The sequence below is a fragment of the Cyprinodon tularosa genome, unplaced genomic scaffold (genome assembly GCF_016077235.1).
Source record: "Cyprinodon tularosa strain WSP-4 unplaced genomic scaffold, ASM1607723v1 ctg1, whole genome shotgun sequence".
Classification (NCBI taxonomy): Eukaryota; Metazoa; Chordata; class Actinopteri; order Cyprinodontiformes; family Cyprinodontidae; genus Cyprinodon; species Cyprinodon tularosa.
In genome coordinates, this window is record NW_024037781.1 from 1,981,250 (window position 1) to 2,052,410 (window position 71,161).

Below are 71,161 nucleotides of genomic sequence, written 5' to 3' on the forward strand. Positions count from 1 at the left end.
AATCATTTGACTCAGGGCGGGGGGGAACAAAAAAAGAAAATCACACAAAGACTTCCCGGCATGTCCTCAGATGCAGTTTCTGCAGGCGCGTCTGTGAGGGACGGACGGACTGACAGCCTCACATCCTGAATAACGCTCTGCACATATTGATGTAGTGTAGACGGGGGGGGGGGGGGGTGCTTGATTTAATTTAACATATTTTGCACTAATCTACTGCTCCTCTCTGATGGACTAAATCACTGGATGACGAGCAGCCGTACAACGACTGAAAGTAATCTGGGACAACCACAGATCATCTGCTGGCGCACTGAAAGCTTTGTCATTCGTTTTCAATTTCTTGAACCCCCAAAGTGTGGATGATAGTCCTCGCCTAGAGCCGGCGAACTGCAAACGTCTCCAACTTCAATGAACTCTTCTTTATGTTAGGAGGAGGGGGGTCTCCAGAAAGTTTTGAAAAGGGTCAGATAGGGGGTGTTGATCTAATGCTTGGATGGATGGATGGATGGATGGATGGATGGATGGATGGATGGATGGATGGATGGATGGATGGATGGATGGATGGATGGATGGATAGGTAGATAGATAGATAGATAGATAGATAGATAGATAGATAGATAGATAGATAGATAGATAGATAGATAGATAGATAGATAGATAGATAGATAGATAGACAGAAAAAATCTACTTATTCATATTTAGTTACTTTAACACAAAAGCAATTGTGTTAAAGTGAAAAAATGAGATAAAGTAGCTAAATAAGATTAAGTAAATACCAAAAACGGTCGCATTATTTTTTTCAGTGTAGATAGATAGATAGATAGATAGATAGATAGATAGATAGATAGATAGATAGATAGATAGATAGATAGATAGATAGATAGATAGATAGATAGATAGATAGATAGATAGATATTAAAAACATCTGCATAAAAAAACAAAATCAATGAAAATAATCATATTAAATCATGTAAAAATCACATATTCTTACAATTATACATATAAAAAGAATCAAATTCATAATTCTATGTTTTTTTTAAGTGCATCATGACGTGTTGCACTGAGCAGAAGGAAAAACATGGCAACAATATTAGTTATAAGTGGGGTTTTTCCCCTTATAGGTCGGAGGGGTCCTCTAGAGGTCTCCGGACCTCAGTTTGTGCACCCTTAAACCCGGCAGCAGCTTTAAGACACCCCCCCCAACAGCCCCCCAAAGCCCCATTATATGAAGGGAACACGCGTTGACGTGTTGAGCTGCGCTTCCGACCGCTGGTGTCGGCATGCGTCCTGTGCGCACACACAGAGACATGCACACATTCACAGCGCTCTCGTGGGGACATGCGGCCAAGCAGACACGGTAAGTGAGGCCACTTCTTTTCTTTTTTCTTCCCAGGATATATTGGAAGCAATTTCTCCATCATTTGCTTTCGGCGCTGGGAATAAAGCAAAGTTTAACTAACATTTTTTTTCCTCTTTATTGTTGTTCCCTTCTCGTCGCTTCTTTTTTTGCTCCTGCTCTCCAAGGCAGGTTGCGCAACGCTGGCGTGTGATCGGCTTGAAAAGCGTGAGAACCGTCCGTGGATCGTGGTTCAAATGTGACTACCGGGCTCAGAAAGGCGAGGAGGGGGGTCACAGAGGCTGAAGCTTCCTCCTCAGCTCGCTTTATGCTTTGCTTTGACCATGCGGGGACCTCCAGGGAGCACACCGCTGGTGCCAAAAGAGCCACTTTTCACGCTTTAAAAGTAGTTTTCTGCTCTACAAAACGTTTACTTTCAGGTTTTATTCATTCTGTTTGCACTTTTTTATGACTTGGAGTCTTTAAACTGTGAGATTTTTTTGTATCTGTGCGCGTTGAGTGTGCGGTGGGGCAATGCGCAAAGTGTGTGGTCTTCCAAAGCCCTCCACCCCCGCAAAGACGCACGGTTTGTGCGTTCGCGCGGGTGTGCTGGTGCGCGCACGGGCACGCACACATCCATCAGAGCTTTATTCTGTCTCGGTTTGGCATGAGTCTCTCAGGAATGCGGCCCGGCGTTTTCTCTGTATTTTTCACATTAGGAGCACTTTGGGAATCGCTCTGAAAAGCCGCTCTAAGAAGCGCTGCCACCGCTGTTAAGTTGCTCACGGTCAAAGAGAGGCATCCAGTTGAGGCTTTTCAAAATAAAAGCACAATTTGGAACAAAATTCCGTTTTGGGTTTTTTTTTTTGTTTGTTTGTTTCCATTGGGAGATATGGGCTTTTAGATTTAAATTAAATTCCAATTTAAAAAGGGAAACATTTTAAATTGGATAGCTAATTCTTTCACTGATCTGAAAGTTTTAATTTTTTTCTGCTCACTCACTGAAATATATCTTAGATAATCTAAGCTACTTTTTTTGCCATATTTTTTCCTTCCACCAAACTTTCCAGGTGGCTGCCCCACATACAGCACATTCCTCATCAGAGGATCAAACGGATGGCGTGTTCTAATCCGATTCCACTTTTTAAGGGATTTTTGTACCCATAAAGAATCAGGTGATAAAACGGCCGAAACCGTAAAAGTAGAAAAGATTAAAAAAAATGAATAAATAAATTCCCTACTGAAACATCTAAGACTTAACTTCTTTGATTTATGTCAAACAACTGGATCATTTCCTCATTAATATGATATGATGGACGACTAATTCAGAACCATTCAGTAATTTATCAGATAAAGCACACTGACTGAGCCAAGTGCTTTTACTCTCAAAACCAGCAAAGGTATTGAGTTTCCGGTTTGCCTCCATTAAGCTTAAGATGATTTAACAACATGCAGACAGAGTGAGAGAGAGGGGGGGGTAGCCCCAGCCTGGAGAGAGGAAGAAATTCTTGTGTTTTTGGTATGCGATTACCCAGTGGAGAACCCATGACTGAAGGGGAGGAGGTGGAGCAGGAGGAGGAGGAGGAGGAGATGCATTCCTCGCCTTCCTCTTTAAGGTGACCACATTTTGTTTGGAGCTGTTGACAATCCCCCCTCCACGCGAGAAGCTCACATGACACCCTGAAGCTCTCAGCTGATTCTTCCTAAGTGCATGGAGCGGTCAGTTGACCTCAGCCCTGATGAGGCATGGATATAGCATGAGAGAAGCTGGGTTGATCCCGTTCAGGATGACGTCTGACCGCTGAAATGTTCGGTTTGACGTAGCAGGCGCAGCTTTTCTTTTGAAATCCACACGATTGCAAGAACAATCTTTGTAAAGTTAGAAAATCCCTTTTCTGGCTTTGAGCAAAATCAGTCACAACTAACTTTAACCAAGGTTATCGGAAAGAAAATGAGAAGTTATTTTGGCTACTCTATAAAAACTGTAACCCTAACTTACTACAGCTTCTCTTATATCTGAGAGCACCGATTGTTCACTAATGTTTTCGGACAAACTTTATAGAGAAGGTTCTTATTCTGTAACTACAAAAACAGAACATCCCTGCAGCATAATGCTGCCACCGCTGTGTTTTAACATCTGTTTTCTGTTTCATTTTCAACAATATATTTGGACTTTGGTATTATATTAATAATATTGGTATTACCTGATCAGGGCACCTTATTCCACCTGTGTTCCATACATGGTTTCAAACTATAAACAGAACCTCTTATGGTTTTCCTTTTGCATTTGTCCTGCTAAAAGATTCTCCCACCTGAGCCGCAGAACCGTGCAGCTCCTCCAGAGTTACCATTTGCCTCTTGCCTGCTCGTCCGATTCATGTTTTCAGTCTGTCACTTTATGCTGATGTACATTTGCCTACAGCCTGTCAGATACTCTCTTTTTCTTTGTGGCCCCAGAACTTCTGAAACGCAGCGACTTTCCATCTGACACATTAAATGGGCCTCGACAGATTTGCATAAAAATAAAATAACGACGTACAGCGCTCCGCCTGTTCTTCAGCATCTCAGTCAAAGCCTATAATCGCCCACTCGCCTGAAACGACAATTACAATAATGGACTGATTGTTGGATTATGGCACCAAAGTGGTTTTAGCGCACATCTGCATAATTGTTCTTAGCAATATAGGCGATCGTGGGCCGCGGTGACGGAGACAGACGTTCGACGCTACATGAGCAGGGGGGCAAATTCAGCTCCAAAAGTGTGTGGGTGTTTTCGGCGTGTGGATTGGGAGCGATTGCACAAAGGCATTGTTTTATAAGGGTGTTTTGTTTTATTTTATTGGAGCTGATGGAGCGAGCTGATGAAGGAGGTGAATCCGGGGCCTCTCGCAGAATGCACTTTGCAGTCAGCCTGATGCAGTTTCACGTTTGAGAACCATCTCGGCTTTGCTTTTGTCAAGAAGAACGAGCACCACATGACCAACAGATGGACAGACACATCCGTTTGTACAGGAGAAGGGGGAGAGGGAATGTAGCAGCATGATCTAGATCAACAGCTGAACCCAGACACCCCCCCTTCCTCCCAATGTCTCTGTGTAAACATGAGATGAGGGCTTAAAAGAGGGGGGGGGGGGCATGCCAATTTCGCAATCCAGCTCGTCTGTGAACGTTGTCATCTGCAACACCTGAAACCTGTGGCGTTAATTCATCCAACTCCTCCTCCTCCTATTTCCCTGAAAGCAGGCCAACATCCCACTCTTGCAAAAAAAAAAAAAAAATCATGCTCCCTCTCTCCCATCGTCCTTCTCCCTGTGCTAATTACTTGCTGCTGCCATGGCAACGGGTAGCACCTCTTTTTTTGTGTGTCTGTGTGTTAACTTGGCTATCTAGCCCATCACAAAAACATGCATCCGACATCTCGATGGATGGAAGAAGCAATCCTGGAGCGCAGGATCTTGCTTCCTACTAATTCAGAAAAAAAAATACAGTTTGGTGTGTTTTGTAGAGCATTAAATTTGGGTTTTGAATTTCCAAAAAGTTCCCATATAACCACTGATTATGGTGCCTCTTAAGTTTTGCATAATTTATAATCCAATTTCTGCAGCAGACACTCCCTGCAAACATACTGTCTGGAGCTGCTCAAATGGATTTAACAGTAGATATTTGTTTTACTTTTTGCACAAGTTACACTCGTGCTTCTGTACCCATAATGTTTTCTGGAGAGGATGTTGCCAAATCTGATCGGACACAGGCTTTATGGTGCGGAGGAGAGCTGGGACTCATTATTTCTCCTCAAGCTCCTGAAGAAACCAGAAACTGTAATTGATTAACTGATCAGTAGAAGCATGAATGGGGACATTTTGTCAAGGGTTTGCTGACTATCAATGGATTCCTATAGAAGCCATTGTTAAGGTTGCATTTATGCAAGCTTCTGTGACAAAGAGGACAAATTTTATATATAAGCTGTAAAATTAGGAAAATAATTCAATGGTTCAGCAGTTTCCTAACAAAACCATGCAGGAAGGTCATTTTACAGTGGTTGGATTTCACTATCAATTTTTTTTATATTTTTATTTCCTCTTATTCCAAATTTAACTATTTGGAATAAGTGGAAAAAAAAGTCGACCAAATGAATCCAAGTTAAGCTCATATTCCTTACAGAGATATCTTAGTAAGTTTGATGGTATTTTCAAACCAACTTGGTTCCAAAAAGTGAAACATAGATTGATTGCACTGAGTTCTTACTTTTTAATATTTATCTCTGGATTAAAGCTGCTTAAAATACAAAATTTAAAAAGACTTAAAAACTAGTACCTCAAAAAAACAAAAAAAACAAGGTAATATAAACCACATCCTTCAGCTCATCTGCCTTGTTGATAGTTTCTCTTTTCCTTTTAAATCCGGCCATTTTGCAGACAAATCAAGGAAAAGTAAAAGTAAAGAATAGTTAAAAAAGCAGCACCATAACGGACTAAAACTTGCTTTTCGTGCACCTTATCTTACACTTTTTTCCTTCCACCAAACTTTCTGTGAATATACTTGACTTTTTTTTTTTTTTAGCAATGATCTTTGCTGGATACATTTCAAGTTAACAGCCTTCTCCAGGATTAGCAAACATTTATTGAAATATCACTTTTTATGTCTTTATGTAGGACTGCATTCTGTTTTTTATTGAGGATGTGACATGCGGTGAGACTGCAGTGTGTGAAAACGAAAAAAAAAAAAGGTGCACTTCCCCTCTTTCTCCTGCCTCTCACACGTGCCGTAACACCACATTATCTTCAATGACCCTGGGTTTTATGAATGGGCAATATCCGAACCTCCCATTGGCTAACAGCAGCAGCCAATGAGGAGGGAGATAACTAGCAGCAGAGATGGAGGGCGGATGAATGGATAAGTCAGACAGTTTTCTGGAGGTCATAACCTCCCCCCTACCCCCACGGTGGTGTGCTTTTGTTTGCATTCGTACTGTAGGGGTGCACGAGCCGTGCACTGGCCTACTTGGTTCGCCGCGGCCTTCTATACATAGCTGTGGGAAACGCAGGCAGACAATTGGCCCTGGTTAAAATTAGCAGTCAGGGCCACCTGTGTGCCTCTCACAAAAAGGCGGAAACATCAGAGCAGGGATAGAGGGAGCAGCGAGGAAGGAAAAAGGGGGTCGGGACGGAGACATTGATCACTCGGCTGCTCTTCTCTCCTTTTTTTATCCCTTCTGCGACACAGGGAGACATTGTTAGGGGGTTTGGATTTGAGAACGAAGGGGGGTTGGTTTGGAGGTCCGGGCCAAGTGGAGTTCACATACCACTCAGCTGGATCACTGCCAGATTTCATGGAGCACATAGGTGGAATATATAAGGAGGGGAGACATATTGAGGCCCAGGAGCCATTAAACACCTTAAACAAACCTAACATGGTGAAAGGAGGCGAAAAAAGGAAGGAAAACACTCTACTTTCTAAATAATTACACATCCAGTCTGCCAGATGTCCCTTTCCTGCCCTCCCATATAACATGTTGTCACTGTATAGCAAAAAAACAACAGAAAAACGTCAAGTTTCCTGCCTTTGTTGTTACAGACAGCCGACAGGAAGCCCTCGTCTTCTTTAACTGACGTTCACATTAAAAAACTGCCACCTCGTTTCCTAGAATCACCAGTTCTCAGCCCACACTCGCTTTTTGTTGCCGTGAGTTTCCACCAGAATGAGAGTGGCAGTGGGCGGAAAGGGCAAAAAAAAAAAAAAAACACTTGAGAAAAAGCTGCAAAAGTACAAGCAAAGTTCAGCCGATTTTTAAATCATTTATACTTTTTTTTCCCCCCTCCTCAGTTGTTTGAGTTTTACAGTAAAAATAAATCCAACTCCAATTGTTTTATTGTTTTTTTCTCCCTCTCTTCCAGGAAAGAAGATTGACACCCCAGGAGAGGTGATGCAGGACTCCATGAGCATCCATCCCACCCATCTACGGCTGTATCAACCAGTCGGCCATTTTGTTTCTGAGAAAATCTTTTAAAATGCAATGAAAGCAACGTGTTAAATCATTTTCAGGTTTTAATTCAGGATTTTGTTACAAGTTCAAAATGTTTTTTCTTTTCTTTTCATGAGTCATGTTAGTATCCACTGGCTTTCCTTTCCTAAATTGAGCCTTTTCTCCTGTAAACCCCCATGAATATTATAAATAATAATAATTGAAAATTATTGATCTCACATTGGAGAAGTTTACCTCTGCATTTAATCCATCCCCTTGGGGAGCAGTGGGCTGCCATTGTGTGGCGCCCGGGGAGCAGCTTGGGTTTAAGGGCCTTGCTCAGAGACCCAGAGTGGCAGTCTCTATGCCACTCCCCCTGAAAAGATACAAATTTTCATCATCAAACTTAACAGATACATTAAGAGCTGAAAGAATATCAATGCATTCATATTAACCACAAAAGTCCTATCCAGATTTTTAACAAGGGAGGATCAAATTTAACTAAGGTCCTTAAATGAACAAAAAAAGGAAAATGGTCCTTTAATTCAAGACTAAAAGTTGCAGATCAGATGCCAACTTAAGTATCATATATTTGGCTTAATTATTCCTTATAATCATCAGTTTAGGGTACAGGGTGTTTCTTTTTTTAGAGTGTAAAACACAAGGGGGCGCTGTTTCCCAGTGATTTGGCATGCAAGAATGATTTAAAACACAGCCTGCATGGGATGCAATTGAAGTCACTGTTTTGTGCAAACTGGATCCCGTAGTTCACGCCGCTCTGGGTGGAGAGCCTCATAGTCGATATTAAAACCCACCACTGCAGCTCTGAGGCGAAAAGGCTCCTATTTTATTCTCTGAGTCATGTTCTCTCTTATAGTTCTAAATTTTAAGATAAAATGGAAATGGAAGATGAATCTTTTTTTGCTTTTAATTAAGCCTAATGATTCTATTTATAAATTCTATATACATTTTTTTGTTTATTAGTTTGTCTTTAATTCTGCTTTAGTTTAAACCAATTTCAACTTCACTGCCTGACTGCACTATTAAGGTAGTGTTATCAGGGGCCCTTTTTGCAAAAGTAAACACATTTTACTGGGAAACAATGCAGACATGTTAAACTTTTCTTAAAGTTTGACTGGCAAATGTTTCTCTTATAGCCATTTGTAGTATTTTTCCAACAGTACTTTATTTTTCTCTGTGATAACCTTCATTGTCCAATTTAGGGGAACTTATTGGTCTTTAATTTCTCTTGTAAATTGTAACACAATCCATCAGATGACCCCTGATGACATTAAATACAGTTGGTCGGAAAATATAAAAACATGAAAAATGAGATTTCAAAACAGTGCAAACTTTCTTAAATTGTACCTCTAAAATTAATGGAAAATATGTTTATTGTAAAAAGGGAAAAACATGGTTAGAAAGTCTGTTAGAAAAATACATTGGCAAGTAACCTAATGTGGGTTTGAACTCATTTAAACCTAAAATCATTTATAGAAATACCAAAAAGCACATAAGTGTAATTTATTGCAGAAGTCTGAAGAAAAATAAATAATTAACCAAAAAAACAAGATGATTCAAAGAATCATCCCCATCCTCAACAGCCTGGTATCTCCTGGGCATGCTGCTAACCAGCTTGGTCACACGCTGATGTGGGACAACCTCCAATTGCTTGAACTAGCAGGTGTGGCTGTCTGGTTAAACAGACACTGAAGCTGCAGGAAAAACATCCTGGAGAAAAGATTTTGGTTCCTGAACATGGAGACATCAGTTTTCATCTCTATATCTCAAATTTAGATTGTTAGAATGAAGGAAATCACCTTAAATATGATAAATTTTAAGATTTTCCTTTTTTCTCAAACCTAAAACTTTTTACAAGTGTTACAAATAAATTAAAGTTGAGCGCGATTTGGTTGCCTTAAACGAGAACAATATCCTCAACCGGGGGTTGTCGCAGAAAGTGTGAAATAAGATCTGTATCACTCTTACTTGGAAAACTACTACCAGTAAATAACTTTTTTCACACGTGCTGCTGGCAAAGGAAATTGGGAGAACATTTATAGGTGAATGTGTAAAAAAAAAAAAAAAGGGCTCTGGGTGCTGAATTGTTTGAATCCCCTTGTTAGTTTTAAGCAAAATATCTGTATTGACAATGTTGTGGTGTTTCTGTTAGGGGAAAAAGAAGAAAAACTGGCAAAATGAGTGTTTTTGCATCATTAAAAGCTGCGCACACCCTCTCACCAGAGCTACATCAACTGTGGACGCAGCTTGAAGTTGTTTCCCCTGCTCATTAAATCTCTCCTGTCTGGATTGGGGCTCCAATCAAGGACCACACGGAGCCGCAGGGTACCCAGCGTTTGCTCAGTAGTCAGTGTAGATCCTGTGGGGCTGGCAGCAGCTACATCTGGCTACTGGGTCTCTGCTGATAACCAAGCCAGTCCGATAACCAAATGTTTTTCTTCACTTCTTCCACGCTTCCTGACGAGTTCTGGACCTGGCATACAGTGTAGGATCCTGTGTGTTTCCGTCTACAGCTACATTGTCTGCTGGGTTTCAGGCCTACGCTCCATGGCTGCAGTAACTTTACCCAAAACTCTCATTTCAAATGAATGTAAAAAAAAAAGCATGGATTAATTGACAACTTTGTGTTTATTGACTCATAAAACATTCTTCAAACAATAAAACAATTTTAAATGTCTGTTTCTGTACAATACTTGCTAAGCAACTTTATATATATATATATATTTATTTATATTTATATATAGAAAATGTAAGAGGAGTTGTGTTAAAATGACAAAACTCCTTCAAATGTAATGGCAGGTAATCTGGGGAAAAAAAATAACCGCATTCCATCGACAAATATATTCAAGCAATAAATATGCATTTTATAAATAGTGTAAATTTACATCAAGATTAGAAACAAAAACAAAAAAAGAAATCACAAATTAAACTTCCATAATTCTATGTGCAACCCATTTTCTTTGTGACTTGGCTAGTAAGATTTTTTTTTTATATTTTTCTGTATTTTTTTTTGTTTTTTTTTATTTTTAACTAAGAAAAACAAAGTTTTGAAAAGAACAAGACAAAAGAAAACATAAAAATCTGTTAAACGGAAGAAAAAAAACTCTTCACATCACAAACTGTTTTGGGGGGAGATTTTGCTGTCCGACGAGTCTTAAAATGACTATCTACCATAAAAAGGAACAGTTAGGCTAGTGCTCCTTAAAGAGGGAGGGGGAAGTGAGGAAAACATGGGAGCGTTCCACAAACCAAAGCCAACATTTCATCCTGTTACTAGAGTAAAAACAAGGAAATAAAGGGAGAAAGAAAGGTTGTCAAGTCAGTAGTCTTTTTACGGTGGGTGTTGCCAGTTGTGACAGTTAACAAGTATCTACAAAAAACATTTTAACCACGCTTTAAAAATCTCTCGCCTCCATGTTCCCAACCGTATTTGATTAAGTCCTCCAGTAAAATGTGAAACCATTGTCTTTAGAAGAGGTGGGAGAAAAGAGTAAAGTAAAAAGGTCCTGTTATCAGGCCAGGTGGCGCCCTCTTCTGGCTTTAAACAGGTTGCATAGACAGACAGACTCGGCCGCCTGGACGTCGAGCCGTTGCAGATGGATGGAGAGCGACCGTAATGGAGGGGGGTTGGGGAGGAGACGGCCTTTTTTTCCTGAATATCAGAAATGGGTCCGTCTGAGTTTTTCTGTATGGGGGGGGGGGGGGGGGGGGGGGGGGTTTGGCTGTTCTTTTTTTCCGTATCTGAGAGCAGCTCTCTGCAGGTAGACTTTGCAGCTCCAGAGCAGAAGAGAAAGAAGCCTAATGTCAAGATGAAGATGAATGAAGAGGAGGAGCCTGGGAAGAGAAAACGGGATTTAATCGCAAAAAAAAAAAAAAAATCACCAACCCTAAAAAGTAGATACCCCTTACAGTAAACATTAAAGGTAGAGTGGAAGATGTTCTTTTTCTGGGTGGCTCATCAAAATGAGTGGTCCTCCTAATTGTCAATCATTCTGGCGATATGTTTACGTCTGACGTGCTCGTCCCCATTTTAACTTGTCTGACATAGTGGAAAAACTGCAAATCTTCCTATGTAAAGTATGTTTGTATGAGCGATGCAAACAGCAACTTTAAGAGTGTGCACGAGGAGAAATGGGCTTGTGCACGCTCTCACACAAGCTTAATAGGCATTCCCTCTCAAAAGGGGGTACAGGTTTTTGCATGTGCATTTTTATTTTTTAAGTGGAGAGCGGTATCCTCCACAATACCTTAAGCAGTCTTTAAATAACACATCTCAGTATATTTTCAAACTTTTATGTACATTTATGCAGCTTAAAATGACAAACGTATTTTACTTCAGGTACCGTAGTTTTCGAACTATAAGCCGCGACTTTTCCCCCATTTTTCAAGCTTGCGGCTTATATAACATAACGGCCACTATGGTAATACCTAAATCTATGGATTTTACCATCCACCATGTTGACGTCACATTTGCTTCAACACACAAGTACGGTAGCCGCGCGAGAAAGACGGACATTGCGAGCGCAAGACAGTTTGTGTGTAAACATAAAAAACCCGCGGCTTATAGTCCGGTGCGCCTATATATGTACAAATCATGCAATTTAGCTTCTGCGGCTTATATTCAGGTGCAGCTTATAGTCCGAAAATTATGGTATATTTTCATACTAATGTTCAAAACAAATGTTAGTTTTGAGATAATTCATCACGAAATAATGAAAAGTGGTAACAATAATGTAATAAACCTTGATGCAAAGATGGCAAGATGTTGACACAAATGCTAAAAAGACATGTGGAGAAAGAGCCTTTTCCTAAAGCGATCACAATCCTTCCTATTCCCAAACTTATGAGCACTTACTAATGTGAACTGGTCGTAGACCTGCATCAGGTCCTCCATCCTGTACTGTTCCAGCACCATGAAGTCGTCCAGCCTGGCGCTGCCTTTCCTGGCGCAGTCTTGGCAGTGGACCAAACACTGCTTCCTGGACAGGTGCTCGCGGCGCACGAACAACAGGTTAAACACTTCCACCTGTGACGTTAGAGCACATAAAAAAATAAATAAATAAATCAGAAAATAGCAGTACAGTTGTCCTCTCTTGATAGACAGAGTGGCTCATCATAAACAAGAACAGCGATGATTTAATGTCTAGAAAAACAGCTGAAGCACTTTGCTTTAATTAAATCCATTAGTGGAGCTTTTAATTGGTGCAAAAAGGCTAAAAAAAAATTTTTTATTCAGCTGAAACTAATTAGTTTGGATACCGTCCACTGATAAAGAGCAGAATGATTTAACTTTAAAGTATGAGTATTAGCTTTGAATCCACCTTCAAAATTAATCTAAGCTCAGTGAATTCTTGTACTCGCCTCACAGATGGTGCAATAGTGCGCCGGCTCATCCCTGCTCCTCGGCTTCAGGACCGTCTCCTTCCCGGCTGACGTCAGCGCCTCCTTCACCCACTGACACTGCTTCAACGTCCGGAGCAGGCAGTACCTGCAGCGAGAAGGCTCCGGTTACTAGCAGCTGATTCCTGGAAATACTACCAGCTCAGAGATCCTTAAAGCGGACGGGTCCAGCAGGCTTACTTGATCATCTCAAACAGCTTGTGGTCGGACACTTTGATGTTCCGCGCCATGTTCCAGGAGAGGTGCACCATGGGAACCATGGACTTGACGCTCTGGAGCTTGTTCCACTCGTAGCGCTCCACAGCTAGCTTGTACTGGTGGGCTGTGAAGGCAGTTTTAAAAGATAATCAGGGTTAAGTATTCAACATTCACCTTGTAACTTTTCATTAGCTATCCCATTAATTTCTTGTTTTGTTTTGATTTTTTAACATAAAAAAAAAAGATCACCAATCAGAAATGAGGCCTCATTCCTGTGCTGCTAAACAAGCTAAAAACAAACCAAATACTTTCTACACCTTAAGCTACTTAAATGGTTTATACTCTGTAGGTTTCTCAAAATTAAAGCTTTAAAAAAGCAGCGAGGAAAACGGTTAATTCCAAACAATTTGGCTCTTTATTTCTAAATTATGTGTAAAACTTATGTTAACTGATAAAGATACAGATCAACGATGAAGTATTAAAGCCAAATTCATTTTTTGAGGGAATAAAGGGATAAAATTTCTACTATTGCGAGAGAAAAGGGAGGAAGAATGGGTAGAAATTAGGGACGGGATTGTAATGCCTTCATTTCAATTAACTTAGCTTTACAAAAATCAATTACATTCTCTTATATAAATATTAAGATTGTAAACGGGAACCTTCGTACTTTATAAACCCGTGAATCTGAAACACCTAAAAAAGGGAAATTTAAGCTATGAAGGGCGTCCGCAGTGGCCATATTAAATGCTACCAGTTAGAAGGGAACTAGGAAGGAGAAAGATAGAATATTTGTGTAACTGGCTTAACAAAAAAAGTAGCCTAAGTGGGTCGGCTTAAATGCTTTATTTGCATTAAATGCTGCATACTGAATAGCAATTGTTAAGCTCCTAAAAACAATGCTTTATGCAGACTGGAACTATCAAATTCTGTCAGTATTAGAAATAGAACTTTATCTTCTGACTACAGGCAATATTGTTTGCCTTGTTTTATATTTTTGTACCATCTTTGGTGGAAGGAATCATGCTATAACTAATGTAAAATGTACCATTCACACTTCTATAGAGATAGTTCTTCACTAATATTGTATAAAATATTAGGAGTTCCTTAAAAGAAAAAGAAAAAATATTACATCTGTGTGTTGTGTCTATATAATGAATCAATATTTAGGAGAAAAAAGGGGTTTTGGATTGAAAAGGTTTTTTTTTTGTCGCTTGTATGGTTTTCGATTAAATGTGATTTATTTTGATAACTTAAGAAAATATAATGGAACATAAAATAATGTTCCATTATAATAAAGTGAGACCAAAGTAAATATTGTAAAAAGGATAAAAATAAAAAAAAATCTTATCTTAGAGATATTTCGAGAAGCAGTTCAAAGTCCTAGCAATATTAAAAATTAGGTTATCAAGGCCGGGCCAAATATTATTTTATTTTGAATTACGAGATAAGATTATTACATCAGAAGAACAAAGCCGAGAGAATAAAAGTTAAAATACGAATATAAAGTATATTATGAGATTGAAGTCCCTCCAATACTGAATAAGTGACTATCGCCACATCAGACATGATGGACGCCCTCATTTCTCACAGCATAAGGCCGACGAGGCGTCTAGGTATTGATGTCTATGCCTCTTCGTACCGGTTAGAGGCCCAACGTTCCAGCCGATGTTGTTGCACCAGCCGATGGCCTGCACCCAGTGGATGGTCCCCGTGTTGAGCCACACCAAATCTCCCGGACGCTGGATGAAACGATAAACCGGCACGTCGGCCTCGTACAGGTCTTCCAGGTTGGGCCACCAGGAGCCCTTCAGGAAGTTAATGTTGTTCCTGCAGGTGAAGAACAAAGATTGATGCATCTGCTGTTGGATTAACGAACATAGCCGCCTAAAGATGACGAGCTGCTCTTACTTCTCACAGAAGTTGCTCATGACTCCCCAATAGGCCTCCGGCACAGCGAACCACTCGCAGTCTCCAGGCCCGATGTTGATGTTTACGGCGCAGAAGTTGTTGTGCTCTTGGTGCCCCGCGATCCTGCTCCCTGGCACCTTCATGTAGAGCTGGACCGTGTTCATCCCCAGGATGGTGTGACCCACGTGGCTCAGCAGGTTGCCGGCTGACACCACCCGGGCGAAGGCTGGTAGCTTGCTGAGCTCCTGCAGTTGCTGTTTCCACCTGGCAGGAGGCGCACAGGAGCAGAGATCGCCGCATTAAACCAGCTGCTCCTTTTTTATACAGAAGAGCAGGCCAAATAAATCAAATCCAAACTCACTTCCTCTCATCTGAGACATCGATGTTGGTTCCAAATTTGATGTGTTTTAAGGGTCCTCTCCTTTTTCGTGTTGCGCTTTAGAATAACAAAAACAGTCATATTAAGATCCAGAACAACAAACATTTGGCTGCAGGTCGTTTCGTTAAGTACCTCTCTGCAGATGACGGCTCTGTATCCAAAGGTTCCTTTAGTGCTTTCTTTTCATTCTCCTCCTGTAATCAGAACAGCGTCAGAAAGCCTAAAACTCTTGGACTAATATGTTGAAGATCAGAGATCCAGGCAGAACAGAACCAACCCTCAGAGACTCCTGGAAAGAAGCAGCCTGATACTGAGCATATTTAGCGATGGTGGTGTGTGCGCAGGTGCTCTCGCAGCGCCACATCTTCTTGGTGCCGCTCGGGTCCCAGTTCTCGTCTGCGGGCTGCAGCAGCTGAGTCCAGACCTCCACTGGGTGCTCCGGGTTGGCCTCCACTAATGTTTTGGTGGAGAACAAACCAAGATCTGAAAGCAAACAGATGACAGCAAACTTAACTATGACGTAAGAGAAATAAATTAAATTAAAAAGAGCAGAAAAGCACTTACCCAGTTTGAGCGCTCCAGCTAGGCCTCTGATAACAGTGACCGGGTTGGAGGGGTTTGTGCAGAACTGGTGCAGTGGAGGGAAAAAAGCGTCCCTCTTGTTCTCCAGCTAAAAAAACAGCAATTCTATAGTTTGATTCAAGTTTTATTGTGATAATTAAAACCGATCTCAGGAAAGGCTTACATAGATGCTGGGAGTGGGAGGGTTGAGCTTGTCTTTGGGCAGGGCTGGCGAGGGTGGGGGCGGCAGCCTGGGTGGGGGGCACTTATCGAGAAGGATGCTGCTGTTGGAAAGCCCGTTCTTCCCCAGGTTTCTGCAAACAAAGCAAACAGAATCCCTTTAAAAATCACTGAATCATGGCTTCGAAAAACTAATTGGGAAGTAAAAACAAAGTAAAAGGTTAGAGGAATAAAGGAGGGAAGTTTGCATGGCAACAACACGGCCATGTGGCCTTCACTGCTGCAAACCGTTACGTAACAGATTGGTTCTAAAGCTGCACTTCCACTGTCACTCCACTAGGAGGAGACGTGTTCAAAACAAAACACCAGCTCCACAGCTGCTGCTTTCAGACAAAAACACAAATGCAAAGATCAGCCATCGCCAACACCGGTAATTCACTTCAAAATGTCCTTCCTTTATTATTGATCAGCGACTAAACAAACTAGCTTGATAGATCTAAGCTCATTTTGTCATAACATTCCTGAAACTGCTGCAGCTAAAGGTTGATGCCTTCACAGTTTTGTTTACTCACCTTAAGATGATACAGAGAACCTTGTTTACCGTTTTAGTTCCCGTGATCTTAGCATGTTAAACAAATGCTGGCACTTATTTTAAAGCTGGTTATTTACACGACAATCCCTTTGTTTTCTAGTCTGGAGCGAAACATGAATCAATAAAAGTAAATATTAGATCTTTTGGATTAAACTATGTTATTTTATATTCGATTTCCAGGGATTTAAGGTGCTTTAGGTCAGAAATTTGTTGCAGAAGAGGAGCAAAGGACCTCACCTGCAGGCCTTCAGTACATCCGTGGAGCTAGGATAGATGGATATCGAAGACGACGAAGACGATGAGGACGACGAGTTGTGTGCGTGCGGAGGTGTTGCCATGAGACCTGCGATGGCGGGAGGCTCAGCCTTAAGTGGGCTTTGAGAGTCCTCAGAGATGCCTCCCTTGCTGTTGCCATTGACGGCTGGCGCTGTGGACGTGGCGTTGGTGGTGGAGGGGGGGCTCTGCCCCCCTGTTTGGGTGTGTTCGGACGATTTGGGCGACGGCGTGGCTGTGGATATGGCAGAGATGGGTGAGGAAGCAGCTGAGCTGCCCTGAGGTTGGGGAGCGGAGGGCAGGGCGGCCGGGTGGATGTTGTTAACTTTCTTCTGGCTCTCCAGCGCCGTCGATACAGAGGATGCCGTCCCCTGCGATGGTGCCTCGCTCTCCGCGGGGCCCTTTTCTGCCGCTGCAGGGGTAGACAGCCTTGGATTGTCTGTGTTAAGGCTTTGCTTATCACCTTCTACCGCCTTGTCTCCCTCCCCAGAGTGGACGTGATTGGCTAGTCTATCTGCCTGCACCTTTCCGCTCTCAGCAGTGGGGATCAGCGGTGGCTGCGCCTTGGCTTCTGAGCCGTGGGACGTGGCATCGGCATCCCCATCTTTGGTCGTGGACGCAGTGGGTCCAGCACCCCCTGAGGTAGAGCAGTGGGGGAGGGATGGAGGGGAGGGGAGGTGGTTATGAGGCCGTGGCGATGGGGCGGTACTGGAATGTCCAACCTGATTGTTGGTGGTGGAGTTGGGGGTCTGAGTGTGAGTGGGGGTTGCCTCACTGCTTGAGCCGGTGGCATGTGAAACACACTCCTTTTGAAGCCCCTGATGAAAAACAAAAAACAAAACAGCTTCTAAATATGTTTAAAACCCAGCAGAGATCAATCTAGTAAACATGAGCGTCAGAATAACCTGAGAGGAGTTTAGGTGCAGGGCCGGGTGCGGCGTGGCGTCCTGTGTCGTCGTGCTTTTGCAGGTGTGAGGTAGCAGTGCTGCGTTGCTGCTGCCGGCAGCTTGCGGGTAAGGCACGTCTCCGTTGGGTCCTGTGGCCGCGGGCCCCGACTGATTATTAGTACTACTGTCATCCGCAGAGTCCGAGTGTCCGTGTGGCCCGGAGCCCACGGGCCCGTTGGCCAGGGGCTGAGGCGGGCAAAGGTGCCGTGGGGGTCCCAAGTGGGGCCGTGTGGGGTGAAGGCTGGGGTTGGGAGAGGGGAGGGAATTGGTGGTGGGACCATTAGGAAGAGATGGGCGAATCGGACCTCCTGGTGCATTTTGCCTCATCTGGAAAAAGAAAACATGAGAAGAACTTCACTAGCAGTGCAAAACTTTCCCTGGGACACATTATAGTAATCCTGAACTAAAACAGGAAACATTCTGATTTAACGGCAAACAGGAAATAAAAGTTAGGAGTTTTCAGACAGGATTTCAACTGTTAGGTCTTTGTTTAGACTGATAGTTACCTGGTGCTGCTGCATGACAGCAAGCTGAGCCTCCAGCTGCTCCAACATCTGCAGCTGCGGGGGCTTCAGGTTGGCTCGGTTACTGCGCAGCTGTTCCAGCATCTTGGAAAATAAATAAATAAATAAGAAACCAGTGAGAAATGGCTCCTTCCATTAAAGCATTAATAATCTAGGTCGAAGAAAATCATCAAACCTGTAATTTCTGTGGGGAGAGGTACCAGCTCGGTGCTGGTTGTTGTGGGCTGGGCCATGAGTCAATCTGAGGAGGAAGGGGTTAATAAATAAATGAAATGGAACTAATGCATTTTATGCTGTCAGTGCATAGAGAACACAAAACTCGTCGGTTTACCTTGGCAGGACTGCCGGCTCTTCTCCTCTTAGCCGGGCACGACTGGTCATCGGCTTGGCCCAGCGAGCCCACATGAGGGGGTAGAGACTGACCTGAGCCCCCTCCCTCTGCACTGTGATTGGGCTTACAGGCCTGGAGGAAAAGAGGAATGGAAGGCGGTACAGGCAAAAGTGAAGCAAAACAAATGTGGGGGGGAGGAAAGTTGAAGTAGAAATAAAAAAATACGATGGAGGGAGCATGAAAACCCAGTTATGGGCAGTTGTTATCAAGATGGGAAGCAGCAATTAGAGAACAGGATGGGTTGGAGGGGGGCACATGGAAAAAGAAGAGAGAAAGGGAGAAACAATGCCGTGATTTTGTGTTTGAGCTAAAAAGCGTAACAGATAATCAAAAAAAAAAACTGCTTGGAAGTGCAGCACTACTCCTTTCATCCCCCCCCACTGGAGCTACACTTAAACATTTAATTTCTGCGCCGTCAGAAAACGCAGGGAACAAGCTGCTGTGGCAGAGAGATGCATCTCACTCTACAGAAGAGTCAGATGTGGCTGCTGACACATCACCAACCTCAGTGATCGATTTTAATCTTTTAAAATTAGCTTTAAAAATCTGAAAATCTTTTGACATTTCTTTAGAATCTGGTTCAAATTAAATGAAGTCGGTATCAGGCTGAAGCCACATCAGACCCACTGAGAACTCTATAGCAATAAAAAACATTTTAACAATCATTCCAACAGTCAGATCTACAGTGCCTCGCACAAACATCCATACCCCTTGACCGTTTTTTTTTTTTTTTTACGACTAGATCACATTACTAAAGGACAAACATCAATGTGGTTTACTTGACTTATGTGTAACAAAGTTGCAGATCATTAAAAGTAGAAGGAAAAGGAACCAAAGAGAAACCGAAAAAGTATGACCAGCATTTAGTCTTGTAGCAGTGGTACGTCTAATTTAGCTCTGCAATTACAGACAGTGAAATTAAAGACTGCTTAATCTGTCTGAAGTTTTACTCTAAGACAGGTCTGCAGAGTATATGCTAACATTTACTCTATCAGATTCCTTCACCTGAGCAGCTGAACTCTGCAGCTCCTCCAGAGTTACCATGTGGCTAGGCATCGGCCTTTTAATGTTAAACCACATTGTTTATAAAAGCATTTGACACTTCGTGGTGGACAGCTCATATCATTTAACATAAGATTTTTCTATAAATGTGGAAACGTACCGACGCTTTTATGTCAGCAACATTGTTGCTGTTTTCACATTTAAAAAATGGTTAATAAGACAAGCTTTAAATATTGTCAGAATGTTATATTTTTATAATATCGATTTAGCAGAAAAGTCGCATCATTGTATAAGCGTGGGGGAAAGTAGTGGTTTATACTCCGGAAAATACTGAACTTAACCAGATTCTGGGATTCTTTTTACAAATTTTTTTTTCATGTTAAAAAAAAATAATTTAGGTCCTTATTTGTTATTTTTCAATCACCTTTGATATCAACAATTATGCATTGAATATCTAACCACGAACCAATAAACGTAGGCAAAAAGTTGGGAATGGGTGGAATTGAAAGCAAAGACCTACGCCACCTATGCCCGTTTGCATCCTACCACTCAATCTGCTATTTTTTTTTTATTGTTTCCAAAAAAAAAAAAAGTAAAAGTTGACATGCCAGCCTTCTGTAGTTGTAGGACTGTTACAGCATGCTAGCTAAGCAGCATGCTAGCAAATTTACCTGCTATAGTTAGCTACCTGTGCCATGTTGGGACTACAGAATTGCAACTAAGGCTAGGTTCACACTGCAGGCCTTATTGCTCAATTCAGATTTTTTTGTGAAATCCAATTTTTTTTTGCATTACCATTCACATTTCCAAATATATGCGACTTCCATGTGATCTCTTGTGTGAACCGCAGTCATACAAAGCAAGTGTTCCTTATGCGCAGTAGAGGATGCAATGATGTCACAGGCCAGCGTGCTCCATGTTTACGTAGGTAAACATGGATGGCAGTGCCAGAGCACATCTAAAGATCTTTCCCAACCATAAAAACACAATCTTTTCAAGATGGTTAAACATAAATACTGCTCTCCGCATCATCATCTGCCATGGTTGTTGTTTTTCTTGCCGCTTCTTTATAGCAAGCCCCAGAATAGTGACCTTTGTCTGGTAATAATGGCGTTCAGGTCGGATAAATGCGACCTGGCCGTTCAGATACAGGTCGCATTTGAAAAGATCAGATCTGTATCGGATTCAGGACCACATAACTATTATTAATGAACTATTATTAATCTAAACAATGCCCTTTTTGTCCACCGTGTCCATTTAGCTAAATATTAGCATGGCTACTGCTTTGTTAGCTTGTTATCCTGCAAAGGCAGGTTAACACAAATGCACATTAAAGTTCAGATTTTTATTTTAAAGAGACAGGACATGAAAACCTTGAACCATTTTCCTTCTACTTCATGTGAGTGTTCCACATAAAATCTAAATAAATCACATCAAAGTTTGTGGTTCTATTAAAATCTGAAAAGGTTCAAAGAGTGTGATTACTTCATGCAGGCCTGGTATAGCTAATTAAACAACATTAATCACACAGAGAACTACTGTTTTCTACTAATATGCCAAGACTAAAGTGACAATGAGACACTAGGGGGCATTACTAGGACTCAGAGTGTCTGCAGTTGTTTCTAAGGTCAGCTACTGAAAGAGAAAGAGGAGGATGATGGACAAGAGTCGACGGGGGAAAATAAAGGCCTCCACAGCAGCACAACCTCACCGATCACGTCGGAGCATGCTCAAAAGCAAAATGTGTTTTTGCCTCAGAGAAGGCAATTCCTGCCAGTCGACACAACAGCAGAGCAAGAGCAAACAGCGGCTTTGAGGTGAACAGAATGGAAACATGAGCTTTAGTGCCACATTAGTTTGAAGCGGGATTAAAAAGGAGGAGAAAGTGTATAGGAAAGAATTAAAAAGGCTTTTGTTAGGTTTGCATTCTGCTGGAGTTGAACGTGATGGGTGAAGGCGAGTGACTGCTGCAGAAGAGAGAGGGGATGCAGGGTTGGGTAACACTTGGCCGGAAACCTCGTCATTTAAAAAAAATATCAGTTAAATAATTATGTGGAGTTTTTGGCTTCTCTTTATGCATCCTCCAATAAAAATAATAATAGACACATAGGCGTCGTGGAGCTCAAGCGTTACCCAGCTGAATGCACAGCAGGGGCTGTGCTGACCTGCAGGGGTGTCTGTGCAGATGGAGGAAGGGTGGGGGAGTTGAGGGAGAGAAGGGAGGGAGGGGGGGAGTGCGAGTTGCTCTATCTGGTCTCTCACCTGCTGCGGTGCACTGCTCAGGCCTCCCTGCCTGGAGGTTAGCTCAGCTGGGATTGGTAGGCTCCATGCCTCCTCAATAAGAGGGAGCATTTTACTTTTACCCTGTAGGCTACTGAGCTGGGGGTTACTCAACTGAGCCTAGGGGAATGGAAAACGACGTGAAAAAACAAAAAAAATAAATAAAATAAAAAAAGGAAAAAGTCGTGATGACCTCAAAACAAGGAATGATCAGAGAAATGGTAAATATAGGTAGAGGTCGTCTAAGATTTCTGGCTGCATGGAGCAGGTATTAAACCAACATGAATTAACCACACAAGAAAGTGCTTATATGACATAGCAACAGTCACAAATCAATTAAAACAAGCTTAACTGCTTGTCTTAATGTGACATGGTAATATGCTAGCACACGTGGTGGAAATGGGACGTTCCTTCATGCACATGTAAAGGAAAAAATGACACTTTCTGGACGAAAATAAAAATGAATATATGGGATATAGGGACTAGTAGAAGCCCAGCTGATTCTTTTTGGTGTTGAAGGTAACTCTCAGCCTGGTTCTCTATGTTGATAGACAGTCCAGTGGGGCTTTTATTTAAGAGGGCTATATCTATCAGTACTAGGCTACAATCCATTCTTTTCCTTTTTATTCTACCTTCAAGTCCTAAACAAAACCCCTGGAAATTCTCTTCCCATTGAATAAATACATGTATCATGATTTATGGTCAGAAAAGGTTAAATATATAATAATCTTCCTTTCTATTGGTTTCTATGCAAAATCTTTGTCTAACAGCACCTTCAGGAAATCTAAAGAATGGGTTCAATAGGTAAGAAAATAATCTCTACTGCATATCTCAGCAGCTACAATTAGCCCTGGCACTTTCCTCAACGTCTGAGCCGAATTAGAGAGAGTGTTAGCTGTTTACATGTAGCTTCATCCACCACATGTGCCGCATCGCCTTGAAGTTACTTTTCTGAAGGTTTTAAAATGTTTCAAAATACTGTTTGTCACAAGCGCCACAATTAAGATCATGGAGCTCTTAAAACCTTGCATAGGTCGCTGGTTTGTTGGATCTCAAACTACTCAATCCTGATAACACTCTGTGTATCCATCATGCCTGGATACATTAAAGTCCACACTGGAAAAAAATTATCTAGAAGTAAGTTAAAATGTCCTAAATTAAGTGTATTTACCCTTAATTTGAGCAGGTAAATTAGATAGTTTTCCAGTAGAATGGGTATTTTTACTCTTAAAATAAGACAATTAGATGACATGCTCTTAAAATAAGACAAGTCAATTGCGTTTTCTTATTTTAAATGTAAATTGTCTTGTTCCATTGGCAAAAGGTATATTTTTCCTCCTCAATCCAACAACAAATGCACTTATTTTAAGAAAGACTAACTTATCTAAATTTTTTAATTTTTTTTCCAGTGCAAACTAAAGACTTTTCTATTTAATTTCCACCTAGATGGAAATACTGCAATGCCAGTTTGTTTTCTTGAAACATAATGGCATTCTTCAGAAACATTCTGGGCTGACCATAAACAAAGCTTTTGACAGTATCTGACTCCTACAGTAAAATGAATTAGATGTGTGAGCTGCAGCTTAACTTTTACTAACTGTTTGGTGTTACTAGGACGGCTAAAGGCAATCAAAAAACCTGAAATAAGAAAAGCTTAAAAAAAAAAATTTACCAAATCTGTAAGCAATTGATACTACAGAAATTATGCCCTGAATTAGACAGCAATATCTACAATTAGTGTTAGATTTCTTTGCAATATTTAGTCCTGATCCACAAGACAAAAAAAAAAGAAAAAAGCATTTGTAGGAAAATTTCCAGGGGTTTTCTTAGGACGCATTTCGAGGCGTACTTTAGGGGCTCCTTTCAAATGCTTTTTCTACACATCCTTCTCTACACGGATTGTTCTAATCCATCAGGTAAGTAACGGAGGACAGCGGGTTCTTCCTTTAATTTAGCTTGTAGGAATGTCATGCACAAAGACAAACTCTGAACCTCAGAGTAGTCTAGCCCCATTCCCTAGGAATATTACATTGATTAATTAAGCTTCACCCTACAAGAAAAGTACAAAACAAGAGAAGAAATGGTAGTACAGAAGACACTGAAAGAACCCAAAGCTTTTCACTCCCGGGCAACATTAGCTTTATGTTTCCTTCAGTAGCATGCATTGGCCTGTATTCTAATGAGCTTTGTTGCGTCGTTCTCTGCATACAAGAGGCAAACAAAGCAGCCTTTCAACTGAACAAACCCCAGAGTATGTCAAAGAAGTAATCAGCAGCCAGCAGATTGTGTCGTTTCATTTGATTTCAGTTTTACATTGCCTTCAGTTGTGCTTTTCACCCACCTGGAGACATTTGATGCGGTGGGTTAACACAGCGACGTTGGTGCAGCCTTTGCTGCGCGTGGCATTGATGTAGCACTTTATGGCATCGTGCGGCTGGTTACAGGACTCGTACAGCGTGCCCAGATCCATCCAGGCTGCAGCGTGGCTATGATCTAGCTGCACGGCACAAATGTAGGCCTGCAAAGCGTCCATCGGCTGGTTCTGCTGCTGGTACAGAACCCTGTGAGGGGAAAGGTGAGGATGCCACATATTGCAAAGAGACTCGTCGTAAAGCCAGTGCTAATGAGCCTTTTACAGGAATGCACATTTACCCTATCGAGCACCAAGTATCCGCGCTGGCCTCCGATTTATCTATGGATTGCCGATAAGAGACAAAGGCATCCTGGACCTTGCCAATACTAGCGTAGCACCTGCAGGATCAAACAAAGTCATCAGCTTGGACAAAAAGGAACCTGACACCACCTGAATTATCTTTTAATAAGAGTTTGGTATCAAACACACCTGCCAAGGAAGTACCAAGACTGTCCAGAGTTGGGGTCAGCTTCCACAGATTTCTGCAGACACTGGATGGCATAACTGTCCCTGCTTGCTTTGTCCCCCAGCTGTTCCACTGTGTGATGCATCCAGCCTGAGCCGAAGAGGGGAAAAAACACAAAAAGCAAACACTCCATCAGATGCGGTTTTAAAGTCAGAGACAGAACCAATCCAATTTAGCAAAATAATGTGACACAAGCTTACCTAACTGCTGCAAGGTGGTGGCCTTCACCTGCGCAGGAAGGTCCTCCGTCTGCAGGAGAGTTTCGTACGCCTCCTTGGAAGCTCTGTATCTCTTCTGCAAAAGAAAGTTTGGAGTTTGAAAATCCCTTTGTCTGATTCTGCTTCCCTCTGTAAAATTCTTAACTGCAAAATATTAATAGAAACGTCTTAGAAAGGGATCAATTTAGTGGATGAGGCCATAATGATGTCCCTATTTCAAGCAGTTAGGTTTATTATTAACATTTAAAAGTTTTATTGTAAAAGGTTGCATCTAGCTACATCTACTGCTACTACATAAGCATCTAATTTCATAAAAAATGTTTTAAGATGATCTAAATGTTACACAAGATAAATAAAAAGCATTTTAAAATATATATGGGGGAGGTTCCTGACGAATGCTCATATCCTCAACAAGAAGAGCAGAGAGGAAATTCTTAAAGAAACTGGTTACTCATAGAAAGTTCAGTGGAAGGTAAACATGGTAAAACCAGATGAGAGGACTGAAGCAAAATCCATTCAAGTGGGAGCTTCACAAGGGGTGGACTGAGGCAGGAGTCACATTAATCCTTTACATTAGCTACCAATGTCATATTGCTTTAAAAAGCCACCCCTTCCCCTGAGAAAACATTTGACATTTCCTGGATAATATCCCAATAAAATACTGTAAATCTTATGTTCCTAACATGACAAAATGAGAAAAGATTTTACTTTGCACATCACCCCTTCCTGCAACGGCAAAATATAACACCAAACAATCAATCTGCATTATTCATATCTAGTTCCAGTTGTGCAGGTAAAGCTTTGTAAAACGCATCAGAACCCTGAGGCTGGTGTTGTGCTAAAACAGCAAAATCTGACCACATCAGCTGCAGGCTGCAGCTCAGAGCTCGCTACTGTACCTCTCCACTCAAACCCACATAAAGAGAGAGAGATGCCACCAGCATACCAAAGAAGGAGACAGACTTTGCTGTTTCCGTGGCAACCCAGATGATCGGCTAATCTTATACTCCCTCCCCTCCTGAACGCCACCCACTCAGGCACCCCGATCTCTACTCAATTCAGTGCCTACTTTAACATTCATGCATAAATAAATAAATAAACAAATAAATAGGGCTTTCCCCACCACTCAGATCTGGACTTAAATTGCTACAATTAACAGAGAAAGGAAGCTTTAAGCATTGATTAAAAAGTGATCTACATAATGAATAAAATGAAAGGAAAAAAAAAAAAACTGTCCTGTACCCTTGGGAGTAAGGACAACGGACACACAAGTTCAGAAACCAAAGAAAATTCATAATAAAAAAAAAACTTACCTGGATCTCATACAGATGAGCAATGTGGAACTGAACTGGAAATATAAGAACAAATAAGGTTAGGCAGAAGTTAATGTCATGTTCCTCACCCTTTAATTAGGAATCCTGATTGTCTTGTAAAGTCATTGGAAACTAGAGGAGCGGCATCAGGAATAACGCGAGCGCGCCTGCCTGCATGAGGTGCAACAAAGCAGGTAGGTAGCCGTGATCCTGGCGGCACTTTCCTTTGTCTGGAGCGCTGCAGTGTCTGATCTAAGCTGCCTGAGTGACTCTCAGCAGATGGAGGGGAGAGAGGGAGTTGTGGAGAGAAAGTGGAGGGGGGGGGGGGGAGATCAGGGGCTGCCCTTGATATTTTCTGTCTGCGTGTGTGTGAGAGCAGGGATGAGGAGAGGAGGACACGCTGAGGCAAACTGCAAACAGTAAAGCTGGGGAAAGAGGGATGTTGCCGTCGTCAAGGTAACAGGTGCTGAGGCGAATGTGGGGAGACAGCAGCATTTTTAATCATAGCGTCGCCGTGACTAGCATTAAAGAAACGCATATCATCTTATAACGCCGGTAACAAATAGATAAAAACATTTAGAAATAGAAGGTTTCGGATTCATGGAGGCTTACTTTCAGCTTTGGACAAAGTGCAGGGGTTTGAGTCAATCAAAGCCAGCTGAAAATGCTGTAAAAAAAATAAAAAGTTAGAAATCAACAAACACATGAACATGATCCTCATCAAAAGTTCAAATGGATGCGACGCTTTTTGCCTACTGCGTACCTTTAGGCTCGACTCATAATCCGTGTTGACTTTAAACATGAGACCCAGGCGAAGGTGGATCTCCTTGGCCCGGGAGAATCCCGGATCAATGTACAGCACCTCCTGGAATGCCTTGATCGCCCTGTTGGAGATTTCAAGATGAACATTAGCATTATCAGTAAACAGCGGGGTTAAAGATTACTATGCTGATTTTACTTTTTACCAAGTAGCAGTAGCGCTGAAACATTTATTCAGATTATTTTAATAATAATCAACAAATTTAGTAAACGAATAATCGTTAACTGGAGTTTAGAGACTGTAAAATTTGCCTTTATGTGACAGATCAACAAACCCTTGAGCAGCAATTATTCCAAAATTGTAGAAAAGTATATCATCTTTTTAATCCTTTCTAACCCTTTTAGTTTCACCTGGTTTAATTTCGGAAAAAGGTCTACTTTAAGGAACCGTTTACTATCCGACTGTTAATCGAAAATAATCAGTTTGCAAAATAATCGTTAGTTGCAGCCCGACACCCAAGTCAAACCCTTTCTTAAAATTTCAGGCTGTAAACAGTCACAATAAATCAGGGAGTAATAAAACTAAAAGTCTTCTTAATCCAAATCTGACTGAGCTTGAGATATCTGCTAAGATGTTAGGTTCAAACTGCAGCAGACATTCTACCAGTAAAGTAAAATACATCTTTTGATCTTTGATGAAGCGTTCTGAAAACCACGCACCATTTTCACCTGGCAGGATAATGCACGATGGCTTATTTTCTAAGACATTAAGCTCTTAAGCTAGCAGTTTGAAGACAGGATATGCTTCACAATGCTGATCATCATGTCGGCAATGATGTTCCGATTTTAGGTGCCTCTCTTCTCCAGCACCCTGGATTCAAAGTCCATCAGCCCTCTTAGCATGCATCAAGCAGTGCAGACACCTGTTAATCCCATATTCAGTTCAACTCAGTAAACTCCTACCTGGTGCATACAAAGCATGCATTGTTTCCCTTATCTCATCATTAGTAACCAATCACCTAATTTGGAACTAACTCAGCTAAAGTAACAATGCAGCCAAGAACATCTCTACATTTCATATTTACTGGAATTATCTCTATTGCTGCTCAAACTTTGGAAATTATTTTCTAAATCCATTTAAAAAAATGCTTGGTATGCATCTGATCAGGAGTGGTAAAAGCAACAAACAAAGATGGGACTCACCACTGAAAGGCGTTATAGTGGAAGTAGACCATTCCAAGGCCGTACAGAAATGCAGCATTCTAGACAAGATAGAGATTGGGAAACATTCTTAAAAATAAATCAAATTTTTTTATTATTATTATTTTTTAAATAAAAAATAAATTAATAAAAAATAAATCAATTTAAAAATCAAAACAGTCAAACATTTCACTTCCCTTGCATTTAAGTGAAAAAAAAACAAGAAAATATCACAACTGTAAAATGTGATAAACACCAGAAATGATGGGGCTTTGTTTTCTGTGGCTAACACCGACATTGCTCATTGCATAACCCTGTGGCTATTGGTAAACTTTATCACTTATGAGAAAAAAAAAAGTAGATTAACTCATTTAGTTAAAACCACAAGAGTTCAAATGTAGGTTCTCAGAATGACTAACATCAAACCTATAACCGCACCTTGCTCTGACATCTAACCCAACTGAGACCAAACTTACTTCCTGTGAAGGAGTGAGAGCAACTATGGGCTGTTTGGCAGCGTGGATGTGGGTGTGTGAAAAAAGGTGTCATAAACACACGAGCCTTACCTTCCAGTAGTCTGATTGTAAACTGTAGTACCTCTGGTATGCTGATAATGCTGGAATAAAAAAAAAAAAACATTTTATGGCATAGTTCATAGATTTATGCAGTCTATGAATGACATTTTACACGAAGCTTAATTAGAATAAGAAGTGAAAGTAACTTTCAGTAATTAACAGGAAATGTGGCTTTCTATATTCTATATTTCATTTGATAAAAGGATAATGCATAGTTCTTACTGTTGTGCATAAAAAAAAAAACAAATCTACATTTTTTTTTTTTTTTTAAGATTCCTCTTTCTTTGTTTTTACTTTAACGTTTTCAATGATATTTGAATTCTATGAGGTGTATCTGAGATTTTACAACACGTAGATGTTTTGCTGAGCATGCTTTGTTCACCTTTTGGATAATCCTCCAAAAGGAGGTTGAAGTGGCCGAGCTGGCAGAAGATTTCTGGCTCCACTTTGCCCTCAGCTTTCAGGATGAGCGAATCGTAGCAGCGGACAGCCTGGGGAGACAAAGAAAAACATAGCTTAACTTAAGCTTCGCTCATTTGTAGCGGTTCATAACCGTTGGAAGTGACAAAATTGGTAACATAAGCTGCTAAACCCTGATTCATTCATATGTGACTGGGAGGAGAGTGTCCTTATCAGTTTGTACTCAATTTAAACTGTAACTGCTTGTATTTTGTCTTTTTGATTCTCTCTAAAAACAATCATTCGTCGTGACAAGTCTACACTTGAGCCTTCTAAAGTTTCCAGTAAAATAAAAATCTGCCAAAAATATAGAAATTAATTTGATATGAGAAATGTTTGAATCAATCAGTCATAAATCGACTGGCTAGAGAAAATATCGATGTGTACGACAAAAATTAAGATTCCTCAAAAGGTCACCAACATCACCTTCAAATATAAAACTCAACTGATGGATAAATGGATGTCTATGGATGTTGGCCCTAATAACTACATAGGGAACTATATAGTGGTTAAGCCATTTTAAATGAGTGTCCAAACGACTAGTGGATGAAAAAGTAGTGGACTTGAAAAGTAGTGATGATCCATGGTCACTAGACGAGCACATGTATCCTGGATTGCATTGTGCAGAGAGATCTCCTCGCAAAGCATTATGGGATTTGTCGTCACAGCAGCCTGCTGTCGCTACCCGACAGCGATGACAAATAGCAAAGATGGCACAGGCTTGGAGCCGGAGTTACGTGACCAACAGTGAGAAAAAAGCAGTGATCATCTGTCCGAACGGTAAGTTAACTGAGCTCACTATAAAGTTCAATATATAGTCCCTGCTATATATAGTGATTGCGGGATCTAGGACTTGGGGTGGACGTTTGGACACAGTCTATATATAGTTAGGAAATTATCATTAGAATTGGTCAGATTCTAATATGGCGGTTACAAATCTAAGTCAACATTTAATGTGGAAATAACGCACTTCAGAACTCTTTGTTCATAGCAATAATGCTAATGATGCTGGTAACTTTTTAATATTGGAGGCATTTCAATTTTAAAGGCTTTTAGCCTACGGAATTGGTTTTCTCAGAAAGCATACGGAACCTGATCGACTCCCTTCCATTATGATCAACAGCTGAGCTTTTTTTTTTTTTTTTAGCTGAGATTAGTAAAGAAAATTAACACAAAGTTTGAATTAAGTAATGTACCATTTGGGGGAAAAAAATAGATAAGGTCAAGCTTAAAAAAAAAAAAACTTTTTCAGTTTCTAAAGAAGTGCATAAAGTTTTCCAGGGACACTTGTTAAGTTAAGCAATAAGGCTCTGAATGTCGTACAACCTTGAAAGTAGTCATGCAGATGGACATGGGTAATTTTTTCAATGAAGCTCCCTCTAACAAAAGGTTATATAACCAATATAATGAAATTCCTTTCAACAGGTAAACGCGATCAAAACACAGAAGTGCCACATCTCGAAATATCAAAAGGAACAAAGATGTGAGGCGTGCTGAAACACTAATAGAGGACATCTTACCTTTAGAATTTACAATGGTTAATATACAAAAAAGAAAAAGGTTACATGAGAAGGTTTACTTTACAAATCTATGATAAATATATTATAAATATAAACTTCTTCAACACTTAATGGCCGATATAGATTTCTGGTTTCATCCGAGTTCTGATCTTTTTCTCTGAGACCAAACAAAAATGATAAGAGAAAAAAAGAAGGTGATGTCCGCCAGTAGAAAAGGCAGCTTTCAATGCATTCAAAATGACGAGTTTCACTAAACCTCTTTTTCCCGAATACGTCCAACTTTTCATACATAAAAAAAAAAAAAAAGTTCAGGGGGAATTTAAATTTCTGGGATTTTGGTCGACTACAGTGCAGCACTTAGTGGAAACACACCGGGCACTCGAACCGAGCCGTCAGCTCCAGAATCCCCGGCGGACGGGGGCAGGGAACGGAGCAACAGAACTCAAACCGGTGATGGTAGCCTGGACACCAGCATTAATCAAAAATATTAAATATATATAAAATAAAGATGAATCGATTTGCCCTGTGATGGACCGGCAACCTGTCCAAGGTGTACCTTGCCCTCGCCTGTAGACAGCTGGAGACCCCACTTGGGATAAGCGTGACGGAAAAAATGAATTATTCGATTTGCAAAACAGTTGTTAGTTGCAGCCCTAATTCTGTGACATTACAATTATCAGTAGGGATGGGGATCGAAACCCGGTTCCATCAAGGACCCGGTTCCACTTTTTTCAAAACCCGAAAATCAATAACGTTTGGGCTTATCGATACCACTATCGAGTCTGGTCGTTTTTTTTTTCTCTCCCGGAGGTCCTGTAACATAATTGTGTGTCCCTTGAGTCGCGTCACAGCATTTAAATCTAATCAATCCAATCACTGCAGCATGTCCACCAATGTTTTGGAATGAAATTGTAAGCAAACAGATATTAAAAGTAAAAAAAGTGAAGTCTGGCACTTAACTTTGCTTGCGACTCGAGAATGGCTGAACGGAAAAGACTCCTCCTCCTCCTCCTACTCCTGCCTCCGCACCACAGTCGGGCCCGTCTTCATCATCCACTCAGAGTACCACTGGTAAGCGCGCACACAGACTTTGTAGCTTGTCCGGTCAGTTAAAAATAGTAATTGTGAAATCCGTCTTGTAATCGGAAGCATACAAGCTAGTTAGCTTGAAAAGGAAATAAAGTTTCAGACGTGCTGCGTGATGATGTGTTCAGATTGGCTCAGTAAAACGACAATTAGGTTATCATGATGCGTTAAAGTGTAACGTAAAGAAAACGGGAAATTTATTTTTTTGGCGAGAAACATGAGTAATACAGTTGTATATTGCTCTAACTATTTTAGAATATATAATTAAACTACTGATGCCAACATTTATTAAGAATTACATTTAATTTAAAATACAATTATTTATTTGTTAAATATTTTCCTAATCACTAAAAACATGATGAAAAGTGACAGTAGACAATACATTAACCAACAATTGTAAAAATATATTCTAGTTAGTTTTATGTCATTTCGAAGTGGCCTACTACATTAGCTATGTTTATTGAAGGCTAGAAACCTTTTTGTTATGCTCACTTGTTAAGCAATAAAAGCAATACCAGTTCTGTTAAAAAAAATTTGTTGCATTGTCTTTCCACCAAATAACAGAAAAGTATCGATAGTGGTATCGATAAAGACTCGGATCGATAAGGAGTATCGATAAAGGTATCGATATCAATAAATATTAACGATCCCCATCCCTAATTATCAGTCTCCCACTGTCTATTAACATGAAAATATTAAGTATTATTCATACAAGTTAAATACAACATTGTATAATATTTAATTTATACATTATGATAATCATTTGAAACACTGAGCCAGAGGAAGAAAAAAAAAAAAAAAGAAGACTCCACAAGTTCAGAATGATGCTGCAGCTGATAAAAGGCAAAAAATAAAAATAGAGATTGCACAGGACACTGAGCTGCGCAGATAATGGGTGCATCTTGAGCCAACTTGAACAGCCGGACTGCAACATAACTGGCTTCTGATCTACTATGGAAGCCTATTCTGCCAAGACTAATAAATAATACGGGATTAAACAGTCTTCTGGATATTTTTTTAATGCACCTGGAGTGGCTTTGATGGACTGTATAAGGACATTTATCCATAAGGGACACAGAAAGATAATGAAGATTTTGTAGTTAGGATTGAAGAGTAGATTATGTGGCAGAAGTACTTTTTTTTTGTAGTTTATCTTATACAACCAGCTAGCATGTGTCCAGCATCAAGCGGGCTGTGGCATTTGTGTTAGCACTCAAAGATAAGATGCTATTTGTTTGAGTGTGCGAAAGATGCCTCTGGGTACTCTGGTTTCCTGCCACAGTCAAAAAAAAACAAAACTTTTACGCTAGCTGATCTAATTATTATGATACAAGGGCAGCTCTTACTACTGCTACTTTATTCACTGGAGTCCCTGCAATTCAGTACCACTTCCGTACAGATTTGGAGGAATTTTAACCTGTCTTACAATTAGGATTCAAACCTAGCTCCCTGCATCAAAAACTCAGCCCAAAACACCAGATAAGAAACTCGCTATATTATTTACAACCTAAACATTTGCTCCTTTAACAACCAAATGCACTTCTGTCTGAGCAGAAAAAACAAAGGGACTTACAACTTCAAGTCTGTCTTCCACTCAGTTATTTTGAGTTAGTGTCAATGCCATCAAGCACTGATACAGTGACCTCAATCTATCAGCAACATTGAACCTTGCCTTATCTGCAGACAGTACAACAATGGGGATGCTCGAGTATGGCAGAGCTCCAGACAGGGCTTTCAAAAGCTTAAAAAACACAGAAATGGGGAGGGGCCATAAAAATAAGATAAACTATCAAAGAAGTCCAGTATTAGAAGCGAAGAATATGATAAGCAGGAACTATACTTGAGTATTAATGCTAATCTACAGACCAGGCTTGGGCTGAATAAAGAAAAAAAAAAAAAAAACATCATGGTCTAATCTTGATGTCCAAGCTTAAAAACAAAATAAGTAAAGTAACAATTATTCCTACAACCCCCCAAAATTAACAGATTTTTACAGCTAAAACAGGCATTTATGCAGAATATTGCACCTGAAATCTGCATTTCTGGCTTATGCACATTAACACCCAGAGATGTGGCAGACTAAGATCTAAACATCGAGGGAAAACCAAGATCACTGCAGCTCTTTCATTTAAAGACACATTAACGCCATAAAAAGAATACGACTAAAATGTTTTTGTATCAGTTAGGGCTGCAACTAACGATTATTTTAAAAATCGATGAATCGGCTGATTATTTTTTCGATTAATCAATGAATCGGACAAAATAAAAATTTTATATTAACCTCTTTATTCCAAAATAAACATTTTAGACAGAACAAACAAGCACACAAGTACAGGTTGCTCATTAACTGTACTGGTGCAATATGAAAAATAAATGTTTGTGTAAAAACTACGCAAACTTACATGAGAAATGTAGCTGTACATCCACAAAATATAGGCTACTTTGTTTCATAAAGCGCAAAAAGAGACAGGCATTTTTGTTTTTTAAAGCCCCTAAGGGGTTCAAACAATAGGTCCCCCCATTTCAACAAATGAGTTTTTTTTAGACTAGAAGAGTTCTGCCTTTTAAGACAGGAAAGTATAGCAGTTAAAGTTGCTGCTTGAGAAAATACTGAACCATAGAGATAAAAATAGCCCTGTGATTCAAATTATAAATTGTATTTGGAATAAAAATGAGAGAACTAGGGGTGGTAAAAAAACACATCCTCCAAAGACAGATATTTACATGGGAATGTGGCAGATAATTAATTGACATATTACTGATCTTGCTGGATTTTATTCTGCTTTACTTCCATAAATTGCAGGATCTTCTTTTCTTTATCTTTGCCAGAAGATTTAAACTTTAAAAGCCTTGCCCTCATAATTTGCAAGTTAATTTATTTATAAAGAAAATATAAACGCTGCTTAAACAAATTTAAATGAAATTAAAAGTAAAATAAGTAGCCAACCTTATCACTGTCTGTAACCTACTAACAAGGTAAGGAAAGCATCAGATGAGCTACCTGAGAAACTAACGTTACGTTTCCCCACTTTAAAATGAAACAAACATGGTTACTCATCCTGCTGATCAGCTCTCTTCACTGCAATTGAAGGCTCCAACGTGTTTTCTTTTCAGGTGCTGCGTCATAACAGTGGTGCTTCCGCGCCATGTTCATTTGTTTTTACAAAAGTTGCATGTTACGACTTTTTTCATTTTACAAAGCGCAGGCTATTTTAATTATTGTGATCAATTTGCGCCGTCAATCCCGGCGCATGCGCGCTTCATTTGCAGTCTGGACGCTGAGGGTAAACTCCTCACTAAAATCCTGCGGCTCTGACTGCCGCGCTGAGAGGGATTCCTGTGGGAGAGGGAGAAAGGCGTTGGGATGGGGGAGGCGCCCCACGGCAGACAAAAGCCGCCAGTGACACCGTAAAAAGTCGCCAGATTTGTCGCTAGTCGCTTCTTTGAAAAATAGTCGCTGGAGGGGTCTGAAAAGTCGCTGGGTTGGCAACACTGCAACTGCGGCGCTGACTCGCTCCGCCATATTTTTTTTTCTTCCCCCGGATGACGGCGGCGGCGGATGACGCATTAATCGTGCGACACAACTAATCGATGATTAAATTCGTTGCCAACGCTTTTAAAAGTCGATTTTTATCGATTCGTTGTTGCAGCCCTAGTATCAGTAAAGCATGATCAAATTAAGTGTTAGTGCAGCCCTCACTTATGGGGGGCGTGCTCCACCACTACACCCCTGATTTGGCATTCTGCGACCTGTTCATTATCTATGAGGGCTGATCTAGATGAAATCGGCTATTACAATTCTTCAACCATTTATTTGGTGCATTTCTAATTCACAAACCTGCTTTTATAATTTTAACACAAAACACCAACAATCAAATTAATTTTACTTTGGCTAAAAAAAAAATAAATAAAGCGTTTTTTAGCATGAGAACTGATGCCGTGCATGTTGTGGTGATTCAAGTTTCAACAACGAATAAATTGGGAGATGATTAACCGATGTCAAAATAATCACTTAACGGTCTTTTAAAAAAGAAAAACAAAGCTGTATTTGCCAACCTTTATCTTGATGAAAGACCAAACACATAAAAGTAGACTGGAAAAAAAAGACATTAAAATACTTTCATTTGAATTCATATTGGACAACTATATAGGAACAAAAGACACACTTTAAACAGTAAATATCTGATTTTTTTTAATACCCACTTAGCTAGATTTAAGGCTGCTCAATAGGGTTGGACAACACAAATGTTTTTGTGAAACGCTAAGAGGTTCCCACAAAAAAGGACAAATATAAATGTCATAATTAAAAGTTGAGTTATTTATATTCTATTCAATAGAACATGTCCTCAACATAAACAAAGGGCTTTTTTTTAAAACATTGACCAAATCACAACATATGTTACACAAACAGAAATGGACCATTTCTGCTTCTTTCTCTTGGTTGGTGATAACGCACTTACTGCAACCTTCCCTGAAAGCTGGTTTATCCGCCGTTCTTAACATTTCAATTGATTAGGTTAAAACAGAACTATTACCTGTTAACCATTTCCGCTTACGACACGATCTTGGCTTACAGTTGTAGTTGAATTCCAGCAGAAGTAACCTTATTAGCCGAATAATCGTTTTTCATATATCTGCACAACAGAGATCCACTGACCTGATGCCATCCTAGCCCGTCACATGCTAAAAATACCTGTGTAGGAAAAACTACACACCTAAACTTTATTTCTTTTTATCATTATCGATAGCGACAATATTAAATATACATAATGAATACATTTTACAGACTCAAGTTGGATTATGGCAAGATAAAAACAAAAATTTGCTCTAACAATCAAAAGGACATTAAACCCACAGATTTCTTGTTAAATGTTCTTTGGAAATAAAAACATTTTAAAGAGAATTTGGGTGTTTGTGGTGGCGACTTTCACCGCAGTCTCTTTCATCTTTTCCAAATTCAAATCAGCATACTTGAAAACAACACTAACAACCTTTATCTGTTTGAATCTTAGCCTACACTAAATATTGAGACAAACTTTTAGGCATTACTTTAAGAGCGCTGAATTGAATGCTGTAGAACAGAGGTCTTCTTTCTAAGTTTTCCATGCCAAGGACCCCCAAACTGATAGCGAGATGGAGCGGGGACCCCCTAAATATATATACTGTATGAAATGGAGTTACATCAAACTGGTCCTATAGTAACTCTATTACAGATGGAGTAATGTAATGAAAGTAATTTCTCCCTAGGATTATCAAAGTATTTCTGATTCTGCGTTGATGGGACAGGCGTTGTGAATGTGCTTAGTTTGAAAGAGCTCCTGTGTGTCGCGGTGTGCATTGATGATTGAAAGACATCTTCTGCCTCTGTTTATCTGTTTACTAATGTGTGTTTAATTCATGTTTATGTGTATTTAAAGACATTTCAATTAGTGGTCTAATGAAGAAAAAAAGAATAATTCTAATCAACCAAACCTTCCGCAACCCCCATGCAGTACCCCAATGAACCCCCTAGGGGTTGCAGACCCCTTGTTAAAGACCTCCTGTAGAAGAGTACACACACATACACGACTCAAACAAGGATGCACTGCTTTCAACAGTTTGTTTTGCTACTCAGTTGATTGGGATTTTTTTTTTCTTTCTATGGAATCTGCAGGACATGCATCCAATGTTTCGAGCAGATTCCATAACAGTTTCATCCCCACTGTGATTAGACTTCTGAATGTTTTGTAAAATGGGTTATTTTATTGTATTTTATTATATTTTATCATTTTTTATATATATATATATATATATATATATATATATATATATATATATATATATATATATATATATATATATATATATAAACAACTCCATGTAACAAAAGTGATTTCTCCTTGGGATTATTAAAGTATTTCTGATTTTGATTCCGCGTTGATGGGACAGGTGTTGTGAATAAAATGGTGCCCAGCTTGAAAGAGCTCCTGTGTGTGGCTGAATGTGTGCATTGATGACTGAAAGACATCTTCTGCCTCCATTTATCAGGTTACTACAGTGTTTATTTCACGTTAATGTGTATTTAAAGACATTTCAAATAGTGGTCTGATTTTATTCTATTGTGAAATGCTCCAAACATTGTTACTTTTTAGAAAAATATCTATCTTAACTGTTTTTCTGTATGAGGACAGGAAAGAAAGAAAAAACTGAGGGAACCAGATCTAAAAGAAAATGAACATGAAGATAGAAGGACAGAACCAAGAAAGGAAAGACAAAGAAGGAAAGCATTTAGGAAGGGATGACAAAGAAAGGGTGGAAACAGCAAGGCAATATTAATATCAAATATTTCTCCAAACGAAGAAAATATGTGATTGGCATTTTCTAGGCTTAAACCAACACCTTTATAAGTTGATCTCTCTCGCGAGATTTGCCGCGCTGGTACGCTGTAGCTGCTTCTGTGCAGTTATTTGCAAAAGAGCAGTTCCACTTCCTAGTAGGTATCCCACACCACCTAGCGAGCAGATTCATTGTAGTCCACCCCAAACTATCACCTGTCAACAGTTCCAACACTTAGACATAAAAAAAAACAAAGATATACGATCAAAATGCGCGGAGACATTTGCAACCTGGTTGTTTTAATGTATTATAGTAGAGGCAGACTGGTGAAAGCACATGCACAAACTGTAAACAAAGGACCCTGACACCATCTTGGTGGAGGAGAGGGACATGGTTTCAGAATGCGCAAAGACAGAGGGTGGTGGGGAGAGAGAAACCTAGCGCAACGTTAGGAAAACACACAAACGATTAAGAGTAAAGCGTTAATATGAAAATTGTTGCAAAGCTCTCGGTGTCGTTCCGCCATCTTGGATAGGCAACCAGCCATTAACGTCCCTTAAAAGGGTATCCATTCGATTCACTAAAGCAGGCGTCCACACTCGAGTAAAAATAAAAGTAATGCATTCAAGTAATAAATAGTCCAAAAAAAAATAAAACGCAAACCGAAGAGCTCCGAAAAAGGTTCACTTTATCCAAACAACGTCAACTCCTGTTGTTAAAGTATTCCCACCATGTTTAACAGCCAGAAAAAAATATATATTATATCATTGGATATACATAAACGGTTAATTTGTTCACAATAAAGTAAAAAAAAATGGTAGTAGTGGTGAAAAGCAGGACGACGCACAACTGCACACAGATAAGCTGCTTGGAAGGGCGGTTGCCTCAAACTAACATATGCTAACGCTAACTAGCTAAGTAAAACCGTTGGGTACAGCTTGTTATTTAAGCTAGTTAGGGAGGATCAGATGTACCCGCAGGTGCAGGGTCGCTCATCGGATGAGCAGTGGAGCTAACTGGCTAAATGAGGGGCTGCGGCTAACTGGGATTGGTCTCTGTAAAGACTGGCCCACTTGCATTCGGCCTAGCCTGCTAGAACCAGGGTAAATTTCCAAGCCCTGCAGTGTGCTTTGTATTTTTAAATGAACTGTGTGGATATGAACGCAGCTTGGTAATGCAATGCACTCAGTTAGATCAGCTACCTTCATCAACAGGGCCTTCGTTCTGGCGCCATCTTCATGAAGCTTCTGAAATCCAAACAGTGAGCTGCAAAAAGCAAGAAGACAACACAGTATCATTCGCGGGGCGGTTCGGGGATATTTTCAACACGCAATGGGGGAAAACGGGATTAATTTTGCGAATTTGAGCTTAAATATAAGTGCGTGGAGTTGAAATTCCCGACCTGTCGATCCCGACTAGAGTCTCCCTCTCCTGGGCTGTCAGTGTCGGAAAGTCCTCCTCTGTTTCAGTCGCTTTTCCCGCCGCCATTTTCTTTCCCTCATCACCAGCAGAAGAAGCCGAGCCGAGACTCCGGGCAGCGGCGCAGGCGGCGGCGGCGAGGGAGACGCCGCAAGACTGCATGAGACGAAACGCTCTGCACCGCCGAATCAAAGGAAGGAAGCCGAAGATAACAAAACGATGAAAAACTTTTCCCCGGGATGATGAGATGCGATTCGGTGTAGTAAATCCTGTCGGGGGGGCACAAAAGCGCTCTCCGGGTATCTCCTCACATTTTTCATCACAAAGTCATGTTATCCTGTCGTTGGGATGTACGTAAGTCGGTGCAGCATCCGAGGTGGAAGGATTTCACCATAAAATACGTTTCGGCCGCGAAGATAAAGTTGTTATAATTGTGAAACCCAAGCGAACCCACGCGCTGCTCTGGCCACGCCCTCTCTTTCCATCTTAGCCAATAGCAGCGTCCGTTTCCTACCATATGACTCCTTTGGTATATCATTTTTTTTATCTTTAAATGTAAATTTGTCCCTGAAAATGACAAATTATTGTACTAATAATAAGATATATTTAAGAAATTGTTAGAACTGTAAATATACAGTCATATGTTTATATTACAATTTTCTTTATGTATTTATTACTGTTTTCAAGGCTGCACTTAAAAATAAATGAACTTGTCTAGAGCTGTTTTAAACGAAATGTATTTTTGTTTACACTCGTGTATACAAAATGACAAAATAAATGCCTAAGTCTCTAATATATAGATATTAATTTAAATGAGCTTTGTACTGGTTTAACCATCTGCCCTTTACATACATTCTATTGTCATAATAAACATTTATTTATTATTATTTTCTGGTGTATACATTTAATTGTTTTTTTTTTTATTTTAATAATTCATCATTATTGTTACACTAAAATTCTTCTGTAATCCAGAGTTTTTCTTTAATATAATAATTATATTTTCATCTCAAGAAACATTGATGATCTTATGTTGCAGTTAATTGCATATATTTAGAATATGTGTTTAAATAATTTATACCTTATTTGAATGCAGCTCATAATAATACTCAAGCGTTTTAACTATCATAATCCATTATTATCATACGGACTTTTATAACAAGACAAAATTTTAGAAAAATTAAGAGCTATAGAAAAGCAAAAATTTTTAAACTTCATATTTTCTTCCCTTTATCATCATTATCGTCGAGGCTTTTTTTTTTATTACACACATAGGTCCATATTAACAGCTATATAAACACAAAATGTATTTAAAAATTAACCAATAAGCTTAAAATCTTTTTTTCTCCTTTTTATTTATATGTAAGCTATTTAAATAGATACTTTAATCTATATTTTTCTACGTATTTTGGATATTTTGCTTCTGAAATGAGTAGGAACAAGATAATGTGCTCTTAACACCAATCACTATGAAAAGCGGCACTTTTATCTATACATCCTTTTATATTTCCCTAAAAAAAATAACAGCAAAAAAAATATGAGTCGAGAAACAATCTCTGTTCTTCATCAAGTGTTGTTTAGATGAAGAAAAAAAAACGATTTCCTAAACCGCTGAACCTAAATAAATTAAATGTTTTTTTGTTTTTACCATGTGACGTGGCAAAACGTAGTGATGTGGGCGTGGCTTAAAATTGTCAACATCCTGGTGACATAACTGGTGTCTCCAAAATGGCGACGGTGGACCAGAGGGAAGGTTAGCAGTTGTTTTTTGTAATTTTTTGGAGAAATTTTTTATTTTTTTTGCTGTTTTTATATAGTCATCTAAAATTATGTATTGTGAACATTTAAAAATACACTGTCCGAAAAGCCGAAAGCCATTTAACACTAGCCAGCTAACATTATTTAGCTATTTAACTCCCTGTTTAAACAGGTAGAAGCTAGCACCAGGGTTTGGAGGCTCGACTGATACATTTTCTTTCGCTCCCAGCAGGACAGGATGACCCAGACAGCGAAGACGAGGTGTATGAGGTGGTGGACCTCACAGAATATGCCCGGAGGCACCAGTGGTGGAGCCGGGTGTTCGGGAACAACTCCGGGCCGATTGCTGAGAAGTATTCCGTGGCTACCCAGATCATGATGGGAGGGGTGACAGGCTGGTAATGATGGGGGAGGGGGTCACACTAATATCGTTCACCCGTTTTTAAGTGTTAATTAACTGAAACAAACCAGTCTAAGTATTTTAATACATACCTATATTCAGAGGCTTAGCCAGAACATTTTTATAAGGGTGGCCAGGAAATAACCAATGTACACTGAGGGGTGGCTGAAAGCAAATAGGCGCCAGAACCTCATGGTCAATCTACACTGTTCCAACAGGAAAATGAACATGCAAAACATCCATATTTTCTAAATAAAGACAAACTATCCTTTCCTACAGCCTTTCTAAACAGATGCATATATTTCAACATCCGTCTAAATAAAAGGTACAGTGGATAAAATTCTTTCAGGTTCACATTCTGCATAAAATTGATACTTACATGTACTAATATCTACATAAATTTATTATATATTAAGTTTGTGCTAAAATAGTTATCTATGATATTACCGAAGACTCCTAGATGACTTGCAGAAACACATAATTTTGTCTTTACCCCATAAGACAAAAAATCTAGCTCTGAAAAGAGCATTAATTTTGTATTTATCATCTTTAATGGTAGTGTATTGATCTGCATAATTAACCACAATGTTTTTGTTGTCAAGTAATTGTTTATATATGAAGATTTTTAATATTCCACTTGGGGGATGGTAGGGGCCATCTAGCTCCGTGCCTGCCTATATAGTAATTTTCAATAGTACCCCTTCCCCCAGGGGTATTTGAGTTTAGTGTAATAGGTGCATAAAATAGGTTGCAATTTCCCTTTATTCAGTTTCCATTCATTTCATACCCCTGAATAAAAAACAGTTTAACACAAGTTCTTAAACTATGCAGATGCCCTAAAAGTCAGAAGTGAATTTTTTTTTTAGTTTAATTGCATGAAAAGCACCCCAGGATCACGCCATGCATCAAGTATTCTCTGAGCATACCCTTGAGTAAAAGCTCTTGAATAAAAGTTTTTAGTCTAATTTGTAGACGAGGCATTTTTAAAATGAAAAAAAGTATAATTTTTCTCTGTCATCGTAGAAGGAATCAAATATAAATTGTAACAATTACAAAAAAGTGTCTCCAAATGTGATGGTTATCAAACACTTGCAATATTTATTTCTTAATTTACACTTGCAAGGGGATGGGTTAAATATAGAAGTAAATTTTTCCAGTGTGAGATCTATAAAGTTCAATTATTATTATTATTATCATTATTTTGTAGTATTTTTTATTTTTTTTTTTTGCTTGTCAGAGTAACATAGCTTTCTACTGTAGTTAGCAATGAATAACTTCACCTGGCTATACCTCGGTACTGGTAATTGGCTCAGGCCAAGTGGTGGCAGCGTTATGCTGTGGGAATGCTTCTCTACATTTAAGATTAGGAGTTTATGGTTAAACAATATATGCTGAACCTGAAGGGGCATGGTGAAGATCAAAACATACACATGTCCTAATGGCCTATTTTAAGTCCAGATAATAAAAATAAAATATAAAAAACATTTTGTTCACCTAGGGTTTTAAATCATGATATTAATATGCTGTTTATGGTTATTTTTTATGTCTATACTGTTCAGAGCTTTATGACTTTGAGGCTGTGAAATACCGCTTTAAAAAGGAAAACAAAAACAGAAAACTTTGCTTAATCACACAGTAGGTAAATGCGCTCTAAATCCTTTTTTTATGGTAGCTTTAACAGTTGGAAAAAAATAGATTTCATGACCCTCACCAAAACATACCTACTTTATTTTGGTCTGCTCAAATAATTTCCAATTAAATTTGAAGCAACCTTTATCTAGTTTTAAGTTCTTCTGCAAAGCCCAGTTCTTTAGCCTTAGCCTTCTAGAAACCAATCCACCCCGTCTGTCAACCCGTACAGGTGTGCCGGCTATGTTTTCCAGAGAGTCGGGAAAATTGCAGCTACTGCCATCGGTGGAGGATTTCTTCTTTTGCAGGTAAGTGCTTAGTAAAAAATAAAATAAGTTTACATTACCTTGAAAGAAACAGCTGCTGTATACTTATATACGGCCAGCTTTAATGAGGAGTGAAGAGGCAGACTGTACAGTAAGCTGGTCCTCTCTTGACAGCAGAAAGGAAAGCTTTGTGTGAGCTGGCAATGGCTGGATACAAGCCATCTGGGTGCATATTTCTTTCATATCGGTCGATCATTTTGTTCGATGAAGCTTTTATGTAGATTAAAAGGGCTTCTACATCATCTTTATTCTCTTTTACCAACATGCCATGTGCTTCTTTTACTGTTTATGATCAGACACCCACATAAAAATGTTGCATTGATCCATGATGTATTGCCAATCTGGCCATCAATCAATTAACCCATGCGTCAATATGCCAGTCCAACCAACATTTCATTTTTTAACCCATCAATCTGCCATTTGATCACATCAGTCCACTTTATTTAAACCCAGGGCTGTTCGGAATGATGAATATCAAAGTGAACAGAAGCATTGATAGTAGATTATTCTTACAGATTGCCAATCACAGTGGTTACGTGCAGGTGGACTGGAAAAAGGTGGAGAAGGACGTAAACAAAGCAAAGAAGCACCTGAAGAAGAAAGCAAACAAAGCAGCCCCTGAAATACACACATTCATTGAGGAGGTAAAGGTACCTGGAATAAACCTTCTGCTATTCTTTATTTTTTAAACTCTATCTTGGTCAGATTTTGTGTTTCTGTTTTTCATGTCACATATTAGAATTGGAATATAATGTGTTTTATGGTTTCCAGTTCAATATTCCAGCTGAAACAGATCAGTGCCATCTAGTGTTATGTTACAACAGTTGCATTAAAGCCAAGAAAATTAGTCCTGAGATAAGAAATTTCCTCTCCCCCACTCCTTTTATGCAGGCCACAGATTTCATTAAGAGGAACATCGTGCTGACCAGCGGGTTCGTTGGCGGCTTCTTTTTGGGACTCGCCTCCTAAAGCTGCTGCTCCTGCTGTACCTCCCATCTACTGTGAATCTCATCACTACATCCCTCACCATCGTTTACCTCTTTACCCCACGTGTCTCCTGATTTATCTCATCATGAAGAGAGAGAAAGAGAGGAGTTTATGTTAAATGTGTTGTAAGCATGGCCTGTTGTAACAGTGGCTTTCATGCTTTTTTTTGCAAGGTAGGTTCTGAAATCCCCCGATTAAGGTACCGTTGTAAATATTTAGGTCAATTTACCTGAGAAATTTAAATATTTCATATAGGATTGAAGGATCAGGAATATGTTGCCAAACTCCGAAATAATCCTGAGATTTACCTTTTTTTAATGTGTGATGAGTCTGGAACCCCAAACACTGTTTAGGAAGGTAAGTTTTCTTATGGAGACGCGGTTGGCAACGGAGAGCATGATCAAAAAAAGGCTTTTTAATGACCGGATGATCGTGTTTAACTACAACAAAACTGTATTATGGAAAAGTCTGGTTATTTCAAAGCTTAATCAAGCAGCAGCTTTGACTCTGTGACGCCTATTGTAGTTGTGAGTCTCTGTGGCAACAACATAACTGCATTTATTTATAGGATTTAAACTCAGCAAAGTCTACGTTGCTTACATTTTTTTGCCTTTTTTTTTACAAGTGCAATAAGCTGTTGTGTTATATCATTGTTCTTGAGGTCACTAAATCTGATGCTTTTGTTGTTGCTCTTTGTTTATATTTAACTTTATTTTGATAATACTGCTTGCGTTTAATTTGTGATCTTTTTTTTCCTTGAATAAATATGGCTGGATTTGTCTGGATTTGTTGACTGAAAATTCCTCGTCTGCTTTTTTTTTAATGGGGGCTTTGCTTATAGATAAGAAAATAACTATAATAACTTTAAAGAAAATGCAATTTAAAGGCAAATAATTCTAGTCAGGAGTTTGACGTCAGCCTAACTCATGCAGGCTCATTTATAATGATTTTATTCAGTTATGTCAAACATCACCAACCTGATCAGTTATTGCATCTGCATAGCAAACACTGAAGTAACAGGTCTTACATGGATGTTGTTTTTTTCTAAATTAAATCACTTATTAAAACAGGCTGTTCTTAAATATAACTTTAAAAAGTAGTAGTTCTGCATGATTGGATTGCAGATAGAAACAAAGGCTTCCATCTCCAAGATGAAAGTCTGTTCAGCTAAAATACGGTAATCTAAAATGCTTTAAAACAAGCTAAAGGGATGGAAGTCAGAAAGTCACATTTAAAAATAAAAAAAACTCAGCTATTTGTCGGCTCTAGATCGACTGAGTTACATTATCGGAAGAAGTGAACAAGCTAAGAGGATTCTTACAGACTGTTCTGTAGAGAAATTCAGAAACGTTTTCCAGATTGATCAAGGCAAGACTTTCCGTTCGGTCTGGATGCCTGATTGTACCAAAAAATCTACAAAAACAATCCAGTGTTTGGTGCATGGAGGCTCCATCACCAAGATATGGGACATTTCTCAGCGCTTTCTATCAACCTGTTACACTAAAAAAAACCTAAAAAAAAGTTTTTTTATCTTAATAGAAATCAATTCTCGTCTTGTTTTATATACTCTTCTTTAATAAGTAACAGACTATAGGACAAAAAAAAATCCTTAAGTGAATATATTTGAGAGCAAAACAATTAAGTATCTGAAAGTGGTGGGATGTTTCTGAGATCAATATGAGAATCGGACGTTATTGTTCGACTATTATGAAATCGGTGAAGCCATTGCTGCATCAACATAAGTACAGTTGCTGTTGCAATCAATTATGTCTGTTCAGTGTTGGATAATGCACTGGAAAAATAAAAAATCTTGAGTCATTTTTTTTCTTAAAATAAGTCCATTTGTTCTTGATTTGAGGAGGTAAATGAGACACTTCCAATAGAACAAGACAATCTATTTAAAATAAGACTCCATTGTCTTATTTTAAAGCGCATGTTATCTAATTATCTTAAAGAGTAAAAACACTCATTCCATTTGCAAATTATCGTATATACATATGGTCTTAGAAATAATTTTAATGCCACCAACAGGTACCCGTCGACAGGCTGCAGCCATGTCCCGAATTCCTCGTTTTCCAGCCACTTTTGTCTAAATTTGCTTTTTTTCCCCCATTCTCTAGCTTTTTCTTCAACTCAAGCTTCTTTTCTGAACATAAAGCTTTGCGATCAACCGGAAGCAGTTCCACGCAAATATATTGCGATATATGTCTGACGATATATGTCTTACGGAATGTCTGACGAAATTGTTTTTATAAACATTTTTTAATAAAGCATTTTAAATGCCACAATAAGCATATTTAATTAATTTTAATGCCAATTAAGGCCTTAATTTAAAACATAATTTCATGACTTTTAATGACCCGCGGAAACCCTGCAATACATCGGGTAAAAGTGGAAAAAAATTTAAAAAATGTCACCTTCCCGATTCATTCGTCGTTGGATTGCCAAATTAAAGAGGCAGGGTTTGCCATCGAACTTCTAGCCAAAGAAAAACACGTCATATGTAGCCAACATTTCGAAGAAGCAGAATGTTTTCAAGAAGACTTGGATAATAGTAACACAGGATACAGCACTGGGACTTGATCAACAGCCGATACCGCACCGTGACGTCACAAACCGGTAGGTGGCAGTAGTGTTCTTTGACAAACATGGATCCCTCTGGTTCATTTATTGAAAAGTATGTAATAATTTATATTTTAAGTACTTTCAGAAGATTGGATTCCGAATATGACCGGACAAGTTAACTTATTTCTAGATTGTTGTGGGATCTGTTGCTCACATGGTGCATTAAACGTCATATTAATACGCAGTTTGAGAACACTGGCTCACTAACTTTAAATAACAAAGAAATGTGTTAAATTGATGTCTTAATATTTCATGCATGAAAATACAGCTCCTGCAGTCAGAACATATATCATTTTTTATTGTACTTGAAAGGACTTGATCTTCTCCTCATGACAAACTGTCTGAAAAAATCATGCAGAAAAGCCTTAATATAAACCAATTCTGCAAACAGGAATCTTCGGTTAATATTCGAATCAGGTTCTGAGTTCGAGCCCCACTCCCTCAGAGTGCCACTCTGAGCAAGACCCTTAACCCAGCCCTAATAAAGGATGGGTTAAATGCAGAGGTGAACTTCTCCGATGTGAGATCAATTATTATTAAATTGTTGTTTTATTTGAGCAACTTATGATCCAATAAAACTTAAAAACACAATTAGTAAATTATATTACATGTGTTCTTAAACACCTCTGACATTAATCCTGTATTTACCACTCATGCCATAAAAACACTTTAAAAAAAAAAAATGGATTTCTGAATTAATCTTGAAAGTACAAGTGCCAAAGTGTAAGGTTTACCTACTGATATATTTCTGGAGAGATCAGAGTTAGTACTGAAGCTTCAAAACCTGCAGACTTTAACACGATACAAAGGATACGCAGATGGATGAAAGTATAAATGGTTAATATGATGGATGGATACACAAATAAAAGGCGGATTGGGCAAAGAAGATGCCCAAATTTAACAATGTACAAACAATGGCACAGGGGGTAAAATGCAAAGAAAAAAAAAATCTGTCTTTGATTTCATTTATATCTACAAAATACACAATCTAGAGTAAAAATCAGGATATTTACAGCAAGGTGCGTATCTGCGGGAGCCGTGACAGCTTACAACACCGGAATGGTTCTTTCATCACGCTACATAATAAGGAACAACATATATCTCTAAAGGAGCAGGTTAGAAATAAAATGACACTTAAAAATATCTTTGCCGTTTGTAATTTTCTAAATAAAAACTGCAAAAAAAATGTAATTTAAAAATAAGAATGTAGTGTCAGATGGGCAGTCTGAGGAGGGCCAACTCTGTGAGAAGCCTCAGGGTGCTGATTAAATATATGCTGGTGGAAACCTGCAATAAAAGAAGACAAACATTAGTCTTAAGTGTTTCACAGGTTAAAAAACAAAATATAGAAACGTAGATCCTACAGAAAGGTTGCATGTAACAGGCTGTAACAGTCGGGTGAAGCTTCTCAACTTCATTAGGGCTGCAACTAACAACTAGATTACAAATTGATGAATCTGTCATATTTCTTTGATTGATCAATAATTAATTGGATAGCAAAAGGTTCCTTAGGAGATATTTTACTAAATTAAACCAGATGTAATTAAAACGTTTCCACTTGAGGAGTTCTGGTTAGAGCACATTGACAGACGAAAACTTTTTTTTTAATGCAAAATGTTAATTTTTTTTACAATTCTGATATAATTACTACTCTAAATGGGTTGCTCTGACAGCTAAAGGTAAATTTTACAGTCTCTATACTCCAGTTACAATTATTGGATTACTAAATTAGTTGATGATTATTTCAATAATGGATTAATCACGATTAATCTGATTATTTCAACCCTAAATGTTATTATTTATTATTATTATCATATATTTTTTAATTTAATTAATAAATAAATAATAAAAAATATATATATTATCATTAATGACATTTTTATCAGGTGTCCCACATGCAAAGGAATAATCCGTTACATTTTGGTGATGATCCTCAATTTAATCAGGATACAGGATTCTTTAAAAGATTTTCCAACATTGAGAAATAGGGAAATTTGGCAGAACAAGCAATTCCACACTACACCACAAGGTGGCAGTAGTGACTAACTATTGACAGCATCAGACTCAAAAAGTCCGGAACTATTTTACTCAAGAAAAGGTTGTTCGTTTGTTAGAAGGATTAATTAAAAACATACCAACAGATTTTATGAAAACTTTTCACCGAAGGTTAGCCTCATGCCTGGAAACAAGTCATTTAAATTTGGTAATTTTTTAGCTACAGGTGGAAGCTACAATTTGGGGCAAAATATTCTGCTTGGCAGAGGGCTGCGCTCTTTAAGTTCTTTTCTAGTTGGAAATAATTTATTTTCCAAGTAATGTTCCAGTTAAAGTTATAGAGGACGATCTTTTATTTCCGGGTGGATCATCTAAATAAGTGGTCCTCCTAATTGTTGATCATTCTGGTGATATGTTTACGTAAATCTGCCCTACGCGCTCCTCCCCTGTTAGCTATCTTTTTCTACCTATGCGCATTTTCAGGAATATATCTGTGGTGAGCTACACTTTCAGACAGTCATTGAAGCTCACCTTTCTCACTGCGGTTCTTTGAAAATGGCCGAGGGTCGTAAGAGAAAAAGTTTCTACAGAGTGTACAAGAAGAAATGAAAGCCCTCCGAAGAGGCAGATATATCCTCGCAAAACATTATGGGATTTGCTGTCACAGCGATTAATAACAAAGATGGCGCAGGTACCGTGCGGTGGAGGAGAAGTTAAGTGACCAACGGAGAGCAAAAAGTAGTGATCATCTGTCTGAACGGTCAGTTACCTGAGTTCAATATAAACTCTACTATATATTTCCCGCTCTATATAGTGATTGAGGGATTTAGGGGTTAGAGGGGACGTTTGGAAACAGTAAGCTTGTATGAGCAATGCAAACAGCAGCTTTTAAAAAGAGTGTGGACAAGGAGAAATGGGCTTGTGCATGCGTTAATTGGTGTTCCCTCTCGAGAGCGGGTACAGAGTTGCACATGTGCATCTTTTTTTAATTAGAGAGGGCGGGTTTTATAAAAATAATTTACCAAAATCCTGCACAACACCTTTAATGTTTATAAACGATGCTGGCAAACAGACTTTGTGTGCAAGTGCTGGCATTTCAAAAACTCAAATGCCTTAAGAATAAAAGAAGTTGTCATGAATATTAAAGAACAAGATTGTGCAGAAGAAATACTTTTACCAATTGGATTTGAATTTGGATGTGGGAGCATCATGGTATGGGCCTGTTTGTCCACATATAGTGTTAGTAGATTCCATATAATTGAGGGGATGATGAAAAAGGAACAGACCAATTGTCAACCTGGGTCCATTTAAAGATGTAGAACCAAACTCAGTTGGATTTAAAACTATTTAATGTGAAAGAATGAATAGAAAAGTATTTCAAATGAGTATTTTAGGATATTTGGTTTATTATTTACCTAATTTTAACATCTAATGCAGTGGTTTTATTTCTATATTGGGAAAAAAAAAACCTTGATTAGTATTGATGCATTTGTTTCAATACCTTTATCCTGTCATTTAGTGTGGCTGACCCCAGAGCAGTGGAGATTTGGTTCAGGTTCCCGGTTGATAGGTCCAATCTGAAGTGTCTGTAAAAGTGGCCCATGAGCCCCTGCATGAAGCTCTTCACCTCCTCGATGTCAATGCATCCCTCCTCCTCCGTCCCGTTGCTTTCCTCCAGTGACCTCCCCCTGATGCTGCACCAGAGCGCCCACGCATCGTCGGCGCTGACTGTGTACTCCACGTGTAGTGCGTGCACGGCTGGGATGGTCCAATGCATTTTCAAGCTCTGGATGTTGGATTTGCCGTTGCAGTTGGTCCATAACGCAGCGAGCCACTCCAGGCTGGTTTCGCCGATATCCAGAGGGCCGAAGCAACAGTCAAAGTTGATCTGGAACCAAGACTTGACCAAAGAGGAGAGACCCTCTGCCCCGTTGCTGCCAAAGAGAGGCAAGCAGGTAAAATCCGTAGGAAGCGAGTTCAGGTATTCCGGGTTACCGTCGACGCAGGCCAGCCACCCGCTCCACACCGTCTTCTGTGGTTCATCCTGCTTTGCAAACATAGGCCTTGATTTGACCTGTAAAGAAAAACGAGACAACATGATGAGAAACCTGAAAACCGCTCTAACAAAACCACCACATTTGCCCGCCTGTACCTGGATGAGGACGGCTTCAGGATCGTCCTTCGCCTCCGACATTCCCTGCAGCACAGAAAAACAGACCTTGAAGGTGTCCTGGAGCTCCCCCACCTCCACCGCCAGTCCTTTCTGCTTCTCCGCAGCGATGAACGCAGAGAGCCTTCGAGCATAGGTCGTCATCTGGGTGTGTCTGAACTGGTAGAGAGGAGTGACGTAGGATAACTTCCACTGGCGTTTCACCAGCAAGGCCAGGTGCTCTGGATTAATCTTCTCCTTTGAAATCAATAGAAATACGCTCAGAGAAAAAAAAAAAAAAAAACTTTTCACAAAGCAAAAAAAAAACTTACAGTGATTGTTTGGGACTTGTATGGTTTCCTGCTGGTGTTGAGCCTCTGTGTGGTCAGCGCCGGAGTCAGGCCGAGCCTCGACGCGACGCCAAAGACGCTGCGCATCGACTGCCGCTGGCTTCGGCTTTTCCTTCTGCTCCTCACAGCACTGCCCAGGGTAGCCCTCCCTACACTGGAGCGGAGGGAGGAGAATGAGTTGGAGATTTAGGAGCACGATTTCAACACAAACAAACAAAAATATTTCAGTTCAGATTGTCTTCTTGGCAGTTTAGGCAGATAAATAACCATAAACTAAAATCATTTAAACAATTACACCAGAAAGTGTGTAAACATTAGCTTTGCTCTTTTTTTTTTTTTTTTTTTTTACATTTTTTACAAGCAGGCCAGGTTCTACGTGTACTGTATTCTAGTAGTTGATAAATAGTTACATTGTTATATATTCCTTATATTTAATCAAAGCTAAGAACAGAGGCTGCATAATAGTTCGGGCTTCAAACCTGCATGCCTAAAATTCAACTCTGTATTTATATATGGAGCTCACCTGCATCTGTCACTTTAAAAGGTGACATAGACATCTTTTTTTGTCATTTTTTAATACACATTGTCGTTTTGTACAGCTTTCAGAACATTTCCATTCCATAAAGTGCAGCAGTGATCAAATGTAAACAGAAAAAAAGAACGCATTGATATGGAAGTTCAGATAAAATACAGATTTAATCCAGAAGGTTTTCGTTTTTTCCCCTAACACAGACGCAATGTTTAGACATAGTCCTAGTGATGGGCGATTCATCAAATTTATCAATTAATTGAATACTTTTTATCTATGAAGATTTGATTTTTATAAAAATCTGAATTTGTTTTTTTTTCCCCCAATCATTTAAATCCTTGTGCTTCCATAACTTAAATTGACATCAATTCTTAAAGGGGAACGCCGGCTTGATTTTACGTTATTACATCATGTTCTACTCGCCCATATGAGTTTTATGTCATTTGGAGCTGTTCTGGAGATATTCCTGTCACAACTCCAGCCCTGCACGTGAATAACATCATACACATGTGTATTGTTGTTTTTTTTTTTTTTTGTTTGGAGATCATAATAGAGGTTAATTCAATATGATCCCAATGGCTGTCAACTCTCACCCATTGGGTGCGACTCATGTATCTCAGTGTCTTTACACGCTCTCACTCCATATCCCCAATTTTCCATGCTAAAAAATGGAAAAAAAAATACCAGGATTTCTGAGCATTTATGACGAGGTTTGTCATCTTTATTTTATCGTATTTTATCTGGACTAGGTTAATTCACTTTGTAAATGAATGAAGGTTTTAAGCAGTCTAGCAAATATTAGTAAATATGAATAAAGGATACAGCATTTAGCTTAAATGATCACTGTGGCGACTGAAGTGTAGGATCAAATGAAAAGGGTTTTTTTTTCTCTATCCCTAGTATAAAAAAAAGTTATTTCCCTCTGGGATTATTAAAGTATTTCTGATTCTGATAGTGCTTTTTTTACTGAGCTTTACTCCTTGTTTGCTCTAGATTATCCTCCTGATTTAGTCCCAGTTTTAGTCCATGTTTTGCTCACAAGTTAAATCATTATTGCTCAGTTTAGTTTAATAATCTCCCGTTGGATTTTTAGGACGATTAAACCAACAATAAACTGAACTAAATTCTTAAAGCTTTCAGGTATTCCTCACAATCCCATTGGCTCCACAAAAAGAAAAAGAACAATTGCATTGTATTTTTTAAAAGATCAGCCACCCAAGAAAAGACCAACCACATTCAGAGAGAAGGTGCAGAACAACTAGATAGAAGAGTAACCAGAGGGATGTTCTTATTTTATTATTACTTATCTTATTCATTTATTCTTATTTTGGGTCATTGAGTATGTTTAAAAACTTAACTTCCATCACATTTACCAAAATCAAACATCCACAGAAGTGCTGACTCCTGTCATGGTAAGATTGTATTGAATCTACAGCCTCCGAGAAGGTCTGAATTGTTTAGCTGTTTTGTCAATTGTAAAAATAAAAAAATAATAAAATAATAACTTATTATTTTTAATCCTTAGCCTATTACAAAATAGTCAATAGTTTGCACAGGATTTGATTGCACTGGTTCCTGTGTTAGTGTTAGTAATCCAATAATAAATGACTGAACTGCAGAATAATTAATAAACTCAGTTGTGAAATTCTATATTTTAGTAGGGTCCTAACTTTTTAACTTCAGCTCTCTAAAAATCATCAGAATATAGAAAATAATGGATATTGTGTGAAAGATTTTCCACATAACAGTAAAATTTACTGTGCTAAAAAAAAAAAAATTACAACTTTGTTTCAGTTAAATCCTCTGAAAACCTTCAACCTATAGCTGCATCTAGCACCATCTAACCCTGAGAAGGGCAGCATGTCCAGATTCTTTCAAAATCTCCCTTCAAGGTTTGGTGAAAATCTGGCATCCTAAGACAAAAGGGTTGTTTATAGCATAAAACGTAATCTTTTCGCCCCATACCTGCTATATCTGAGCCAGAAGAAAATGCAAACTAAAACAAAACCATATGAAGACTTGATCTGTTGAACAACCTAAATAAGAAGGGAAAAATACTAGTGGGATTATATTCAGTGGGATGTTTAGCTAGCTGCTCCGTCTGTGTGGAGTCTCCCTGTGCAAAGACTGGTTTCGCAGTAAGCGTTCAAAATAGTCACCATTAGCAAAGCACCGAAATAAGAGAAAAGTTTTACCTTATTTGAGACCGATCCATGTCCCGTTTACCGACCGAAAATGAGAAAGAAGAAAAAAACACAAGGGGAAAAGAAACATGACAAACCGGAAACCGATTTGAACGTCGCGCGGTTCTTCTTCTTCTTCTTCGTGGATTTATTGGCGGTTGGCAACAAACATTTAGTAGCATTACCGCCGCTTACTGGTATGGAATGTGGCTCGTGATGCACTATCTACTAATTAACATTATGTTAATTAGTAGATAGTGCATCACGAGCCACATTCCACATAACTTACGACAACGGCGCCAACATGAAGGCAAAGTCAAAAGGTGTCCAAGCCAGACTTTTGCAACAAAATCCCAGGGCTTTATTTGTCCCATGCGGAGCACATACTTTAAATCTTGTTGTTGCTGATGCAGCAAAAAGCTCCACAGATGCAATGAACTATTTTGGCTACCTACAGAGAATTTTTACACTATTCTCTGCCTCCACACAAAGGTGGACCATCCTAAAGCACCATGTCAAAACAACTGTGAAATCCTGGTCAGACACAAGATGGGAGAGTCGCATTAACAGTGTACAGGCTGTGAGATTCCAGACAGCGGAGGTGAGGGATGCCCTTCTTGAGATCAGGGAGAAAGCCACTGATTCCATGATTCAAACTGAGGCACAGTCTTTGGCTGAAGAGGTTGGGTCATACCGCTTCTCCATTTGTAGCGTTGTGTGGTATGACATGCTGGCCAAAATTCATCATGTCAGCAAAGCATTGCAGTCAATCTCTATGCAACTGGATGTGGCTCTGAATCTCCTGAAAACAACTGAAGCCTCTCTGGTCAGCTACAGAAGCACCGGGTTCGCTTCTGCTCAGCTATCTGCAAGAGATCTCTGTGAGGAGATGAATGTGGACACTGTCCTAAAGCAGAAGAGGCTGAGAAAAACCAAGACAGTTCTCTTATGAATCCCCTGATGAGCCAGAGGGAGATGCGCTAAAGAAATTGGAAATTTCCTTTTTCAATGTCATTGTTGATGTGTCAGTTACATCACTGCAAGAACGCTTCAAACTCTTAGGTGATGTTGAGGAGAAGTTTGGAGTGTTGGTTAACTCTCAGAATTTGCCAGAGGAAAAACTCGCAAAGGAGTGCGAAACCCTCAGCAACACTTTGAGCCATGGTGACCATAAAGATATTGACGGGAGGGAACTGGCACTTGAGTTGAAAGATTTCCTAGTGTTGCCAAAAGCTGGCGTGACGACAATGGAAATTCTGACTTACTTGAAGGAGAAGAAACTTGAAGAAGTTTTTCCAAATATGTGGGTGGCCCTAAGAATTGCTGTCACACTACCTGTGACAGTAGCGTCTGCTGAAAGAAGCTTCTCTAAATTAAAACTACTAAAGACCTACCTGAGGTCAACGATGAGTCAGGAACGCCTCAATGGGCTTGCACTGATGAGCATCAACCAAAAGGTCTCAAATAAAATCTCATTTGATGATACCATCAACGAATTTGCCATTAGGAAGTCCAGACGAGTCAAATTTTAATGCTGCATCAATTTTGAAGGTGAATAGAAATACCTGAAACAACTGATAGATAGAACTACAAGAACTTCAAACTTTTAATTTTGTAATGGTATTCATAACAGCACTTTTGTTTGTAGAGGGTTAATCCTTTCTTTAATCACTAATCAATGTCAGAAATCAGGGTAAATATACCTGATATATTTTATTTAGAGGAAAATTTTGTTTATCTCATTTCTATTTATGTTCAAATGATTTAATTGAACTGGAACAGAAAATTTAATTTAATGTTTATCAATTACTTTTTTATGTAGTCCTTGGTTGAAGAATTTCTTATATTTATTATTTTTTATTGTTATTTGGTAATTTCTGAAATTGATTTATTTAATATTTGTTTAATGTGTGTTAAATTTGTTAATTGTCTGAAATAAATTCATTCATTGATTCAATCCAGTTTTTTAGTTATACTTTACCTAAGTGTCCTTACAGATGGTTAAAAGTGTTTTTGCACAGTCCTAACTTTGAGTGTGTAATAAATTATTTAAAATAATAAAAAAGAAAAGGTACTGAAACCTATTCTGGTATTTGTCTATGCATCACTCCATGCTAAGTTACAGTTTTTTTCTGAATGCTTAAACACAACCTTGATTCTTATAGCACAATTTCTAAAACTATTAATACTTATAGCAAATCCACTCACTGAGTTCACAAAACTAAAAGAACAAACACTGCTTTGCACTCAATTTGCAATTTTGTAACACACACTTTGCACAACTGTAGGCACAATTCACCGCACAGCACTCTTTGTGGAACTGTAAACACAACTCAATGAAGCACTAAACAGATGCTGAAAACAGTACTGGTATTTCGCACTGCAAAAGTGAGAGGGGGGGGCGCAAAACTCAATCTCGCCTAGGGCAACCAAAGGGCTAGAACCGGCCCTGTTAACATATATAGAGATAAGGAGGAAAAAAAAGAAAAAAAAAACTACATACTTATACGTAACTTTAGATTCTATCGGTCTATATCATCCACACATTCATCCCCTCTATAATCAAATTCTAAACGCGTGGTTCATCTTCATTCTTCTCATATGAAAACTGTTGGTAGTCATGTCACCGCCGCGTTACTGCCACCTACTGCTCACACCATATATGTCTATGGCTCACACGATACTATTTCTTCTTTTCTGTAAATAGTCTTTATATTTCCTTCATTTCCCAACATTCCTTTAAGACTCCACCATTCTTCTCAATTTCTCCCTTTTAGGTTCATACGTTTTACATGTTCTACGTTCTCTTTCTCTCCACATCCCTCACATGTATTATTATTTTTCCTCCCTATTAAATATGAATTGTCATTTAAATGGGTATGACCTATTCTTAATCTGATCATTATTATTTCTTCCCTTCTGTTTCCAGGGATGCCAGATTTTCACCAAACCTTGAAGGGAGATTTTGAAAGAATCTGGACATGCTGCCCTTGTCAGGGTTAGATGACGATAGATGCAGCTATAGGTTGAAGGTTTTCAGAGGATTTAACTGAAACAAAATTGTAAAATGTTGATTTTTTTTTTATACAGCACAGTAAATGTTACTGTTATGTGGAAAATTGTTCACACAATATCCATTATTTTCTATATTCTAGTGATTTTCAGAGAACTGAAGTAAAAAGGTATGGACCATAAAATATAGAATTTCACAACTGTGTTTATTAATTATTCTGCAGTTCAAGTAACATAACCAATAGGGAACTAATAAGTTATTATTGGATTACTGGCAGTAATACAGGAACCAGTGCAATTGAAGCCTGTGCAAACTACACTGTGTATAAATATTTGGTAATAAGCTAAGGATTAAAAATCATAAGTTATTATCTTATTTGTTGTTGTTTTTTTTTTTACAATTGACAAAACAGCTAAACAATTCAGACCTTCTCGGAGGCTGTAGATTCAATACAATCTTACCATGACAGGAGACAGCACTTCTGTGGATGTTTGATTTTGGTAGATGTGATGGAAATTAAGTTTTTAAACATACTCAATTACCCAAAATAAGAATAAATGAATAAGATAATTATTAATAAAATAAGAACATCCCTTTAATTACTCTTATATCAATGCAGGATAACTGAGTTGTTCTGCACCTTCTCTCTGAATGTGGTTGGTCTTTTCTTGGGTGGCTGATCTTTTAAAAAATAAAATGCAATGATTCTTTTTCTTTTTGTGGACCCTATGGGTTTGTGAGGAATACCTGAAAGCTTTAAGAATTCATTTCAGTTTATTGTTGGTTTAATTCGTCCTAAAAATCCAACGGGAGATTATTAAACTAAACTGAGCAATAATGATTTAACTTGGGAGCAAAACATGGACTAAAACTGGGACTAAATAAGGAGGATAATCTAGAGCAATCAAGGAGTAAAGCTCAGTAAAAAAAAGTCAGTCTCCACAGTGATAATATAAGCTAAATGCTGTATATTTTATTCATATTTACTCATATTTGCTAGACTGCTTAAAATCTTCATTCATTTACAAAGTGAATTGACCTAGTCCAGATAAAATATGATACAATTAAAATGACATATCTTGTAATAACTGCTCAGAAATCCCGGTGTTTTTTCATTATCTCATCTGCTGTCAGCACAGTGAAAAGGTGGGCTGCTGCAAAAATACAGACTGGATATGAACCTGGCAACAGCTTCAAGAAGCATGTCTCCACCTGCTGTACAAGAGTATCTAACTTCATGACTTCAAAAACAAAACTCTATTTTTCAGTTTAGTTTGATGTAAAAATGTAGATAGTTTTTTTTTATAACATCATAAATATGTTCTTTGCCTCCATCTTCCTTTTTTATTATTGCTTTACCCTCACATTTCCCAAATGGAATATAAATTTGTTATTTCCTTCCCTATAGCCTTTTTGGCCAGTTTATCTGCCATTTCATGTCCTTTTACCCCCTCATGCGCCGCATAGCAGCAAGCTGACAATAAACTGTGATAAATTTCTAGTTTAAGATCCTTCCTATTGTTTCATTCGTTAACATAAAACTACCCCTGAAGTATTGCATTGTTAAATTGAATTGAATTTTCTTAATTTGTCCAGTTAGTCAGGGCCATTTTATTTATTTTATTTCCTAACAGAGTCACACCATTTTCTATTAACAATAAATTCATGGGAGTGGTTGTTTTGCTCCTGAACACATCCTTAATGCCCTATAGTGCAATCTGTCTATTATGTGTAATGTTGAATCAGCTGCTGCTCCATTCACAATATACAATATACAATACAATATAATATATATTATTTTGGGAAATTCAATTCAATTCAATGTATTTATATAGCACCAATTCACAACACACATCATCTCAAGGTACTTTACAATTCAACCAGATCATACGGTCAGATTAATTAAAAATTTTCTATCTAAGGAAAACCAGTTGATTGCATCGACTCATCAATCGTAGGCAATCCCTCACACTAAGCATGCTTGTAACGACAGTGGAGAGGAAAAACTCCCTTTTAACAGGAAGAAACCTACAGCAGAACCAGTGTGAGCGGCCATCTGTCGAGGTCAACTGGGGTTCAATAGACAGAAGCAGACATAGAAAAAGAAGCAGAGATACAAAAGGCGTCTGTCAACCAGCTCCACAGACGGCCCTGTCCAGGAAACACACAGCCAGGCACACGAGCTCCGACCCAGCTCCCATGTCAGAGGATAATGTTGGTGGTGTTGATGGCAGCAGCACAGCTGATATTTCTCTCCAGGATGGCGTCACAGCCAACCAGGAACAGACCAGATGAAGCAACTATAAGAAAAAGCAGAGAGAGCATAACGTTATAAATTGAACTAACAGATTCAGCAGAGTGGGAGAATAGAGATAGAATAAGGCAGAATGATGAAAAAGGGTCCCTATGTCCTCCAGCAGTATACGCCTATAGCAGCATAACTATAGAGATAGCTCAGGATAACCTGAACCACTCTAACATTAAGATTTATTACAAAGGAAAGTTTTTAGCTACCCTTAATAGTAGACAGGGTGTCTGCCTCACGGACTAAAACTGATAGTTGGTTCAACAGGTTTGATGCATATTAGACAAATCTGTATAAATCTGAAATTAAATTTGATCCCAGAGCTCATAAATTGTTTTATAAAAGTTAGACATTCCAAATATTTTCTAGGAACATAGTGGACAGTTAGAGGAAGACCTTAAAGAAGGAGAGTTAAATGCAGCAGTGGACGGCGTGAAGGCCCAGGGCCCGATGGCCTTCTAATCAATTTATAGAAAAAAATGAAAGCTAAGCTACTTAAAACACTATAAGATGTCCATCCATCCATTATCTTACACGCTTGTCCCAATTGGGGTCGCGAGGGGTGCTGGTGCCTATCTCCAGCAGTCAATGGGCGAGAGGCGGGGTACACCCTGGACAGGTTGCCAGTCCATCGCAGGGCAACACAGAGACACACAGGACAAACAACCATTCACACACACACTCACACCTAAGGACAATTTAGAGAAGCCAATTAACCTAACAGTCATGTTTTTTTTTTTGGACTGTGGGAGGAAGCCGGAGTACCCGGAGAGAACCCACACATGCCCAGGGAGAACATGAAAACTCCATGCAGAAAGACCCTGGGCCAGGATTTGAACCCAGAACCTTCTTGCTGCAAGGCAGCAGTGCGCCACTGAGCACTATAAGATGTCTCTGTGGAGGAATTCGAAACAAGAAGTTTACCAAATCTATGACTGGAGCACCGATAACAAAAGCCAGGAGAAAATAGAGATAGATGTGGAAATATGAGCCCAATAAGTAATACTAAAGTAGTATTAATTCAATTCAATTCAATTCAGTTTATTTATATAGCGCCAAATTCACAACACATGTCATCTCAAGGCACTTTACAGTATTAAAAATGTATCTTAAAATCCTGTGGAAAGTTCTAGCTAACAGGTCAGGAGGAGTACTTTATAAGTTATCTTTTTGTGCCTCTTTAGTAACTTTACTTTTCCCCTTTTGTTTTTATATTCTATTAATTATTTCCAGTCAAATCTTTCTGTTAGGTTTTAAGAGCCTTATATCGATCATTTATTGCTTTCACTGCATGTACTTTTCCACCATTGTAAGTTTTGTCTTTTCCTCTATTGCAGTTTTTGAATTCTACCTAATTCTGCAGCTTTTCTAATGAGTGCTTTGATTTTTGCATATCTTTAATGTTTCTCATTTATATTACCTTCATATTCTTTCCTATTTGCTTTATTAAAACACCATCTTGTACCTATAAACTCTGCTTTTCTGGATACAATTTCTTTACTAAATGATCACTCCCTAACTTAAATGAGGATGTGGATTCATACAAATACCTTTGGGTGTGGCTGGACAATAAACTGGACACACACCAACCGAAGACACAGAGCAGGATGTAATTCCTGAGGAGACTGAGGTCGCTCAACATCTGCAAGAAGCTGTTGGAGATGTTATACCATTCTGTGGTTGCCAGTGTTCTCTTCTGCACCGTGGTGTGCTGGGGGAGCAGCACCTCCATAAAGGACATCTCCAGACTGGGCAAACTGGTGAGGCGAGCCGTCTCTTTGACATCGGCATAGACAAGGATACTTAACAAACTGCTGGATATTATGGAAAATGCCACCCATCCTCTGCACACTGTCTTTGCTACTTAGAGCAGCCTGATCAGTGGGAGATGCTCCTCCCAAAATGCAGGACCAACAGACTGCTGAACTCCTTTGTTCCGCAAGCCATCAAGCTCTACAACTCCTCACTTGGGAAAAGGAGGAGGTGATAGGAAAGGTTACAAGGGTCACCATCCCCTTCTTTGGACATCTTGTGCAAAATATCACCTATTGTCACTCATGTGCAATACATTACATCTAGTGTATTTTTCTCTACTGTGCAGATATTTTTTATATCTAAAATAAACATATTCCAGGATATTACCACTTTTTTATGCTCTTTTGTACTATAGGAACTCTTTTTCTATATTGTTTTTTGTATTTTTATTTTTTATGACATCTTGCTTTAACTCTTTGTACTCTATATAAGCTATTGGAACCAGAATTTCCTTACGGAGTAATTCCAAGGGATAAATAAAGTTTAGTCTAAGCCTTGTCTTGCTCTCCACTTATGATTTTGCTATACAACCCAAAAAATGAAAGATCAATACATGATAAAAAAACATTTGCTTAGATTAATTATTTTACACCACAGTCAAATATATAAGAGGAAAAACAACAGTATAGAAAGCAATTTACCTAATAAAAAAAATTGGCAACAAAGAAGTAGCCCTAATTAGGTAAAAAAAAAAACAATACATAAAAAAAACAAAAAAAAAAACAAACACTAGATATTACATCATGTGAAGTTTATTTGAAATAAAATGTAAATTGCTTATGATAATGATGATCTTAGCAAATATAGATTATTTAGAAATTTGATTTCATTTTGCAGAGAAAATAAAAAAGGTAACTGTATAAGGAAATGAAAGGAAAGCTTAAGTCAAAAGAAGTTTTTTTTTCTTGTCCTTCATCAAAATAGAAGCATTTATTTTGGAGTTATTTGATAGATGTGCATTCAAAGTCCAATCAATTCAAGTCTTGGAGTCCTGTGTTTATCCGGTTGTAGTGTCCTGACTATTAAAAAAAAATGTTTCCAATGTTCCCTCCTGAAGAATTGGGAGCAGATTTGCAACTAAATTATTTCAACAGTTGACCAAAAAATATCAACTGCTTCTTGTAGGAAACACTTTGCATTTTAAGGAGCAGCAGGTTCTCTTTTTAATTTAGGGAAACCCTTATCTTTGCACCTGTACTTGAACTGAAGTGTGTGCATATTTCATAGATGCCTCTCTCACATGAAACCTTGTTACCATAGAAACAGGGGTCTTCTATTTTTTCATGCATGCACAGTGCTCCCATTTCTTTATTTTCTTCTAATTTTTCATGCAAACCTTAAATTTAGATTTAATGATTTCTAAATCAATCTGTGCATGTCTATGTGTGTTTTTATGTTTTCTAGCCTGATGAGCATTGAATGGAGGGCTCTCTGGAAGCAGACATGATGACCACATCAACAACCAATCAAATCATCCCTACAAGCTTGTGGGTTCAACCAATGGAGGATACCTGAGGAGGATATGTGAGACTGTAGGGGGAAAAAACACTCACAGATCAGCGCCATCTAGTGGCAAAAGATGTCCTTGTTCATTCCCATTTGAGTGTCAGAGTTTATAGAGAAGGAAAACACCCAGAAGCATGGGTTTATCTACGCTAAGTGCTTTAAAAATAAAATGGAATTAGCCTATATTCCTCCTTTTTTGGGGTCACATTTTTATATTTGAAAAAGTTAACCTGAGTGAATACAAAACACATTTTCCAAATGATCTAATTAGGTATTAAAGTATCCAAATCAGGCTGCTTTTATGTGAAGATGTATTCAAACCTTGTTAACTATTAAATGACCTGTGATTGAATTCATTTTACTATTTGGACTACTACCTGACACAGAGAACCCCGAAATGACCCAATAAGAATATGAAAATGCATGAAGCTGCTGCAGAACTGGAGAGCTCCTTCAGTGACAGACTGCTGCACCCTAAATGCACCAGGGAGCATTATCACAGATCCTTCCTCCCAGCAGCTGTAAGACTTTATAACCACCACTGTTCCCAACAACCTCAATAAGTTGCTACCTTCACGCTGGTGTTGCAACGTTTCTATCTTAGTCAGTTACATAACAATCTGCTGTCATTTAGCACATCTCTGATGCTGCTTTTTATTGATTATTTAGTGCACAGTATTTATATTGTTAAAACACTTTACAGTACAGTATTTTATTTATTTATTTATTAACAATTCACTTATATGTTATTTTATACACTCTTGTAAGGGCCACATTTGCGTGCACATTTTTTCTATATTCTTGTTGCTGCTGTAACACTAGAAATTCCCCATTGTGGGACAATACAGGGATGTGATGTTCTACGAGGGGAGTTCAATAAGTAATGCCCCTGACCCTTTACGAGATTTTTGATCGAGCTGAAATTTTGCATCTTAGGTTATTTAAATCTCTGTAGATGAAGTACCAAATTGCAGCTCTGAACTATTTGTGGTTTCTGACTTACAGGTGTTTGACCTGAGTAAAGTCTCAAATGGAGCCTGTTGAGTTTGAAGCAGTGATCCGTTTTTTCTATTGGAAAGAACTCACACCATGGGAGACTTTGGATGAAATGAAAGTAAGTTATAGTGATGATGCCCATTATATGACCTTGCAAAATGTTTTACAAGGTTATATTATGGGCCATTATCACTATAATTTACTTTCATTTGATCAAAAGTCTCCCATAATGTGGGTCCTTTCAAATGCAAAAACTGAGACTTGACTCAGTTTTAACACCAGTAAATCAGGAACCCCAATTAGTTCAGAGCTGTTATTTGCTACCCTCGAAGATTTAATTCGCCTCTCCATCAGATTAGATAATAGAATTCGAGCCAGAAACAGTTCTAAGAAGCAGGGTACAATTTCTTCTGCCTCTGATAACGTGACTGTTTGTTCTCCCTCTACAGAGCAGTTGCCCATTCAGAAGTCTAAGCCCCAGTCTCTACCGTTGCCTGTTCAGACCTCACATTCGGGCGAAAGGGATGTCGAACCCATGCAGGTGGGACACACCGGGCTCACTCCAGAGGAGAGACAAAGGCGTTTTCTAAGCAAACTATGTATCTACTGTGGTGAGAGTGGACACTTCATCGCTTCCTGCCCGGCAAAATCAAAAGCCGGGGCCCGCCAGAGGATCTGAGGAGTCTGGCGGGCCAAATAAACACAAAGAAATCTCCTCGACTGTTACTGCCTGCCACGCTTTTCTGTGCTAATCAAAGCCTCTCTTTTTCTGCTTTCATCGACTCAGGCTGTGAACGTAACCTTATCGACTCTAACCTCGTCCAGCAACTCCAGATTAAAACCATTCCCCTTTCTCAATCTCTCAGTGTATTTGTTTTTCCCTCTGCATGTTCCCCGCTGGTGCTCGGGTTCGAATGGTTGGAGAAGCATAATCCTCACATAAACTGGACTGAACGTCACCTGGAATCATGGTCCACTTCATGCCACGAAACATGCCTTCGTTCTGCTGCCCCCGTGGTGGGGTCTCCTAGAGGTGGGGGGGAGATGGACTCTCCTGACCTTTCTTCAGTTCCCCCTGAGTACCATGATTTAGCCCCTGTCTTCAGTAAGGTCAGTGCGACGTCCCTACCTCCACACAGACCATACGATTGCGCCATTGAACTTTTACCTGGTGCTCCTCTTCCTAGCAGCAGATTGTATAACATTTCCAAGCCCGAAAGAGAAACGATGGAAAAATACATCAATGAATCATTAGCTGCTGGAATAATTCGCCCATCATCCTCTCCATTGGGCGCCGGGTTCTTCTTTGTGGGTAAGAAGGATGGTTCCCTGAGACCTTGTATTGACTATCGAGGTTTGAACCAGATTGCAATTAAAAACAAATACCCACTGCCTCTTCTCGCCTCTGCTTTTGAACCTGTACAGGGAGCAACAGTGTTTTCTAAGTTGGATTTAAGAAACGCTTATTATCTCCTTAGGATCCGTGAGGGCGATGAATGGAAAACTGCCTTCAAAACACCCTTGGGCCAATTCGAATACCTTGTAATGCCCTTTGGTCTAACTAACGCCCCAGCCTGCTTCCAGGCCCTAGTAAATGATGTTCTCAGAGACTTTCTCAACGTGTTTGTTTTCGTGTACATTGATGACATTCTCATTTACTCCAAGGACCTCGATGAACACAAGAAACATGTCCGTGTTGTCTTACAGAGGCTACTGGAGAATAAGCTGTTCGTGAAAGCCGAGAAGTGCGAATTTCATCAATCTTCAGTCACCTTTTTGGGGTTTGTGCTCGAGGGCGGCCAGGTAAAACCTTCAGAGGACAAGATCAAAGCAGTCTTAGACTGGCCAGTTCCAGAGAACCGCAAACAGTTACAGAGGTTTCTAGGGTTCGCTAACTTCTATCGTCGGTTTATTAGAAACTACAGCCAGACCGCCCTTCCATTAACCTCCCTGACTTCTGTTAAACGCACTTTTCAGTGGACTCCCGAGGCTCAAGCAGCATTTGAGAAACTAAAATCCTTGTTTTCCAGAGCTCCTGTCCTCATGGAACCTGATCCTGCTAAACAGTTTATCCTAGAGGTGGACGCTTCAGATTCTGGTGTTGGAGCTGTCCTGTCCCAGAGGCTCGATTCAGACCAAAAGATACACCCTTGTGCTTTCTTCTCCCGTAGACTTTCTTCCGCTGAACAAAATTATGATGTGGGTGAGCTCCTGGCTATCAAACTGGCGTTGGAAGAATGGAGGCACTGGCTGGAGGGAGCTGAGCACCCGGTTCTTGTATGGACAGACCACAAGAACCTGGCTTACATCCAGTCCACCAAACAGGCTAATCCTCACCAATCCAGGTGGTCAATCTTCTTTTCTCGGTTCAACCTAATTATCTCCTACAGACCCGGATCCAAGAACGTGAAGCCCGATTCTCTCTCTCGTCTTTACTCCGTCGATCATCCCGAGACACCTGAACCTGTCCTTCCAGCTTCATGTACAGTGGGAGTGGTCAACTGGGAGATAACTGACCTCATCAACTCAGCCCTGGCCACTGGACCCGATCCAGGTAACGGTCCATCTAACCGTACATATGTTCCATCTTCTGTCAGGTCCCATCTTATCCAGTGGATGCATGCCGCCAAATTCTCTGCTCATCCTGGAGTCAGTAGAACAGTAGCTCTCATCTCCAGACGCTTCTGGTGGCCCTCTCTCCACAAGGACGTAAAGGAGTATGTGTTGGCTTGCCCCACATGTGCCCGTAACAAAGCCTCACACCAACCTCATTCTGGCCTGCTTCAACCACTTCCTGTTCCCTCGCGTCCCTGGTCCCATATCGCCATTGATTTTGTCACCGGTCTCCCTGTCTCTCGAGGTATGTCCACTATACTCACCATTGTTGACCGTTTCTCGAAGTCCTGCCACCTTGTTCCCCTCAGAAAGCTTCCCACGGCCTTCCAGACAGCTCAGCTCCTCATTAAACATGTTTTCCGGCTTCACGGCATCCCCCAAGAGATCCTCTCGGACAGAGGTCCTCAATTCATCTCCCAGGTATGGAAGGCATTCTGCTCTGCGCTCGGCTGCAAACCCTCTCTCACCTCAGGTTACCACCCCCAATCGAATGGTCAGACCGAGCGCATGAACCAACAGTTGGAATCCACCCTTCGCTGCCTCACTTCGAACAACCCCGTGGATTGGAGCCAATTTCTCCCATGGATTGAATATGCCCATAACTCCCTCAGATCTGCATCCACTGGACAATCCCCATTCCAGGTCAGTCTCGGGTATCAACCACCTCTTTTTCCCGCAGATGAGAGAGAGAGATATCGGTGCTGTCCGTCAATCAACACATCCGCCGTTGCCAGAGGATTTGGAGGGAGACCATCGCCACACTCAACCAGTCATCAGTGTCTGTTAAACGCTTCGCTGACGCCAGGAGACGTCCCGCCCCCGAGTACTCTGAGGGCCAGGAGGTATGGCTCTCCTCTCGAGACATCCCCCTCAGCTGTTCGTCTCCAACTACCTCAGTCCCTCCAAATCCACCCTACATTCCACGTGTCCCAGATCAAGCCTGTTTCTTCGAGCCCTTTGTGCCCACCGTCCGACTCCCCACCACCCGCCCTGGAGGTCGATGGCCATCCGGCCTTCACAGTGCGCCGCATCGTGGACTCCCGTCGACGAGGTCGCGGATGGCAGTACCTCGTCGACTGGGAGGGCTACGGACCGGAGGATCGCCAGTGGGTCCCAGGCTCGTACATCCTCGATCCTGCACTCAGCGAGGAGTACGAGCGTTCCCGCCCATCTACCTCTTCCGGACTGCAAGGGGCGGTCGTTGAGGGGGGGGGGTACTGTTGGGAGCTGGAGAAATCCCATCTTTCTCCAGCAGAGTCCGCCGTGGATCCTCTGAGGGAGCTCCCTGCACAGCTGCAGCTCGTCAAGATCATCAGAGGATCCACTACTTAAGCTGTCTTCAGACCTTGCCTCAACGCCGCAGTGTTGTTCCAGTTGGTCAGCGCTAAAGCCTAGATCCTCTGAGTATCTCCATGACTTTGAATCCAGTCTGGATTCTAACTATTATCTCTGTCTTCCAGGAAACCTGTGCCTCCTCTGAGAAAGCTCTGGAAGAGCTAACCTGCCGAGCCGACCCTCTGAGCCAAACCCTGAAGATCCCTCTGAGAAACCTCAAGCAGCTCAGGACTGAGCTGGGACTTCCAAGCCAAGTTCTGTTCTAACAAGACGTGAGACGCTGAAGCAGCTAACGGACTCTGCTGATGAACCCTTCTCCAGAACCAACAGTGACTCTCCCAAAGTTAACCTCAAGAACCCTCAAGGTACAATCAGTGAACTTCTGGAAGTAAAACCCTGCCAGCAAACCGCTAACTGTGCTGTCTCTCACGCAGACTCCGGTGAACCAGTATCCAGGCCCCGAACCAGAATCAGTACATTCTGTGTGTTTGTGCTTTAATAAACTGTTGAACTCTTCATCCTTGTGTCCGTCAGTGGTGTTCTGCATAACTGGGTCGCCTTCAGTGAACCCATCATGACACATGTGATAGGTTTGCATGCTGGGAACTTTACTTTTTTCCTCTCACAAGATGGCAGCCATACCAACAACAACATTTTATGGAAAGAGGAGAGGTAAGTCAAATATTCTTTATCTATTGCTGTTTTTACCATGATAACTATATATATTCTTGTTTATTAATGTGTCATCAACAATATTATTACATCTGAAAACACTTTAATTATTTATGTTTTGAAATAACAGTCATTTAATGAATGTCAACTGTAGTGGACACTGGGACCATTTTAATGTATTTAATGACTGCACATTGTTGTAGGAGACAGAAGCGAAGCAGAGAGGATTCTGTACCAGATGATAGAGGGAGATTCAGATTTGGAGCTGTCAGATGAGGAAAAGGATGAGAATGAGTATCAGCCTGTAATAGGGGAAGATAGTGACGAAGATGGAGAGGAAGAAAATACAGGAGAATCTGATGAGACAGAATCAGAGACAGAGAGAGAGCCGGAAAGTCGTCGTCCTCTGTGGGCCAGGACAAACTTGTATGTTTTATTTAGTTTCAGGCTAATGTAATCAATTTTATTATCATGTTACTGTAGATTATTGTAGAAGTTATAGTCTGTATAACAGATGTTAAATATATGCAAGTTGCCTAAAAAAATGCTTGTGAGATTGGTCAATATTACATCCATGACACTGAAATTATGGTGTAAAACAAATGTAGTGTTTTTATTAACTTTATTTTTCTCCCATCCCATTATAATAGATTCACACCTGTGCTACCTGGGCTTCCTGCCGATCACAATGACCCTAAAATCTGTGAATACTGGAGTCCAATACAGTACTTTTCACAGTACATTGATGACAAAATATTTGAAGATCTGGCAGCCTTTACAAATCAAAGACAGCTGCAAACAACAGGAGTGTCACTGAATACTACTGCCCAAGAAATCAAAATTTTCTTTGGCATATCAGTCCACATGGCCTGCCTTGGCTGTCATTGAGTGAAATTGTTTTAGGCTAGAAAAACCAAAGTACCAGTCATTAGGAAGAAGATGACAAGGGGCAGGTTCTACAAGCTAAGAAGCTCACTTCAGATTGTCAATGACCTCGATGTGAGTGAAGAGACAAAGAAGTCAGACATTCATTGGAGAGTCAGACCATTGCTTGACCGTGTGAGGCAAGGTTGTCTCAGCCTTCCAAGGTGTGATAAAGTGTGCATTGATGAGCAAATCATCCCACTCACAGGCCATTGCCCAGTCAGGCAGTATGTGCCAGGAAAGCCAAACCCTACTGGCCAGAAGGTCTTTGTACTTGCCTCTCCAAATGGTCTCATCCTTGATTTTGAGGTTTATCAGGGCAAGAACACATTCAGGGGGCAAAGACTGGGAGTTGGAGCTGCAGCAGTCTTGCGAATGGTCGCGTCTCTTCCTCCAGGAACTTATGTGTTCTTAGACCTTTGTGACAGAATGCTGAGCTTCTATCGCATGTCTACCAAGACGAAGAGGTGGACATCACGTGTGATGACGCATTTCTTTGATGTTGCCATCACAAATGCTTGGATTCAGTACAAGTCTGACAGTATAGCGCTAAATCAACCAGCTAAAAACATAGAGCACTACCTGGACTTCAAACTGCATCTGGCTGAAGAGCTGATGGATAGTCCAGCATTTCATGACAGCAGTGAAGACAGTGAGGAAGAGTATCACCCACCAACCAAAACAAGGATTCCACAACCAGAGCCATCTGTACGCAGACTAGGAGCTAGACACATGCCAGAGATGATGGACATAAAGCATGTGGAAAGATGCAGGAACAAGGGCTGCAAAGGCAAGACATACATGAGGTGCACCAAATGCATGATGTTCCTCTGCATAACAAAAACGAAAAGATGCTTCCAGGATTATCACAGCTAAAATATCCAGAGGAAGATGAAATGCAGAACTGCTTAGTTATATGTCTTGTAGTTTATTGTTGAAGTAAATACATGTATTTTTGCTGTTGCAAGCAACAAACAAAAGAAGAATTTTACAGAATTGTATCTGTTTTTTATCAAATGTCAAAGGTTCTTAGGTAAATATCACTTTCAAGACATAATCTTTTTTTATTTCTTAAGCTTATTCTATTTTCCCATGAAAATCGTCCTGTTGTCCTCCACAGTGGACATGCAATAAAATTAAAATTAAAAATATATAAAAAAAAATTAAAATTGTAATGTGTTTTTTTAGGTCCAAATACATGGGAAATCACACAAAAAAAGAAATTGTAAAACATTTTTTTTCTTCGGTTCTCAGGAGGATATAGAAAGACTTTTAACAGATTTTGGAATTATAAAGAACAGGGGAAATACTATGAAATTTGCAGAATACTCATAAATTAGCAGATACTATGTCGGTG

At 39.6% G+C, this 71,161-nt stretch overlaps 4 protein-coding genes across 9 annotated transcripts; 2 read left to right on the top strand and 2 right to left on the bottom strand.

Annotated features, from left to right (window-relative positions):
- Positions 1-11,014: 11,014 nt before the first annotated feature.
- Positions 11,015-40,170, bottom strand: LOC119782260 (histone demethylase UTY-like). Of its 3 annotated transcripts, XM_038283184.1 has the most exons (29): positions 39,678-40,170; positions 39,478-39,541; positions 29,278-29,386; positions 28,887-28,936; positions 28,324-28,382; positions 27,125-27,245; positions 26,974-27,028; positions 26,362-26,396; positions 25,031-25,124; positions 24,794-24,920; positions 24,604-24,702; positions 24,293-24,512; positions 21,934-22,071; positions 18,610-18,741; positions 18,454-18,519; positions 18,261-18,362; positions 17,713-18,081; positions 16,772-17,625; positions 15,947-16,076; positions 15,766-15,871; positions 15,479-15,684; positions 15,334-15,395; positions 15,184-15,258; positions 14,823-15,086; positions 14,554-14,741; positions 12,897-13,038; positions 12,678-12,804; positions 12,172-12,342; positions 11,015-11,150 (listed from the first exon to the last, which is right to left on the bottom strand). In XM_038283184.1, the coding sequence occupies exons 1-29, from the start codon at positions 39,854-39,856 to the stop codon at positions 11,121-11,123; spliced, it is 4,374 nt and encodes a 1,457-aa protein (XP_038139112.1). In that variant the 5' UTR covers positions 39,857-40,170; the 3' UTR covers positions 11,015-11,120. The 3 variants fall into 3 exon arrangements, with proteins under 3 accessions (XP_038139112.1, XP_038139196.1, XP_038139271.1); XM_038283268.1 differs by lacking the exon at positions 21,934-22,071; XM_038283343.1 differs by lacking the exons at positions 26,362-26,396; positions 26,974-27,028; positions 27,125-27,245; ... (3 more) ...; positions 39,478-39,541; positions 39,678-40,170 and adding an exon at positions 26,451-26,638.
- On the top strand, positions 39,785-45,571 carry LOC119782450 (FUN14 domain-containing protein 1). 3 transcript variants are annotated; one of them, XM_038283461.1, is made up of 6 exons: positions 39,785-40,223; positions 41,362-41,444; positions 41,679-41,847; positions 43,711-43,786; positions 44,320-44,454; positions 44,696-45,571. In XM_038283461.1, the coding sequence occupies exons 2-6, from the start codon at positions 41,420-41,422 to the stop codon at positions 44,771-44,773; spliced, it is 483 nt and encodes a 160-aa protein (XP_038139389.1). In that variant the 5' UTR covers positions 39,785-40,223; positions 41,362-41,419; the 3' UTR covers positions 44,774-45,571. The 3 variants fall into 3 exon arrangements, with proteins under 3 accessions (XP_038139389.1, XP_038139527.1, XP_038139461.1); XM_038283599.1 differs by having other exon boundaries at positions 39,786-40,223; positions 44,320-44,448; XM_038283533.1 differs by having other exon boundaries at positions 39,788-40,223; positions 41,682-41,847.
- Positions 45,572-47,946: 2,375 nt separating this feature from the next.
- Positions 47,947-54,778, bottom strand: cenpl (centromere protein L). Its single transcript, XM_038283718.1, has 5 exons — positions 54,635-54,778; positions 51,893-52,064; positions 51,564-51,818; positions 50,913-51,485; positions 47,947-48,703 (listed from the first exon to the last, which is right to left on the bottom strand). The coding sequence occupies exons 1-5, from the start codon at positions 54,652-54,654 to the stop codon at positions 48,629-48,631; spliced, it is 1,095 nt and encodes a 364-aa protein (XP_038139646.1). The 5' UTR covers positions 54,655-54,778; the 3' UTR covers positions 47,947-48,628.
- Positions 54,779-68,811: 14,033 nt separating this feature from the next.
- On the top strand, positions 68,812-70,834 carry LOC119771273 (piggyBac transposable element-derived protein 3-like). Of its 2 annotated transcripts, XM_038276358.1 has the most exons (3): positions 68,812-68,880; positions 69,531-69,871; positions 70,016-70,834. In XM_038276358.1, exons 2-3 carry the CDS (start codon positions 69,820-69,822, stop codon positions 70,678-70,680), a joined length of 717 nt encoding a protein of 238 aa, XP_038132286.1. In that variant the 5' UTR covers positions 68,812-68,880; positions 69,531-69,819; the 3' UTR covers positions 70,681-70,834. The 2 variants fall into 2 exon arrangements, with proteins under 2 accessions (XP_038132286.1, XP_038126859.1); XM_038270931.1 differs by having other exon boundaries at positions 69,531-70,834.
- Positions 70,835-71,161: the final 327 nt, after the last annotated feature.

Coding starts and splice junctions, on each gene's coding strand:
- LOC119782260 (XM_038283184.1), bottom strand. CDS start 39,856: ATGCAGTCTTGCGGCGTCTCCCTCGCCGCCGCCGCCTGCGCCGCTGCC. Junction 39,542..39,677: donor ACTCTAGTCGGGATCGACAG/GTCGGGAATTTC, acceptor TGCTTTTTGCAG/CTCACTGTTTGGATTTCAGA. Junction 26,397..26,973: donor CACTTTGTCCAAAGCTGAAA/GTAAGCCTCCAT, acceptor TTATATTTCCAG/TTCAGTTCCACATTGCTCAT.
- LOC119782450 (XM_038283461.1), top strand. CDS start 41,420: ATGGCGACGGTGGACCAGAGGGAAG. Junction 41,848..43,710: donor ATGGGAGGGGTGACAGGCTG/GTAATGATGGGG, acceptor CAACCCGTACAG/GTGTGCCGGCTATGTTTTCC. Junction 43,787..44,319: donor GAGGATTTCTTCTTTTGCAG/GTAAGTGCTTAG, acceptor TTATTCTTACAG/ATTGCCAATCACAGTGGTTA.
- cenpl (XM_038283718.1), bottom strand. CDS start 54,654: ATGGATCGGTCTCAAATAAG. Junction 52,065..54,634: donor ATGGATCGGTCTCAAATAAG/GTAAAACTTTTC, acceptor CCTCCGCTCCAG/TGTAGGGAGGGCTACCCTGG. Junction 51,819..51,892: donor ACAAGTCCCAAACAATCACT/GTAAGTTTTTTT, acceptor TTGATTTCAAAG/GAGAAGATTAATCCAGAGCA.
- LOC119771273 (XM_038270931.1), top strand. CDS start 69,820: ATGACAAGGGGCAGGTTCTACAAGCTAAGAAGCTCACTTCAGATTGTC.